General features: G+C 32.4%; 4 protein-coding genes and 1 long non-coding RNA gene across 14 annotated transcripts in view; 1 reads left to right on the plus strand and 4 right to left on the minus strand.

The window, feature by feature from the left end:
• The first annotated feature begins 9778 nt into the window (after nt 1–9778).
• LOC108451320 (CBL-interacting serine/threonine-protein kinase 3) lies at nt 9779–17571 on the plus strand. 5 transcript variants are annotated; one of them, XM_017749026.2, is made up of 15 exons: nt 9779–10248; nt 10944–11145; nt 11313–11375; nt 11829–11900; nt 11990–12097; nt 12217–12297; nt 13301–13354; nt 13448–13573; nt 13657–13746; nt 14912–15034; nt 15133–15243; nt 16096–16209; nt 16295–16351; nt 16427–16501; nt 17148–17571. In XM_017749026.2, exons 2-15 carry the CDS (start codon nt 10975–10977, stop codon nt 17220–17222), a joined length of 1320 nt encoding a protein of 439 aa, XP_017604515.1. In that variant the 5' UTR covers nt 9779–10248; nt 10944–10974; the 3' UTR covers nt 17223–17571. The 5 variants fall into 5 exon arrangements, with proteins under 5 accessions (XP_017604515.1, XP_017604532.1, XP_017604523.1 ...); XM_017749043.2 differs by having other exon boundaries at nt 9779–9994; XM_017749034.2 differs by having other exon boundaries at nt 9785–9953.
• An 881-nt stretch (nt 17572–18452) lies between these two features.
• LOC108451357 (vacuolar protein sorting-associated protein 26B-like) lies at nt 18453–23613 on the minus strand. 6 transcript variants are annotated; one of them, XM_017749064.2, is made up of 12 exons: nt 23272–23613; nt 23148–23198; nt 22982–23048; nt 22417–22491; nt 22211–22283; nt 21850–21894; nt 21517–21628; nt 21087–21153; nt 20596–20640; nt 20098–20153; nt 19812–19987; nt 18453–18841 (listed from the first exon to the last, which is right to left on the minus strand). In XM_017749064.2, the coding sequence occupies exons 3-12, from the start codon at nt 22991–22993 to the stop codon at nt 18753–18755; spliced, it is 750 nt and encodes a 249-aa protein (XP_017604553.1). In that variant the 5' UTR covers nt 22994–23048; nt 23148–23198; nt 23272–23613; the 3' UTR covers nt 18453–18752. The 6 variants fall into 6 exon arrangements, with proteins under 6 accessions (XP_017604553.1, XP_017604567.1, XP_017604549.1 ...); XM_017749078.2 differs by having other exon boundaries at nt 18453–18782; nt 22974–23048; nt 23338–23611; XM_017749060.2 differs by having other exon boundaries at nt 22974–23048; nt 23272–23608.
• A 2471-nt stretch (nt 23614–26084) lies between these two features.
• Nucleotides 26085–27353, minus strand: LOC128295299 (uncharacterized). The gene is made up of 2 exons (XR_008285655.1): nt 27313–27353; nt 26085–26325 (listed from the first exon to the last, which is right to left on the minus strand). It is a non-coding gene; the product is annotated as an uncharacterized LOC128295299 (long non-coding RNA).
• A 7640-nt stretch (nt 27354–34993) lies between these two features.
• LOC108487222 (serine/threonine-protein kinase GRIK1-like) lies at nt 34994–40173 on the minus strand. The gene is made up of 12 exons (XM_017791519.2): nt 39851–40173; nt 39082–39444; nt 38840–38914; nt 38711–38755; nt 38419–38493; nt 37559–37646; nt 37327–37451; nt 36717–36812; nt 35978–36044; nt 35761–35876; nt 35584–35662; nt 34994–35476 (listed from the first exon to the last, which is right to left on the minus strand). The coding sequence occupies exons 2-12, from the start codon at nt 39388–39390 to the stop codon at nt 35319–35321; spliced, it is 1233 nt and encodes a 410-aa protein (XP_017647008.1). The 5' UTR covers nt 39391–39444; nt 39851–40173; the 3' UTR covers nt 34994–35318.
• Nucleotides 40174–52947: 12774 nt separating this feature from the next.
• The window catches only part of LOC108476550 (probable LRR receptor-like serine/threonine-protein kinase At1g56130), a 19708-nt gene continuing 727 nt past the window's right edge, over nt 52948–71928 (minus strand). The window contains exons 3-28 of the mRNA XM_017778783.2: nt 71845–71916; nt 71069–71140; nt 70223–70294; nt 70062–70133; nt 61101–61172; nt 60905–60979; nt 60713–60784; nt 60499–60570; nt 60304–60375; nt 60157–60228; nt 59971–60036; nt 59143–59205; nt 58904–58948; nt 58704–58765; nt 58211–58590; nt 57877–58072; nt 57613–57774; nt 57281–57399; nt 56972–57182; nt 56659–56890; nt 56376–56526; nt 55876–56270; nt 53821–53902; nt 53493–53616; nt 53258–53423; nt 52948–53164 (exon numbers count right to left, since the gene is read on the minus strand). Coding sequence (XP_017634272.2) covers nt 52948–53164; nt 53258–53423; nt 53493–53616; nt 53821–53902; nt 55876–56270; nt 56376–56526; nt 56659–56890; nt 56972–57182; nt 57281–57399; nt 57613–57774; nt 57877–58072; nt 58211–58590; nt 58704–58765; nt 58904–58948; nt 59143–59205; nt 59971–60036; nt 60157–60228; nt 60304–60375; nt 60499–60570; nt 60713–60784; nt 60905–60979; nt 61101–61172; nt 70062–70133; nt 70223–70294; nt 71069–71140; nt 71845–71916 — 3394 coding nt within the window. The remainder of the gene's footprint in view (nt 53165–53257; nt 53424–53492; nt 53617–53820; nt 53903–55875; nt 56271–56375; nt 56527–56658; nt 56891–56971; nt 57183–57280; nt 57400–57612; nt 57775–57876; nt 58073–58210; nt 58591–58703; nt 58766–58903; nt 58949–59142; nt 59206–59970; nt 60037–60156; nt 60229–60303; nt 60376–60498; nt 60571–60712; nt 60785–60904; nt 60980–61100; nt 61173–70061; nt 70134–70222; nt 70295–71068; nt 71141–71844; nt 71917–71928) is intronic.

A 71928-nucleotide genomic window follows, 5' to 3' on the forward strand; every position in this document is an offset into this window, starting at 1 on the left:
TCTTGCATTTGTGCTTGCATCTGTTCTTGCATCTCCTTCTGCATTTGTTCCAACTTTTCTAGTCTTTTATCCATCGTTTTAGCTTTTTTTCGTGCACCGTAAGAATGCGTACTTGGTTGATTTTCATCGATTTTCGGATTACTGAAATGATTTTTTTTAATTAAGGTCTTTTTGTGAAAATTAATGCATATGATGCGATGGAATGCAAATGCATGAATGCAATGAATGCAAAAGGCGTTGATTCTGATTCAATTTCATTAGAGTAACTTTTCCAAAAAACAAATTTCCTTACATAAAATAGATTACATATAAGGCCTTGCCCTGACACCTAAAGCCTTGACCTGCCTAAGAAGTCAAGCTAGCTCTCGGCCTCGGTCTGATTCTGACTCGTATTTTAAACTCAATACATCGGTCTGGACTGCTAAGGTTTGTAAGTGGTCGGCCACTTCTCGCAATTGAGTCAAAGCTTCGCCCATGATGTAATCCATGTTCCTTACCTGATCTTGAGATTGATGAAGCTGCTCATTCCACTGCTCGTTATTTACCTCAAGGAGATCATTCTGAATTTTACGGTTTTGCAGTGTGGTTTTAAGTTCTTCTATCTTCCCTTTTTAACTCTTCAATTTTGTTCTGACTAGCCTTCAACTCGATTATAGAGTTACAACTACGATACTGATACAAGGATCTTTCTAACTCTGACACCCGAATATTTAATCCCTCCTTTTTGTTTTGGCTTTCTATCAAACTCCTTTTTAGAGTATCTTCTCGAGCTTAAGCATATCGAAATTTTTCTTCCCATTGGCTGGCTTTACTTTTTTCCTCTTTAATTTCCTGCTGCCATTGTTCTGACATTTTTCCTAGCCCAGTGGTTCTTATTAACTTTTGCAGCTTTTTGTAGTCTGTTTTCAAACTGTCCAAATCCTTTTCAGCCTTGTTTTTTCCTTTTTTCAGTTTTTCAACTTCTAGTTTCTGGACATCGACATCTAGCCCCAACTGCATTTTTTCTTCCTCCAATTACTCGATCCTTTTTTCTAGCTCCAAACTCTTTCTCTCAAAATCTTGTTTGATGATTTCTAGCTTAGATGGGATCACCTTCTAGTGTTCTTCCATTGATCGGATGTAACACCTTGAAAATTTCTACAGTAAGATATTATCCTTAATACAGTAAAATAAGGAAATAAAGTGATAAGAAGAGGAAAGCTGAGTTGTGTTAATGGAAAGTATATTATGACATATTGATTCAAGAAAAGACTAAATTGTAAAAGTGAGAAAAGTTTTGTGGCCCAAGAGTAAATACTCAAAATTTGAGGGATTAAAGTGTAAATATGAAAAGTTGAAGGACTAATAGTGAAAATATTTTAAGGGTGGAATGATCTAAAAACCAAGGAAAATTGATGAATAAGGACCAAATTGAATAGGTAAAGAATTATGAGGGACTAAATTGTAATTTTACCAAATTAAGTGATGACTCAAGAATGGAATTTTAAAAGATCACAAAGGGAAAAATGGTCAATTGGAAGAGAGAGAAATCTAGAAAGTAATGATGATGTTGGTGATATTTTATAGTTATTTAATTAGATAATTATTATTTATTTAATATTTTAATAAGATATTTTATTATTTTATTATTTTATTTAGTCTATATATATATGTGTGTGTGTGTGGAAAAAAACAACACACACACACACCATCCATTATCTTTCCCATACAAACTAACGTGAGAAGAAGAGAGAAAAAAAAGAAAGTTTTACTTTCTTTACAATTTGGTCCTTTCACCAAAAATCTACCATTTTCACCTAGAAATAAAAAAAATTTCCATAGCCATCAAGAGAGAAAGATCACAAGGAGACTATGGGGTGCTAGAATATTAAGTTAGATTCAAGAAATAGAAGCTGGAGGAGAGATAAAATCAAGTTAAAGATTGAAACCAATGGAACAAGGTAAGAACATCAAGATTTCAATACATTTTTAAGATTAATATTATTGAAAAAGCATGGAATTGATGTTAATGTAGAGTTTTATTATATATGGTCTTATGTTCTTGATATGTTAGTGAAGATAAAATAAGAGAAAGTAATGAGAAATAGTGTAGAGAAAGAAAATAAGGGTGTTATAAACATGGTAAATAAATATCTTGCACTAAAACCGTTTTGGACAGCAACAGTAGGTTAATTTTGAAAAATCACCATAAATTGTGGAAATCTAATTAGAGAATTAAAAAAATATGGAATTAAATATTATTGAGTCTAGTTTCTTATAGAAGAAACGGTGTAAGCAATGGAATCGTGAATTGTGAGATAAAATAAATTTAGTGAGACAAGGTCAGAATGATTTTGGGTTCCCCTATTCTGACTTTGGAAAATCATCAAATATTTGATAAAAATAATTAGGTTATTAAATTTATATGTTTAAAATAATAAATTAGTCTATTTTCAATAGAAACAAACGAGAACATCATCCAAATCCTGTACAATGAGATAATTATTTTTTAGTAAAGAAGGGTCGGAACTGTCAAACAACAAAATAAGGGTGAATTTAAAGAATAAACTGTACTTATTAGCTAAACCAAAAATTATGAAAATTTTATGGTAAGAATATACATAAGTTTAGTTTCATATAAAATTATCAGATCTTAATTTTGATTTCTGCAGCTCAAGATATAAATAATTTAGTGACTATGACGCAAATGGACAGTTTTGAATATACATATAAGTAAATAGTGAAATTATTGATAATGTTACTTATAGCATGTTATATAAATAAAGGATGTGGAATGGAGAGGAGGAGGAAAATATGTATGAATATTCAGTTAGTATGGTTAATTTGCATGTTTTAGGCTCAGGGACTAAATTGAATAAAAGTAAAATTTTATGGGTAATTTTGTAAAAATGTTAGAAATGACCAGTTTGCATGAAATGGATTATTTTATTATTTGAAACTGTAAAATTGAATGAAATTATTAATTTAGTTCAAGATCGGGGAAAAAACATGTTTTAAGGATTAAACTGAAAAGTATTGAAATTATGAAAAGTTCTGATATTTTATAGAATTCAAGGGTTGTCAATTGTATGAGAATAACGGCTGGAAATAAGGATTAAATTGCAAGAATTTTATTTTTTTAAGCCTAAGGATGAAATCGTCATTAATTAAAAGTTTAGGGGTCAAATGGTAATTTTGTTCAGAGCATTAATTGAATGTATTAGAACATGAAATAAATGAAAACAACGATCAAATTTATTTATAAAGATCCGAATGACTCGAATACGAGAATTGAACGTGGAAATGAAAAGATACTGGATTAATGAAATTATAAACATGAACAAACAACGAGGTAAGTTAGTGTAACTTGAATTATATTTTTAAATGCATGAAATATCGATATAATGAATTACCTGAATTATGTTTATGAAGAAATGGCAAGAGAATGATATTTATCATGACATGTAAATATGTGATTATCTTTGATACGTTAATACAAGGAAATTAAGTATATTGAGACGAGTAATAAATTCAAGTAAAACATGCCGAGAAAAAAATAAGTACGGTTAAGGGACAATATGTTTGATTTTAATTGGTTCCAAATATGAACGTTAAATAAAATAAAATATTTGATAAATAAATCGGTAACTCCGGTAATGCTCCTTAACTCTATTCCGGTGACGGAAGCGGGTTAGGGGCGTTACATCGGGTGTTTTCTTGATCTAACGTAGGGATGTTGTCGTTGATCCTCTGACTCCATCACCGGTCATACTCAGGGGTAGTCATTGGATTAGCAGTAAACCTTTTCATTCTACAAGTTTGGTTCCAGGCTCCCTTGTATACGAACTCGCACTGAGTTATTTGTTGGTGGAGTAAACTGTCTTGATATATACTGTCTTAACACAAGCAGAGGAGCATATCCGATGGCTCCCTATATCCCAAGCAGGGGAACCCAATCAAAATCTCTACATCATATAATATCTCATTAGGGACCATTCACGGGGCTTTCCATTTGATGTCTTCCTCTTACAGATTATAAAGAATCGTCATCCACTTTTCCTTTGTAATATCATCCCGTTTCGGCGTAGCCACTAACTCTTTCAGCGGAGAGTAGTTTTCGAAGAAGATGCTATATGTGACTTTTTCCACTTTCCAAAAATGGCTGTGGAACCAAGCTAGTAAGAGCTGTGCGCATCCGATGAATCTCCCTTCACCCGCTCTTCGACAAGCATTTAATGATCTAAAAGTTTCGGTCAAAATCGCGAGTACAGGTGTGACCCTTTTACTAAGCCTATCAAAATAAATCGGAAACTGCCTCGTCTATATACCCCAAAGCCTTGGGGAAGATAACCAGTCCATGAATACTCAAAGTGAAAACATCAACTTTCTTCTTCATATCGGGATGCGCTAGGATTAAATCCCTCAAATTCCTCTAAGGGATGCACCTACAATCTCCTTTTTGCTTGATCCAAGCTATAACCCACTGTTAACTCATTCCTGTGATGTTCATCAGCTTTTTTGAGAATGTTGGGCTGTTGGCAGCTCTGGAATAAGCTTTGTCAACTTGAATCTTCGGGCAATGGAGCAAGGCCGTGTACTCTTCTATAGTAGGTACCAAATCTACTTTCCCGAAAGGGAAGCAACTTTAAGCAGAGTTCCAATACTGGGCGAGGGCTCGAAATAGGTGCTCATCTACCTTGATATCGAGCAGGTAGGCTAAATCACCATAATGACAGTAGAATAGTTGTTTAATCTCGTCATCCCATTGACCCCAAATTTCTTTCATCTCTTGGAGATTATTTTGGGTTACACTGATCTGAGTGAAATCCAACAATTTTGACACATATCCCTTGGTAAGACTATCACCTTTCTCTTTTTGCGTTGTCTCGGCCCATATCCGGACGGCCGCAGTATCTTCCACTTCATCAAGAAACCCCTTTTCCATGATAAGTTATCTATTTAGCAACCGAATGTGAATTAACACCTTTTGTGATAAAAATGCCATGCAAAGTAAAAACAAAGCAAGTCAGTATTTCATACACAGTTTAAACCAAGTAAGGAATAATAAATATAGCACCTGCTCAGGTAACCACTAGGGTTTGGTATAGCTCTACCTAGGGTGGGTTCCTACGGCTCACTATATGCGGTTAAGTTCTAAAGTAAAGGTACCTGAACCAGCAGATTCCTCGATTCTCACCCATTATAGGCTCATATAAACCGAGTTCAGTTCAGGGGAATACATTTTCCTATGGCTGCACGGAGATGAAAATCTCACGAAGACATAGGTATGGATGTATCCCGAAAGTGATCCATTATCTTACACGGAGGTGAAAACCTCACGAAGGAATAGTTTCTCACTCCCACTTAAAAGGGTAAGATCAATCGATCATGCAATACAATGTGCAAAAAAATATCAAAACTTAAACAAACAACAATTATAGACCACAGTGATGAAGATCGTAACAAAGACGGATGAAATGCAACGAAAGGATCGTACATTTAAACTAAGTTTTCAATTTTCGACAAAAAGACAAAAAGTAATCAACTCGTGGCTAGACTCTCCTTTTTAAGTTCCCCAGTGGAGTCGCCAAGCTGTCGAAACTATTTTTTTGAAAAAAAAAAGCGAAGTCGACTTTATTTTGAAAATGAAAAAAAAAAGGGAGTCGCCACCAATCCTTTTTATTTAGGTGTGATCGGATCACCTGGTAATTCAGTCGTTTTAACAAAAATTTAAATTTATTAGAACGATGATTTTTGTTCTACAAAATCCAGAAAACGGGTTCGGGAGTCGATTACGCACGAGGAAGGGTTAGCACCCTCGATGCGCCCAAAATTGATACCAAGTTAATTAATTAATGTCTTGGTGTCGAAAATTTGAGAACTTTGAAGATTTTAAAAGTACGATCCTTTGTTAAAATATTATTTAATTAAATTTTTTTGAGAAAATGGCGTATTACATGTTAATCGAGGAAAAGAATTATGTCCCGTAAGTTAGGACACAATATCTTAAATCCCCAAAAAGAAGATAAACACCGAAAATTATTTATTTTGAAAGATGTTTGATTATCTCGGTTTTAGAAAGAGATCATATCCCATAAGTTAGAACACGATCTTTTCTTAATTCCCGAGATTATTTAAAAAAACTTATGTTTTAAAAAGGGACTCGTATATTTGAATTTATTGAGAAAATCGAAACCCCATAAGTTAGGGAACGACTTTTTCAAATCTCGAAACACGGAGTGTCGCTTATAATAATTTTTTTAAAACACAATTTTATGTATCGAGTGAAGGTTAATGCAATATGATTTTGTAGTAAAATGGAAAATGAATCACGATACCGATATGCATAATCGAATAAAAATGAGGGTGATAATGTAAATAACAATAATAAGGGCAAAAATAAAAAAGGGTAAATAATAATAAAATAATAAAACAAACCAATTGTATATAAAATGAAATAAAAAGAAAAGTAAATGAACAAATAAAAACTAAAATTTAATTTTAAAAAATTAATAGTAATTATTAATGGGTAAAGAAAGAAAGAAATATTAGGTAAGGTAGTTTTAATAATAATAATAATAATAATAATAATAATAATAATAATAATAATACAAATAATAAATAATCTAAAATTTGAAATTATTTAAAAGATATAAATAAAATAAATGATGAAATGATAATAATAAGAGTAATGATATATAAATAAAATAAAATAAGTGTGTTGAAAAAAATTAAGTTAGTTAATATAATAATAATAACGTATAAGTAAATGCAACAAAAAATGTAATAATAAAAATAATAGTAATAATACAATAGTAATAATAATAATAATAACAAAATAGTAATAATAATAGTAATAAAAATAATAATAGTAATAATAATGGTAATAATAATAATAGTAATAATATATTAAATTGTTAATAAAACAACAGAAGTAACGAAAAGGGCTAAATTGAATCTAAAAAGTAAGTTTTGGGGTAAATCCGAAATAAATAAAGTGGAAATGGGTCAATTTGAACGCGCGAATAACAAGGAGGGTCCAAAAGGGCAATAATTCCCACCCTCCAAAACGGCGTCGTTTAAATATGGACCAAAATGAAAATCGAAATAAATTATGGGGTAAAATTAAAATAAAAAAAAACTTGATTGCAAAACAATAAAAAAGCGGAAGGGCTAAAAGTGCAGTTAGCCTTTCCATTAAAAACACGCGAATTCTAGCCCTGGAACGGGTCGGATTCGGGTTGGCTAAGGCAAAACGATGTCGTTTTGGTTCCTAAAAGGCTTGCCCAAAACGACGTCAATTTGGAGGTAAAATTAAAAAAAAAATTTTTAACACTTTTCAAAAAAAAAAAAACCTCTCCCCCTTTTTGTTTTTCTCTGAAGGAGCCCTAAGGTCCAGCAAGAGTTCCGATGATTCACCGCCATCGACCGGCAAAATCGTACCAGGTGCACTGGCAGAACTCAGAAGGTAAGTTTTTTTTTTTGTTATATATATATATATAATATATATATATACTGTTTTAAAAAAAATAAAAAAAAATGTATGTATGTATTTGAAGGAAGAAAATAAAGAGAAAAATAAACTAAAAAAAAAATCAAGACCTTTGCGCGTTGAATCTATTTTTGATCAGCTTGCTGGTTTTTTTTTTGTTTGAATCTGTTCTTGTATTTTTATATATTCATAGAAAAAGAAGAAGTTACAATGGTTTTTTAGATAGCTTTTATAGCCATTTACAACTTGTTTGTTTAATGATTTCTCTGCTCTCTTTTTTTGCAGGTGAATGGACGATGGCGACAGTGATAGTGGCAGTGGAGGCACGGTGGCGGCACAGGCTAGGGGTCAGAAGACCTTAGGTGAGGCGCACCTAGGGTTTGCTTATTTTTTGTTTTTTTCTGATTGAGGTTTTGGGCTAGGGTTTTGGTTTTGGGTTTGGGCTGAGTTGGGTTTAGGTTATTTGGGCTAGGTTTAGTTGGGTTTGTAATGGTGGGCCCGGGCAGAAAATTGGACTTGTAAAGTCATATTCTAGTAAGACTGAAATACATTATTCTAATCAATATAAAATAGATGGAGTTTAATAAGGTTTAAAAAACCTTATTCTAAAATAAAATGAAAGAAGTGTAGTTCTATATGGATTTTACTTTTATTTTATTTTACCACTATATTTTATTTAAATAAGGATTCGAATCATTTAATTCTAAAAATGACAAAATAATAAATCTTAAAGATTTTGTCAAACTCTAGGACTGAATGGTTCAAGAAGCCAAAGATCATTCATCTTAAAAGGGATATAATTACAATAAAATTGTGTGTCATTACTATGGTACCCTAAATCCTATAAGGCTTAGATGTTACAAGCTTCTAAAAGATCTTAGGAGAAAACAACTAATTACAGCTCTAGTTGCAACTCAAGTTCCAATTGATAGAGAAAGAAGTAAAAGTCAGCTTGGAGGAGGAAAAATCAAGTGTGCCTTGTTGTTGCACATCAGACTTTGAAAGCTTCCATTGATCACATTTAGTACTTCAATAATTGGTGTTAAAATATTATAGAATGTTATAAACACTTCAAAAGTTATTAAAAATACAATTTTATGCTTAGAATTTTAATTATTATGTTTTATTAAAAATTTTATAAATTAAAAAAAATAATGATTACAATGACCATAATAACTTTCGTTATACTTACAATTGCGATGAACACGATATAATCGAAACATGACTGCGAACTTAATTTAAATTTTTAAACACAACTTTCTAACTTTTTAGATAAAACATTACACAAACACAAATTATTACTATTTTTGTAATATTTTGTATAATTGTGTGATTACACATAACACAATTTATTACAGCATTCATAATGTTTAATTTAATTATGCAAAACATTATTATAACATTCGAAATGCTGTGTGTAATAACACAAATCATCACTAACTTTAAAATTGGGAGTTCACCAAGTTCCTCTCCCCAAGATGAGGGGGAATGATAAAAGCTGATTTGATAAAAATATGATTTTGAAATTTAGCAGCATATGAACCCCTGAATTACTAAATAAGCTGAAATCCTTTGCCCATTTACAGTTTTTACATAAATACATTAAAACATGGGCCCTTGGGACATAAATGCAATGCAAGTGAAGAATGGGTTGTTGGCCAATGCATGGACGATAATTCTTCTCCTTTCTCTAACATTCATTTATGTTTTTATATTTCTAATTCCACACCCACACCCACACCCACACCCACATTTTCCCTATCTTACTTTTCTGTCTTGAATTTGTCAATTATGCTCGTATTAAAGTTTAAATTAGACTTTAAACTTGATAATTATTTTCAAATTGAAACTTAAACTTTTTTTTTTGTCTAAGTTAAACTTTGGACATAGCAATTATTTTCATATGGGACTTGAATTTTTTCTTAGTTTAAGTTAAGCCCTAAATTTGACAATTATTCCACATTAGGGCTTAAACTTTTTTTTTTGTCTAAGTTAGTCCTTAATATTTCCTTGAAAACTCTAAAGCTCAGACCCCAATATGTAAATAATTATCAAGTTCAAATCCCAATATGAGAATAATCGTCAAATTTAAGAATTAACTTGACAAGAAAATTTCAAATTTTAATGCAAGGATAATTACTTAGTTCAAACTCTAATATAAAAATAATTATCAAATTCACTACTTAGACAAAAAAAAAATCAACCTAAATATAAAAATAATTACCAAATTTATACCTTAAATAATAAATTAACTCATCTCTTCCCCTTATTTTAAATGACTGAGATAGTAAACTTTGTTGAATATTATTATTCACCCAATTTGCCAATTTTAAAAGTGAATGAAAAAACATTTTGTCTCCTTGCAGCAGCAGCTCACGTGATGAAAATGATGATGTGATCATCAAAGTCTTTTAATTCGACTTTTTCTTCATAATTCCTTCAGACGACATTTTCTTTTCTTTCTTATCCAATCATCTAATAAGTATATTCCTTATTCTTTTCTCTCTTTCTCATTTTTTTTTGGTAATCATTATTTTCTCTCTTTCGATAGTTCTTGTTTGAATTATACATTTTCTTATATAATTCTGTTTCCTTATTTAATCAATACGAGTTAATGGTATACAACAAAGTTATAATATTTGTTTGAAGCTTGTACTTTTACTCAAGTTTAAAACATTAAATTTTTTACTGTTGGGGGTGATATTTCTCGACTCTTTAAGCCTCTACTCAGCATTAGTGAAATCAAATCAAGCTCCAAATTTAATTTGTTGTTCTGGGTAATTCTTGAATTCCCTGAATCAGCTAAGTACGGACTTGGATTATTTTCCTTGATTTTGTCTCTACTGTGGTTCATTAGTTTACAACATCAGTTCTTAGTTATGATATTTTGAGGTCCATATTTTTTTTTTATTCTAATCCCAGCAGAAATTTGTGGTCTTAAGCAGCTGGAAAAGATTCTCTTGGGCAATATTTTATGTAGAAAGTCATTTGTTTATTCCAATTAACTAATCATTAGTATTACTATACATACCATTGGTAGAAAAGACTGATTTAGTTTTAGCTGAATTGCCTTGATTCCTGCTGCTATGAAATCCATCATTTGAAGAGAAAAAAAATAAAAGCCTCTGCAATTTTTCAGGTTGATAGCAAATCAATTGAGTTCTCTAAGTTGGTATAGTGTATTTGACTGTTTTACTTACTTGGGATGCACCCTTTTTCTGGTTCTTCATCATATGTTTGATTTGACGTTTGAGAGATGTTAAATCATAGTTCAATGGCGAATATTTTTCATCTTCCCTCCATGTTTTCTTGCTTCTATATTGACTTTCCTGAAAGAGTCTGATTGAACTGATGAACACATACATAATGTAAAGTATGTTCTTCTGCTACAGGTTTTGGTGTTTCTATGTCATTCTTTTGTGATTGATGATTTTGTATGTTAAATGAACAATTTGTTTGATACTTGTCTCAGTAACAGAAGAAGATTATATAGTTAAAGAGGAATGAGTCAACCTAAAATCAAGCGTCGTGTGGGTAAATATGAGGTGGGAAGGACAATTGGGGAGGGGACATTTGCTAAAGTGAAGTTTGCAAGAAATTCTGAGACAGGGGAAGCTGTGGCACTTAAGATCCTTGATAAAGAGAAGGTTCTCAAGCACAAGATGGCTGAACAGGTTTCTCTTCACCCTTTATTTTCCTCTCTATTTAGTAATTCTCAAACCTCATTCATGCTTCTATTTTCATAGTTTATTAAAGCTATTGTAGTGACATTTTATGAAACTTCCTTAAGTTCAGATATTGTATCGGATTCCTTAGATTTTTTTTCTGCTTGTATTTGCAGATCAAGCGGGAAATAGCAACAATGAAGTTGATACAGCATCCAAATGTTGTTCGTTTATACGAGGTTTCTCTTCCTTTCTGTGTGTTCTCATTTGGGTTGGGAGGGCGATATGTGGGGATTTGATGTATGTACCATGTACTCGCATCCATTTCTCCCTGTTTTATTAGAGCATGTGGATAATTTATACTGTAAAAATCTATAGTTGGCATCTGAAAGATATATTTTTGTTCGTAGTTCGTACCTTGCATATGTATGTCTGTGAATTGTGTGCACAAGTATGCACCCTATCTACATATGCTTGATATCTGATAAAGAAGAAAAAGACAAACTATTTCTGGTAACCAATCCTGTGCAGAACTTTTTTCTCTCTGTTTACATGGTTTTATCTTGCCTTCTGATCTTTATACTTTAAAACGGCTTTTGAGTGATGCCTCATGATGTCACTTATTTAAGAAAACCAGACAAGCAACGTGCTTTAAATTATTTTTCAGATTATTTTGAATGTTTCCTGTTCAGGTGATGGGAAGCAAGACAAAGATATTTATTGTTTTGGAGTTTGTTACCGGGGGAGAGCTCTTTGACAAAATTGTGAGTTGGTGATTTCTTGGAACTATAGCTAACTATTAGCTTATGAAAACTTCTTTCCATTCACATGAATTTGCATTTTAATTCTGAAGGTAAACAATGGACGGATGAGAGAAGATGAGGCACGGAGATACTTCCAGCAGCTCATTAATGCTGTTGATTATTGCCATAGCAGGGGTGTATACCATAGAGACCTGAAGGTATACTAATTTGGCGCCCTTTAGGACAAAAATGTTTATAGTTGCTATTTGTGTCCAACATGTATGTTATATTGTAAGGAAATGAAGCTCATTTATACTTCTCTTGATCTTTTTTGCAGCCTGAAAATTTGCTCTTAGATGCTTACGGTAACCTCAAAGTTTCTGACTTTGGATTGAGTGCACTATCTAAGCAAGTCAGGGTAATTATGATATCCTCTTTTTTCCCTTCTACATGGTGGGCAATTACAAAACTCTGACACCTAAAAGCTCAAGCTTTCTTGAGTCTTCAACCTTTTCCTTTGACCTACAAAGTCATCCAAATTTGTTCTATCCCAAGCTTATAGATGGTGAAGGCCTTACAAAGTAAAATTGTTGTAGGGTGGAAAGGCAACTTAATATTGGTGATAATGAATAAGAGTGCAAGCATCATTATGAACATGTCTCTAAACAAAAAGAAAGAACCAATTAAAGATGAAGGAGTATGAAATTATTCGTATCTTGTTTAGTGTCAAGCTTGGAAAGTTCGAGATAAAAGCTACTTTCTCCATCAATTGATTGGAAGTAATAACATAACTTTAGGGCCTTCAGAGTTATTGAAAGGATAAGTTCCATATGAGCATGTTAAATTATCACATAACATAATGATATAAGTTTAAACGTCTTTGGAGAAAGAAAAAGATCACTTTGTTTCTGTATCAATCACCTTCTTTTCTGCTATAGAAAATGGTGATTTTTAGACATCACCAGTTTAAGTTACTTGCCACCTTTCAGTATCTGAATGTTAAAAGAAGCTCTCTAATTTAGAAAGTCTATATCAAGAAAAAAAAAGAGTGAATCAGGTACTATTAGTGAGATAATTTTGTTAAGGTCGAAATATTATTGCATGTGACAGATCATTCTCCCCTCGTAACCGTATTTAATTGTAAACCAGCAATGGTGATTTAAAAGTAATGAACTGAACTAATTTGAGCTTGGTGACCTTAAAGCTTGTGATTAAGAAAATGGATTCTAACATGCTTAGTTTAGAACTATAGATATTCTGTTGTCCATGTTATTTATCTACTTCTTGGTTAAGTCTTGTTTGAACTCCCGAATCTTGATGTAACTGATTCAGTAAATGTGTAAGATTTGTTCCTTCTCGATTTGGCTTTGATGACCTTTAGGACATTGCAAAATATTTCTAATCTGACGTTGAACTTGTAGGATGATGGTCTCCTTCACACTACCTGTGGAACACCAAATTACGTTGCTCCTGAGGTGTGACTAATTATTTAATCACACTAATTTTCTTCCAGTATTCGCAGCCCCTTAGAAACCCAATTATTAACAATCTTTTGTCTTCCTATATAGGTCCTTAATGATAGAGGTTATGACGGGGCAACTGCGGACCTCTGGTCGTGTGGCGTGATACTCTTTGTGTTGCTTGCAGGTTACTTGCCTTTTGATGATTCTAATATTATGAATCTCTATAAAAAGGTTAGCATTTCCTAAGTTGCATGTCACAGTTATCCATTGTTTCCCATTGCCTGTTTTTCACTCTTGTTTTCCAAAATCTGCAGATTTCAGCAGCTGAATTCACTTGCCCCCCTTGGCTATCTTTTAGTGCGATGAAATTGATAACTCGAATCTTGGATCCGAACCCAATTACCGTAAGTTGTTATACAACCCTCTAACATCAATGTGTTTCTGACTTCAATACTAAATTCTATGTGCACTGAGTAGGAAGAGGGTAAAAAGATTCCTATACTTTGTATTATGAAGATCTCATTTTTGCCCTTTTTGTGGCAAGTAAAAGATTGTTTATTACTATGCTAAGTAAAAGCTTCTAAAACTAAAGGAAAATGAAGCTCAATTAATGAAAAAAATCAATAAAAAGTCATTCTCGTTGAACTAACATTTACCTATGTCTATGTGCAATAATTCTGTGAAGTAATACATATTATCCCAAAACATGATTCCATGGTGCTGTAACTGTAACTCTGTGAAGTTTGTAATCTGTGTTTTTACTCTATTGTGTTTTGCCCTTCCATCTGCAATGTAGTTTTAACTCATATTTATAGTTAGCAGACCCAAGAGTGGGAGATGGAATCTGAGAAATCTGCAAAATAGATATTAAGAATGTGTAATTGCATTTGCTCCATCACTTTTTCCTCTTCCCCACTATGAAAGATATATAATTTGGCAGTCTGAAACTCTAAATATAATTCCTTAGAACATATTACTTACACCAGATGTAAGGTTTTCATATTCCACACTATGCCTCAGTTCCTGACAAATTCACCTATGAGTTTGGCTTTCTATTTGTATATGATCATGAATTCCAAATTTGAAGTTGATTGCCTCTAACTATATTATCATGTATAAAAAATTCAACTACAGATATAAAATAATACACTAGTTTTTTTAATTAAATCTGCAAACAAATAACAAAAGGCATTCCTCACCAATGGGTTAAGTTGCAAGGTTCATATTATGCTGTTACTTTTTATGGATACAGAGAAGATTAAAAATGTTAGGACTTTTAGTAGTCTTGATCGAGAAAAAACATTTTCTCGAAAATCAAGCACTTATCTGTAGCTCTGCATTTGGGAACTGTATGTTCATTTTGCCAAGGGCAGACCCATGCTTCAACCACATATAAGTGTTCCACTATTAAATCTTTGGCTAGCATGGACCTGCACGCATGTAGCATGCATATTTATGTTGGCCTTAATTGCTAGGAAGTGATAACCTTACGCAAACTTTTGTCTTTCTTTTCTGTAATTATTGACTTGCATGATATTAATGTGTACATATCTCTTTCTTGCATTACAGCGCATTACCATTCCCGAAATTTTGCAAGATGAATGGTTTAAGAAAGATTACAAACCTCCCATGTTCGAGGAGAAAGACGATACGAGCTTAGATGATGTAGAAGCTGTATTTAGGGATTCTGAAGTAAGTGGATGAAACATAAGCATACAAATGCTGTTATATTTTAATGCTTCTTAACATTTTTTTTTCCTTAATAAGTTTGCATTGTTGGTTTGTAACAGGAGCACCATGTTACGGAAAAGCGAGAAGAACAACCAACACCTATGAATGCATTTGAGTTAATTTCTATGTCAAACGGGTTAAACCTTGGGAACCTGTTTGATGCGGAACAGGTTTGCTTTTGATGTGTTTTTAGAAGTTTAAAAGGTTGGGTTATGGAAGTATCAATTTCTTTTAATATTGAATCTAAAGGTCTTCTGGATTTCGGAGCATGAGCTGAAACTGGAGTAGCTGTCACCTATGTTACTCGGACTTAAATGTGATTGTTAGATATTGTTATGGTTCGATATGGGTTTTCAACTTTTGTCCAAATTTTTTTTTATGTACTTGTAGGGTCCTTAAAAGGGTCATATTCCTATATACCCATGTCTGAATATATGGTAGACACAGGTGTTTCAAGCAAAATTGAAAAGTCAGTGCAACATAGGTTGTAACAAAATCTTTTCATTGATTTAAAAGACATACAGACTTTGCTTGGTAGAGTGGAAAGAAAATTGATAGATGAAAAATTGAAGGGGTAGAAAACTAGAAAGATGGAAAACTTAATTTTTCTTTCCATAAGTGTGTTTGGTAGGAGAGATGGAAAAATGGTAATTTTCTTTCCATCCATAACTTGGTAAAGTTGAAAAATGGAAAGAAAAAATAATACATTTGAAAAATGCATAATTTTGAACTAACATACATAGCTTTCTCATTTTCTCTCATCTCATATTTCCAATTTGGAAGGATTGGTTTTTATGCATTAGGATGAAAAATGTTCATCCCTCTTATTTTCTTTCCTCTCACTTTTCTTCCCAACCAAGCAAACTCAAATATTTTCCTTCCATTTTTCCACTCCCTTCTCCCATCCTTCCACTTTTCTACCCAACCAAGCACACCTGTAGTGCCTCTTTGCTTGAGAAAGATAACTACTAAGATATATATTTCATATTAAAACGAACTATTAGTTGTTCCATTTTCTGCAGGGATTTAAGAGAGAAACAAGGTTTACATCTACACGTCCTGCTAATGAGATTATCCACAAGATTGAGGAAGCCGCAAAGCCTCTCGGGTTTGATGTGCACAAGAAGAACTACAAGGTGAGTGTATCCTGAGCATGATATAAAGGTAATTATTGGAATCTATATATTTATCAAATTTACTTATTTCTTGTTTCTTATGCAGATGAGACTTGAGAATATGAAAGCTGGGAGGAAAGGGAACCTTAACGTGGCCACGGAGGTAATTTGTGGCTACATTTTATTTATTTCTCATCTTACATTTTGTGCTTATCTAATTTTTTTCTATGTGAATTAGATATTTCAAGTGGCACCTTCTTTGCATATGGTCGAGGTGCGAAAAGCTAAGGGCGATACACTGGAATTCCACAAGGTACCACTTAATTCCTTAATTAAAATCTCATTATGTATTCTAAATATATTGTGTTTTTCCAATTTGGACAAACCACCGATGAGAGTTATGTAATAGTGCATCACCCATTATAGAAGTAGATGTCATTCCCCCCCCCCTCCACAAATGATTAATTGCTTGTAGCCTATGAAATTGGAGTGGTCTTCTTTGCCAGCAAACGAAGTTTAGCGCCAAATTACTTGTATTTCTTGCATGATTTTTGGATTTGAAGTTGTTTACTCCATAATCTGATTTCAGTTATAGATGTAAATTATGCATATCGAAATCGATTCTGCAATTCCTCAGTTATCTCCAAGACTTTATATTGGTTAGAGCATGCTTGAGAATCAGTAGCATCTTGCATGTCAATAATATCACCACGAAAGTTGTTTTTCATATCAAAACTCTAAAAAATCTGATACGGGTAAGGATGTCTGTTCTTAGCTAGAATCCATGTACTTTGACTCAGATGTAATGGTCGGGTACGGCATGCTTGGTTTTTGCTATGTTTTGTCATGTATTTGGAGGATCCTGGGAGGACCATATCCTCATACTCTGATACAACAAATATGGCAATTATAAAAGATTATGGTGGCCATTAAAAGTTTGTTTTGTTTTTGGTCTGCAGTTCTATAAAAACCTTTCAAGCTCTCTCGATGATGTAGTTTGGAAAACTGAGGAGGACATGAAAGAGGTGAAGTAAAGGAATGTCGGGTGGCAGCCCATATTTTGGAGGGTTATGCCTCTGATCTTTTGCCCATGGAGTGGCTAAATGTTGTTCCATTTCTCCCTATTGTTCATTCTTTTGGCTTCCCATGTCGTTCTCTTAATTTTCTTATCTTTATAGCCTATAAGACTAAACAGCCATGGTTCTTCCAATTTGTTTTCCAGTGTTATTAGTGTTGGGAAATATGGATGATTTCCATGGAAAGAAGTGGTTTTTAAACTGTAATGATATTTGAAACATGGATGATTTCCATGGACCGGGTGCTTCTTCTATATATACACATTTATATATGAATTAGTAGTTCTTTTTTCTTCTATGGAAAGAATATGAGCAAAATTATTGAACTTATATTTCTGTGAGCATATTCTGCATTATATCCTATCCCATCTTAGGAATTGTTAGTTGTATTATGTCATGGTGATCTATCTGTTCAACCCTTTTGGTACTTTTCTCTAGAGTAAAAAAAAATTTGATATTTATTTTCTTCATCCATTTCTTGATAGAATTAAAAATGAAAAGAAAAGAAGTATAATTTTAAAAAAATACATAAATTTGAACTAACATGTTTGTATTATCATTTCAATTTAGAAGAATTGATTTTTATACACCTAGCACACTCTTTTTTTTTTTTTTTCCTCTTTTCACTCCCTCCTTTTTATCTTTACACTTTTCCATCCGCATCTTTAAAATATTCAGGTTTCAAATTCTAAAGGGATAAAATATTTTATATTTGATGTAACTCTAATTCTAATCATTTCTAGATTTAGATAATAGATTTGCCACTTGTGGTAGCAGACTTATAGATGATTTTGATTTTGGTTCAAATGTTATTGAGCGTTGGAATCCATTATTCGATTTCTTTTACTGTTTCATTTATGTATTTAATTCTTATTTGTCCTCTTAGATAAGGCTTAATGCTCAAATTTGGTTGCCCAATTATATTTATTTTTCCATTTTGGTATTTAATTTTTTTTCTTTAATTTGGTACTTAAATTATCATCAGTTACTCATTGGCCATTAACCTTAAAAAATCATGGCTATCAACTTATTTTTTTTAAAAAAAATATTATTTATATTACATTGATTAAAAACAGTAAAAGATATATAAATAATTCAAAAAGTTCAAAATAAAAATTTAGACTTATAAGAGAGAGAGAGACCTCAATATGCAAAGCCAAATTTCTGAGCAACTGAATAAGGAAGTCATTGGCAACGATGGAACCTGGATTCCTAATCATTTGTCATTCCATAGGTTTTTTGATGAATAAATGAACTCCAAAGTATCAGCTCGATCGCAGAGGACTGAGGCCGACAAATTGGACAACCAGAAAGGAACTCATCCAGCTTGGGAGCAAAACTATGAAGTTTCAAGAAGCCGGTACATAGTGGTTTCTTGCTGTTTGAAGTACCGGCGATCTTCTTCGTCCACTAGAACAAGATTCAAATAGTATTTCACACTGAATTTATTGTTGATGTTCTGATATGTCGGTGTCAGTTCATATGGACTTAAAAAGAGTCTGATAGGAATGGATTCGCTCGTAAGAAGCATTGGTAATAGCTTGAGTTAGACAATTTCCTCAATATGCTCCATAACTCTATTAAGAAAACAAAACTATGTTACTCAGACTCAAATGTGAATGCATGTTCAATTTGTTTAAGTACTTTTATATATTTAGAGAATCGTTGGAAGATCTACACGAATATTTCAAGAAAAATAAGGAGTCAGAGCAACATAGATAATAAGCATCCAATCAAGCCAAGTACAGCATATTATGTTATTTCATAAATATTAAAGAAAAGCAAAATTAATAGTAATATTTCGAACGCCAAGGTGCATAAGTAGAACAATTCCAGATAGAACTCATAATTAGGCAGAACCTTTTCTTTTCTCTCATTTCAAATACACATCAGAATGTTCATTTCAGTCTTTAACATTTTCATGGTAGTTTTGCAGCACCAGACATCAGTATATTTGTTAATGTCAATACCTTGAACGTTAATCTAAAATGATAATATTGCAACAGCAGTAGCAGTCTTGCCTACCAACTTATTAGACGAGTAGTCAATAATTACCACTATCACCATGAGCCGGACCAGGCCCGGCCCCAGAAAATCTTACTTTAGTTTGCTTAAGTCAGGCCGAGCCTGAAAACCTTTTCATTATTTGAAATATTATTTTTATATCAATATTTATGTATTTTTAAAAATTAAATTTAAATAAAAACATTTTTTATTAAAATGAAAAGTAATCCAAGAGAGCCAGGATTACAAGAATCTTTGTTTAGGCCCGACCAAATTCAGGCCAAGCTCACAAGGCTAGACAGGTAATCCGCTGGCTGACAGGTCTTTAAACCACCCTAGCATGGAGATGGTTTTAGAAAGTAAATTGTTACAACCAATCGATCATTGAGGCAAACAAACAGAAGGCACTCTTTAAAAGTATGGTTTTATAAGTGTTCTGTGTGGCACGGAATATCTCAGGTGTTTGCATAGAATTCTAAAATTGTGACATTAAAAGTATAAAAGGTGAAATTATGGTGAGAAATAAGAAGTTTCCAAGGGTACCTCTTACAGAAGCACCATCCATCAACTCAAATTTTGCAAAGGTCTCTGTCTCAACATGTGTATTAGGGCCTGATCCAGTGGACTCTCGACGCCTGATCTCAAGCTCCATATTTTTTAACTTAATTCTAACAAGAAGAAAATAAATTTTGCCGATAATGACATCCTTCAAATGATACCTGGTTTAGAAATCCAATATAAACACATCAGTATCCTTCCAACATGGTGTGAAATAAGTTGAACGGATTTCATGCTGACTCCTGTGAGAAATGCTCTTTAACTGACTTACTTGCTTTTACTGTACTCAAATTCAATATGTAGACAATCCTCAATCCCGACTTCCATCTAGATGAACCATAAAAACAAACAAATCATGTCACTATGAAATTCCAAAACATCAAAATTGGTATGAAGTAGCTACATAAATCATATCAACCATCAATACCAAGTTAAAAGGTGAAAGTTCTAAATTTGTTCCCAAACTTTTACAAAAACCAAAGTTGGGGAATACCAGGAAGACAGAAATGGGAGAAAAGCATAATATAATTTGTAAAGGAACTAACTGGATCATCTCCTTGAGAAGGACTGTATAAGAATGACCCAAGTTCCGCTTAAGACACGTGTTCAAAAAGAGAATACATGTAATTGTATTGGAGCACTAAGAGAAGCAAAAGCCACTTTTGATATCAAGCATGCGAATGTTTCAAAGGAAAGAAATTTTTTAATATACATCTCATCAGTTAGATGAAACAAATAAGCAACAGAACATATAATGAAATTTCCATACCTTGATACTGTTATTGATTGATGGAGGTGGAGTATAGTTGCGAACCTGATGCAGAGAATTTTCACAAATAAATAAATAAATAATGGAAGCACTTGTATGATAGTATGAAGTGTACAAAGTGTAAATCACAATGAAGCACCATCTGTCCAGACATATTACTTCTAACAGAACATAATGGTAATTGCATTTCCATAAACATGGCAAGATAACTTCCCATCAGTCTGTTTACTATTTAAAAACTGTATGTATAGCTCATCTATAACAGCCTATCAAACCAATACAATCAGTTTCCTTGTTCTATCCGTAGATATAGAATGCCAGGCACTGAAAGTTCCTAAACTTCTAGGGCAGTTGAATTAAAAAAAATAAAAAACGTGACATCACTCTCACATAATCTGTGTCAAATCTGATGTTAATACTCAAAATTTAAAAGGAGGAGGACAGACAATGATGTTATGAAAATAATGTAGTGCTTATACAAAACATATTACCACAAATTCTTGGTACTCCACAATGTTGCTGACATAGTCTCTACTGATTGTCACTTTCAGTATATACCTACAAGTTTGCAATTAGATAGATCAGTTTCATTCATATCCTAATTTAATGAATCCTTCATCACCGTCTCATTGTGCATATTCTGTCACTGAATGGAGATAATCTTTCAACCAAATGAGTATCACGATTTATGAGCAATGAATTGAATCAACAAAGAACTAAGCACTATTGGAACCAGAAACAACCATCAACAGAAGCTAAAACAACTGAATGTATAATTAAGTGCTTCACACTCCAGCATTATAGGGGTAATAAAACAAGCACAGTAACATTTAAAAGAAGGTATTGCTCACAAAGAGAATAATTTCTTGATGCATAAAAAATTATAATAAAAATCAACTAAGAAAAGAAATTATAGCCTACCTAAGCCTAACATTGACTCCATTATAAGACTCATATAGCATCTCCACCGTAGAAAATTCAAATGGATATGTTTTTCTTTCGTACAATTCACCAGGAATATCTAGTTCGCGCACTGCAGAGAAAAGAGTGAAAATTAGGGGAAACTTAGAAGCAACTTACCACAATAATCCACTTCCATGCAATGTGACCCCAAACCAGACAAGGAAGAGGGAGAGAGGGAAGAAGGGGAAAGGATCACATGGAAAATGAATATAAAACTTTTAAGGATGCATAAGACTGCTGATTACATTGAAGACTTTTTAAGCCTTTTCTTTAATGGTTAAATACACTCACCAAGGGAGGTAAAATCATAGAAGTTGCCTCTATCAAAATATAATTCTGCAAATAAGAAAAAAAAGAATGTCATGGACCAAGTATGGTGACATCATACTGCATTCATAGATCATCCTTTCCAACATAACTGACAAGCTCTGGCAAATCAAGAACCATCAGAACAATTTAAAGTTAAGAACAGACTCAACTATGACAAAGAGAATAACTTAGCTACAAGGAGGTATAGATTGAATCAGGCTAAATTGCATGCAACTTTTAAAGATTAAAAAAGCCATGTAATAATAGCTAGATACATATACTCAGTGAATAGTCAAATGCAGACCTAAGATGAAAATGAAAGACATGAGGAAATAGAGCAAACCTATCTGACCAAGGAGCACAATTTTTACTCCATTATGTTCGACCTTCTTCCTATGTACTGGTTCTATAACAACCTAAGGTATCAGTATTAAGAAGTCAAATAGCTCATACAGTTTTTGCATGCAAATAATATAAAATGGAAAAAAAAGGTTTGGATAGAATAAGCAGATAATCATAACTAACAAAATGGCAACGTTAAAACACTACCTCTCCTACAATACTTTCTTGGCTCTGGAAGAGAGCAACCATAACTGTTTTCCCATTTTCCTTCTTTAGTGGAACCTAAATAGTAATACTGATGTGAGAAGAGTATACTTGATTATAAAATGCCAAACAAACAGCCATAGATAAAAAGTAAAACATCTCAGACAGAACTCAAGATCCCAATTGTTGACCAAAGTTCACTGCAATCGCATTAGGAAAAAGAAAAACATGATGGAAGAGACCTAAATGAGCCCAAAAGCAACAAAAAACATACTATATATTTAAAATTTTTGCATGCTAAACAAACAATAAAACAAATTTGTAACCAATAATTACTCAAATTTCAGCTTCATAATTTAGCTGCTTTAAATAGTATAAATCGAAACCATAGCTGACTAAAATGACAAGTCGAGCAGAACAAAGCATTGATTCTAATTTAATTGTTGTACACAAAAGTATAATCATACGATTCACTTAGTACCTAAATGCATATTAACCTAAAATGTTCAGAGTTTGCCATTAGATGGCCAAAAAAATAGCAATTAGAAGCAATATATAACCTGCTTACGGATTCTTCCATCTGCAAATGAAATGAAAATATTACACGGCAGCTTGAAAGCTCCAACTAGGTAATTCTGCAAGAAAAATATATATAAACAAGTTCTTCATAAATAGAGATTCTTCAGAGAAAGTAAAGGTGAAGACAAAGAAGCAATTTCCTGGGAAATTAATACCATGATGCTTTGGTGAAATACCAAACCAAGACTTTTTGGAGCATGAAGAACCTAAAAGAAGTGACGAAGCTAATGTTAGAAACTAGTAGGAAAATGGAGAAAAATCAAATTGAAATGTTCTTACTTTTGCTGGGAAAGCATTAGTAAGGGAATCAGATCAAAGAAGCAACGAGGAAAGAGGAAAAGTTGCCTTTGATTAGCGTTCTGAGAGGAAGAGTTGACTGTTGAGTTGAGAGCAGATTAGCGGGTAATAAAATTCAACCAGCCAGTCTCCTTCAGATCTTGGTTTATTTCACCATTAAAAGCTTGAAAGAACTATAAATGGGGGCGATCTAAGTGTCTACCATAAATTTGATACTTTATTGAAATACAGACGTGGGAAAAGTTTCTCTTTTTTTTTTTTTTTTGGAAGACAACCTCAACTCTCGGTGTCGAGTTTGTATTTATTTAGCTGTTGGTTCAGCCCATCCAGTTTAATATACCGGAAGTCGACCTCACTTTGGGTTTATAAATACTCATTTTTTCATCTTTTCTTGCCGCTCAAAATTGTCTTAAATTCTCAATATCTTCCACATAATTTACACTTCCTAAATCTTGATACTCAAACATAATTTATGGTAGAGACTATAGGATAAATTCGTATGGTAGAATACAAACATGTATATCAAAGATGTTATAAAATTTGAGCCGCCAGACAAACCTTCTGTTGTATTGATAGAATTGTTGTTGTCATAACAAGAGAAACTATTAGCCTAAGTTACTTGGGCTCGACTAGAGACAATTTTAATCAACTTATAGCTTGAGATGCTTCCTTTGGAATCGAAAACGCAACAAACCTCGATCATTTACTCATTTCACTAAGGTCTCATATTACCCGTTACATTCATACGCTTTAGCCAAATGATTACTGGAACCGATCGAACTTAACCATTGTAGAAAGTACGATAAACGATATTGCACGACATTATGGTACCATATTGAGAATAACTCCTTAAGCTTTCCATCGGATATGCTATCATCCAAATTCTTAACATACAAATTTGCTCTTGGATTTTCCATCAGATCCCCTCATCACCACAATACTAGTTATCGTATAGAAATCGCCAAGAGTATTCTTCAAATCTTCGTCATTCGTCGATGCTAAGAGGTTCCTTACATAAACATTGTTGAATTTCGTCTTCCTAAGAAAAGAGACTCTTTCCTGTTTGCAAATAAAAGGGTTGATCTAGACTTGCTTATCGTTTAATGGCATACCATCGTCGAATTTTTATCACCTCCATAAATATATTCCAGTCTCTGATTTTCTAAACACTAGGGTCACGATCCGAATACATAATTTGGATAGGCTTTCCATCAAGAAAACTGAAATTCAAATGCTCCAACGCCTTTATAGTTGCAAGTAACCAAAACAAGAGATCATTTAGAACTTGTAAGCTATAATAATTCATGCATTTCACTCTCACAATGCATGGTAAAAGTATCATGGAGTCTCATGTACTAATAGTTGGATTGTATTTTGTCCTCTCTATTAAAAAAATTGGCAACTTATGTAATAACCTGATAGTCACGGATGTTAGAAAGTGCATTTCCGAGACTCCATTACTGTAAATCGGATTCTTCAATATTTATTAAAAATATTTATGAAGCTAGTTGTGTAGTTAATTAGGTTTTGGTTAGGTGAATTTGCTTAAATTAGGAGTAATTAAGTAAAAAGACTAAATTGCATAAAGGGTAAAAATTGAATTATAAATTAAAAAAGAAACAATTAAGCCTTATTCCAACAAGTGGATGGTAATAGTAATTACATGTTTAAAAATAATATACATATGTATATATTAATAAAATATATATTACTTAATATTTAAGTAAATATATACATAAAATAAGTAAGTAAATGAAATAAATAACGAAAAAAAAAAAATAGAAACAGAGAAAGTCAAACGAAACAGGTAGAAAAATTGTAACACTCTTAGCTTGTATCCATTGCCAGATTAGGCTACGAGACATTACCGATCATATCTCAGTTCATACTAATATGCATCGCATTTTTTTTATTTAAAAATACATCAGTGCTCATGACATTATCAATGTTGAATCATAAAGATTTATATCATTCATATAATAATATGTTTAAATCATAATTCAGCATATATTAAAACAAATTATATATTTATAAATAAAACATATAACAATTTAACAGATACGTTAATGGAATATTAACCTAAAACAATCCATTCGAATATATGCATGTACAAGTGAGGGTGACTAAGAAAACTCGAGTAAAGCTTTACAGTAAATCGTACTTACGGTTTAGTAAACAACTAACGTACCAAAAATTTCGACATGATTCATCGTGCTTAAGTACATTACATTATTTTATCATAACCATTTTCGGACACATTAAATAACTTTAGCACATGCATATGATAAAAACCAATTTAAATCTTATTACTAAATTTAACTAACAATCCCATATGCAACTTAATGCCATATAACATGACCAAACATGCTATTAATGCATATATATATATATATATATATATATACACACGTAGCATGCACTTACCTTAAAAAATCAAGGCCACGTTTAACATTGAAATTCATACCAAAACATTTGACTAAAACCATCATGGAACATTTTATTTACTTAATACTTTGCATAGCCGAATCTTATTACTTAAAACTGCATTCACATCCAAAATTTCCATCACAAAATTACCAAGGCTAAACTCATTAAGCATTATAACTAAGAAAATATCAAACAAAGTCTAAGCATAATAAGCAATTTCACATACACCTTATCTTAGTATAAAACACATCCTAAACCAACCAACTTACTAGTGTTCGGTTCATTCATACCAAGTCCTAGTCATTAACCAACTTCAAATATATATTATCTACCATTCCTAAATCATAATTCACCTATCACAAACATCATTTCATCATAGCACTTAACACTATAACCAAAATGAATTCAAACACAATCAAGCATAACCGAATTTAGCATAGAAATAAGCCATTTTCGCATGGCCTTTATACAAAACCAAAGTTTATCGTTTCAAAACAAATTCCAGCCTATACATTCCATAATTCAAGTTTGATTATTTTAATACCCAAGCTGTAGATAGTGTGATAGACTTTGCTGACAATCCCCGAGCTTGTAACTTGAATTCAAAATCTATAAAACAAAAACACACATAAAACACAGAGTAAGCTTTTTGAGGCTTCATAAGTCATAAGCAAATAAACATTCAATAATATTTTCAACATATTATAAATAACCAAATCATATTAACCTTATCGCATTTGACCTCAAACTTACAAATGAGAAAATTAAGACATTTATAAACAATTTATCCACTTGGCCGAATACCCACACATTCATTTTAGCATAATATTAACCAACCTCCAAAGCCAGATAGACATAAATAAACTTAGTCCAAATTCACTTAAGTAGATATGCCCATGTATCAAAATGATTCAACATATATATACTAATTATGTAACCGAAAATTCCTAATCATATATGCGCATATTTATGGATTATTCATGACATACAAGTTTCTCATTCACAAAGTCAAATACACAAATCACACACACACACACACACACATATATATATATATATATATATTCTTCATTTGCACCCTTACAAGATTTACAATAAATAACTAAGGTACTTACTTACCTTACCTCAAATAAGTAACAAGTTATTTCATTCCTGACATATAGCTCGTTTTACACATTCGATCTCAATTTACCTTTGCCCGATGAACCATTCAGAATTGGGTAGGACACTCAGATAATCACACATATATCATACAATGCCAACGTCCCAGACGTGGTCTTACATGTAACTACATATCGATGCCACTTTCCCAGACAGGGTCTTACTCGCACACATATATCGAAGTCACATATCGATGCCATGGTCTTACTCGCACACATATATCGGAATCCTATGTCATGACATATGTATCCTAACTAATCCTAAGGTTCATACGGGGATTTCGGATGTCCTAACTCAGTCGAAACGAATTCGGAAATATAATAGCCAAGCCTTTTCATATTAGGCCATATCATATAAATATTCATACATTTCATAAAAGCATATATATCTAGCATTTAACAACAATTAAACACGTCTATTTGCCTATAAACTTACCTCGGACGATATAAAACGGAACGGAGCGGCTAGTCGACAACTTTCGTTTTTCCTTGATCCAAATCCGATTTCTTTGGTTCTTGATCTAGACATATTCAAATTAAGCTCATTCAAACATATTTTCATTCAATTTAGTCCAAAAATACATAAATAGGAAAATTACCATTTTACCCCTAACATTTAGAATTTTTACAATTTAGTCCACATTGCACAAAACACAAAATACACAAAATTTCTCCATACCCAAGCTAGGCCGAATATTACCCATATCCATACAAGCCCATATAATTCATTTATTTCACATTTTAGTCTCTCAAATTATTATTTTTGCAATTTAGTCCTAATTACTCAAAATCATAAAAAACTCCAATACAAAATATGTTAATCTAAAACATATCTTTCATATTTCATCATCAAACAACAAAAATCGCAAGCTCTCAACAATGGCATAACTCAAAATATTCACCAAAATAAAAAATTCAAGTATGGGTTTTGTAGTACTCGAAGTAACGATCTCAAAAACGTAAAAATTATCAAAAACCGAGCTGAACTCTTACCTTGATTGAGCTTGGAAAGCAACTGAACCCTAGTTTCTTTTTTTCTTTTATTTGGTTTCGGCAAGAACAATGATAATAACACATATATTAACTTTGTTTTATGTTTTATTATATATATTATAACATATTATAACTTAAAGTTTAATTTACCAATTTAACCTTAATGAATTATTATGAAAACTTTATATAATAAGCCTAATACCGTCCACATATATTAATAATGGCATAATTACCACTTTAAGGCTTCAATTTAGAAAGCCACTAACAATTCAGCCCTTTTTAGAAATAAACCCCTAAATTTTCATTTTACGCGATTAAGTCCTTTTATTTAATCGGACACTCAAACAATAAAATTAAATCACAAAAATTTCACAGATATAAATTCACACAAAATAAACACAGAAAATAATTTTAAAATATTTTTCTGACTCGAATTCGTGGTCTCGAAACCACCATTCCCATTAGGGTCTAAATCGGGCTGTTACAAAAAGAAAAAAGAAAGGAGAAAGGAAAAGTTAGGGTTTCAAAGTTCTAGGCTCAATTGGTTAGTCCATTTAGTCCCTTTTCTTGTAATTTTTATGTTTTTGGAATCCCAGTGTTAAATACTACCCGACTGATGCCGAAATTTGAGAAATTATTGAGTTTTTAAGTGTTGTCTATGTTGAATAGTTTTAGTATTAAGGACTAAATTGATAGATTTTTAAGTTAGAAATGAAAAAGGATTGAATTGTAAAACAAATTGTAGATTTTGAGTATTAGAGACTAAATTGTGAAAATTCAAAATTTAGGGATTTAAGTGAAAATAGAGAGTTAAATATAGTTTAAAGTAGAATTTGTATGAAAATATAAGATTAATTGTGAAGAAATAAAGTTAGTCTCGGTATAGAGACTAAATTGAAATTTAGGTTAATATTGAGTAAAAATTGAAATATTAAATATGAGATTGAATTGTGTTGTATTGATGAATTTTAATTGTTTCAATTACGTAGCTAACGTCGTACCGGAATCTGAAACTAAAAAGGGAAAAGATAAAGTCGACGAGGAATAACTCGAAATTTCTGGTTTGTATTTCTATAATCTGAAACTAGTTATTAATTGTTGTAATTTTTGTTTAATGTATATGGTAAGTGTTGATGTAAGTAATTGATATTTTGATAATTGATTGAATGAATTGAATTGATAGATATATATTGAATGGATTGATTTTTGAATTGAAATGATTATACATGTAATTATGTAATTATATGAAAAATCACTATTGGATATTGATTATACCTGAAATGTGAAATTAAACCAACAGTATTGGGCTAAGTCGGATATAGATGGCATGCCATAGGATTGGAAGAGTTTAGGGATTTCTCCGACTTCAAGTCGATGAGACACTGGGTGTCAATTTACTACTTCGGATTAATTCGATGAGACATTGAGTGCCAATTTACTTCGGTTTAGCCGATGAGACACTGAGTGTCAATTTATTACTTCGAATTATTTGATGAGGCACTGGGTGCCAAACTAGCGTGTTTGGTTGGAACTGCGTATCCGTCTGAGTCCGAGTCCGAGTCGTGTTAATAGGGGTAAATAAATAATAAAGTTCTATAATTGATGTTGAAATGGCATGGTATGAGAAATGGAAGTGATATAGTGAACTGAAAATAGAATATGTTGGCAATACATGGAATATATGAGTTATGTACTCGTAAATTGAGTATGGTATGAAATGATGTATTTATGAATTGAGTATTGCATGACTGATGCCATTGTACGAATAGATATGGTTGATATGTGAATAATCATTTATATAGCAATTATGTGAATTAGGATATTGATTAAAAAATGAAAAATGATAGTTATGATACTAGACATTAATATGTCCTTATAATTTAATTGTGCCTATTATATTATATTATTTTCCAATATTTGGATTATAGAAATACCACTTAGTTTTTACTTAGTGTACGATTTTGTTTTCCGTGCAAAGATTAGGTACAGTGATTTTGAAAAGTTGTAATTGAGGTTGTGAGTATCCATCTTATCACATCTCCAAGTGCTAAGAGGGTATGTTTCAAAATTTTGAATAGTATGGCATGTAGTTAGGAAGATCAAGAGTGTTCTAATTAGTAGGGACTAAAATATAAATTATAAAATTTATTTCTTTTAATGTTCAAATTTATTAGTGATTGGCCAAAATCACTTTGGCACCAAATGTAATATTCCTATATCAGGTTCCTTGGGTTGAACTGGGTATAGTGGTGTTACAAATTAGGTCATGTATATTAGATCAAAAAACAAATCGGTCCTTCTATTAAAAATTCTATCCATTTTTACTATTTGGTTGCTCCGTTAGCCACATCAACACTTAACAGTAGAAATGAATGAAATTTTTAACAAAATGACCAATTTATTTTTGATATAATTTAGGGGGACTAAATTGTCTATTTTTTTTTAATAGAGATAGTAAAATGCAGTTCAACTCCTAATATAGGTGTCACGGTTCGCCCATGAGCAAAGCTACCTAAAGCATTAAATCAAGTTTGAAACGATACGGGTACAAGAAAACTAAGTCAAAATGTTACCAAAATGCCCTGGAAGACTATAGAAGTCCAAAGAAGGAACCGAATCCTTGTAGAACTGAGTGGAATATTCCGCAAGCTTTAGAAATCTCTATTCTTGTATAGAATGGAGTAGTTGGGAAAGTCCTAGAGAATAGATCTAAGTCCTCAACTAAGATTATGAATTGTTATTAACTAAACCAATATAATTTTCTTCATTTTATTGTAAATGCCAATATTTAGATATTTAAAAATATCATCTAACTGAAAATTGTTCAAAAGATTCGAAGCTTGGTGTTTTCATTAGAAAACCTGTATAATTTGAGAAACCTATACCAATTTTTTTTTTTTTAAGGATATGCTCTTAGATGAGGATAGGCCATACGGCAACGATTTTAATAATCTATTTACTTAAATGAAAACTTTTGAAAAATTTAACAACCATTTTGTAACTTTTTTGAAATTTAGATGGCAAGAGTTTCTCTTACCTCAATCAGTGGTCGAGAGATTAGATCTTTGTCTTGGTTATGGAATAGCTTTAAAACTCGTGGTCAGTATACCCCCTTAATGAGCCTACAAAACTCAAATGATTAGTGGATTCGCTCCAATAGATACCTTAAGAAACAAAAAAAAAAAAGATATTAAAAATATCTAATTATTGAAAATTGTTTTAAATATTCAAAGTTTGGTGGTTTCATTAGAAAATCCGTATAACTTGAAAATCCCTATACCAATATTTTTAAGGATATGCTCTCAAAAATTGCACTCATTAGAAATTGTGGTATAAATCAAAATATCTAAGGATGAGTTATTAGTAATATTTGTTTTTTTTGTCAGAAAACTTGGTATAAGCTTATAAATCCAAATTTTGGTGTACAAAAATTTCTAATGAATATTAATATTTCCTTAGTAATTGTGGTATATGTCAAATATCTAAGGTTCACTTATCTTTCAACCTGATAGATCTATACCGGGCTAGAATGAATCGGTTCTAAATAGAATACTCTTTCGGTCTTATCTACCTACACTACTTTCTAGACTTGTCAATTCTAAAGTTTAAGCACATTCAACTTAATCCAATTAATTGGTTTCTAACCTTAACTTCAGACTAACCACGTCCACTTTGATCAACCAACCTTCCTAAGGATTTAATTGGCACTTAACCTAACTCAATTATCAAACATCAAAATAATGTGAAATAATAAAGAGAATGGCAAGAAATTCTCAGAAATTCTAGTGCATCCACGACTTATGATTGATTGAACGACCATGTTAATCTACGAAAGATGTTGATTACTGCTTTGGAATAAAGCACAAACAAAAATAAAGTAAAAGAGGAATATTGAAGCAAAACTGAAAATAGATTAAACTGAAAGTCGAAAAATAACAAAACAATGTTAAGGAAAATCTGAAATCTTACTAAACTATAAATCTAAAACCCTAAAAGAGCTCAGTTTAATGTAATATTTATAGTCTAATTTTATATTGATCAATTTAGGTCGATTAACTCTAAAATTACAAGCTAATATCGATTTTACAAACGGAAACACCCTTTTAAAATTTTGACTCGTCAAGCTTCAATGTCATGACTTTGCAAGCAATTTGCTCGATCTTTTGAGACCGTGTTGAATGTCGCGACTTTGCTGCTGTTTGGGATCAACTTCCATCTTCAGGCTACTGGCTTGAATGTTGTGACTTTGCTATTGTTTGGGATCAACTTCCATCTTCAAGCTACTGGCTTGAATGTTGTGACTTTGGTGAGCGGATGTCGCGATTTTGTAGGCCAATGTTGCAACTTTGGGTCCAATAAGCTTGCCTTGTGTGTGTTGGTTGAAAATTTGTCCAAGTGTTGAAGCAGCTTCTAATGTCGCGGCTTTCTTACTGAATGTTGCGACATTCAGTCCAAGCCATTGACTTCTTAGCTTCGGTTGTTTCTTGCACAGATTAACTTGTTAGGTTTACTCTAGGCCCAAATTGGCTTAACAAATCATAAAACATAGCAAGAAGCTCATTTTATTCAATTTCAACTAAAAACTAAGTACTTCGTAAAAGTAACTAAAATAACACAAAAATACTTGAATACAACCTTCTTTAAGTAGTGAAAAAAAGCTTAATTTGCTATAATGAATTATGGAAGATCAGTTGCTTGTATGCTTCAAGGTATGCCTTTTGCTTTAGGTTTTCACTATTTTCGAATTGTTTAGATAAGGGAACTTTTGTGTAAACGGAGGGTGCAAGTCCACATTTACTTATCTATGACACATCTTGGATTGGGTTTAAAATAACCGTTTACAGTGGGATATGGGCATCAATATTACTGTTAGGTTGCCTCTCACCTTTTTTACCCCTAGGAGAGCCCTTTTTCACAGTGCCTTGGCTTTATTTGCCAGGTCTCAGTCTCATTTTGCTCTTAGTTTTGGGCGGGTGTCTTTAAAATAGAGACAATCTTCTGTTATATGCTTGATATCTTCATGAAATTGGCGTTTCGTAGAAGATTGGTTGTTTTAGAGGTTCAGGTGGTGGCCCATGGATTTTCTTGTTTCTTACATTACTTAAAATGTGTGCCTATGATGCATTGAGCAAGGTATGATTTTCAAATTCAGAGTAAGGGGCCCTCTCATGTAATCCAATCCTTAGGAGGCTTTGGCCATGTCATCTAGTTTTGCTTCTTTGTGGTTAAGGCAATTGTTAATGTTGTGGCCGTTCCAATCGAAGTTGCCTTAGTACATGTGGTGTTGTTTTTCCCTTAAAATTCCTAGTTGGCCTTCTAAAGTAGCGTCTTGCTGTTGGGGATATGTCATCTGAGGCCATATCATATGCGAAAAAGGTAAATTAATTTGTTTGCATAGTTGGGTTTGGAAAATCACTTTTTGGGCTTGTAACTCCATGTACTACTTGAGGGTTGGTGGGGGATAAATTTTTTGGTGTGAAGCTTCGGCAACAAGTCTTTGGTGAGTATGATTGTTGGATTTGGTGAATGGATTTGGTCTTTAGGTGAGCCTTCATGTATTTTTGGTGCATGGGGGTAGGGAGGGTATGAATGGCTTACCACTAAGATTGACTAGAGTGATCGTGCTAAGGTCTAACTTGATAAACCTAGTTTGGTAGTTTATGTTGGTCGGTTAGTGTTAGAGAGGGCTAAACACTGTTGTTCTGAGCGACTTTTGAGTTTTTAGGGTTTTTAAAGTAATGAGCTTCATCGGGTAGGCACATAGCTTTTTGTTTCTTCTCACAAACTAGCCAATTGTTGATACAAAGTTTGTGTTTGGTGGATGGAAGTAGTTTGCGCTGCTATGCCAACAGCTGCTAAAAGGAGCTTAAGAGGTTTAGATGAAGTCTCTAAAGAAGCCTTAATAGTTGAATTAGAAGGGAAGAAAACATGCCCACTTATGATGAGGAGGAGGCCTTATATAGACAATGATCTTAGTGGTGAGCCAATTGCGAGCTCCAACAAAAGGCCAGTAGTAAAGTTATAAGATGCTTTGCCAAAATGTGATTAAATGTAATATAATTTATCTAAGATGGGATAATCTATGCTATGTGTAACAGATAGAAAGACCTTTAAAATACGTGTTGAGATATAATAAATGAGATTAAAATTCCCTAGACTAGAAAACATTTGTCTGAATAAACTTTTTGTACAAGTTAGGGTGATTATGTTGACAGGATTTCTAATTATGTATACCAAATAATATGGTTATATTTAATATTAACAATTCACTTTATAAGAAAAAAAACATATATATACAAATATATTAAAGTATTAATATATTCACACAATCAAATAATGAAAAATCACCGATTAATTAATATTGACTTGATCATGGGTTAAGTCAAGTTTAAAATTTTGTTCAAACTTAACTTAGATAAAAAAATACTAATTTTGAGCCCAACTTACCTGTATTAAATTTTTATATAAAAATAAATTTTAAAACATATAATACATCAAATATACTAAAAACATTACAATAAATGTTTCCCAACAAATTGAAAATACATTAAAAAAGAAGTCTTTATACTTAAATGGTACTAAAATAGTTATAACTTAGCAAACAAATGCCTCTAAAATAGTAGCAAAATTAATAATAAAACAAGAGTTATATAATATTCAAATAATAACAATAAATTAATAGTAATATAATAGTAAAATGACAATAAATAACAGCAAAACAATATCAAAATAGCAACAAACAACAACAAAATAGTAGTAGACAATAGTGAAAAAAATTAGGCAAATTTAGACCAAGCCTGAGCAAAAAAAATTTATCCAAGGCCTAGCCCGTTTAGAAAACAAACCTTATTTTTTTGTCCAAACTTATTTTCGAGTCTATACTTTTGTTCAAACCTTTCTACTTTTTAAGCAGACCTTCGGGTTTAGACGAGTGGCCCGACTTATGATCAAGTCTAGTCAAATGTGAAAGAATTTACTAATCGGAAATTGTTAGAATCTATTTTGAATAATTAATTATCCTGTCCATGACTTGAGTTACCTACCAACTCGATAAATCTAATTCAATTTGGGTCAGATATGAATTTTTTTAATACAATTTAATTAAACCCCGACTCAAATTATTTTCAATAATAATTTTTTTTAAAAAAAATAATGATTTTTTAAAATTACAAAATATGAATATTAATATGAAAAAAATTACTATTTCCAAACTCGAGCAGACCTAGGAATAAGCCGAGGTGATTGTATTGTTGTTCCCAGTTAAGAATGTTTGGGCAGGCTTGTCTCAGGTCCAAATGAGGCTTGAAGAGTTAAGACAAGTCACCCTCTTGCACAAAAATGAACCTAGTAAATCTTAATAAACATGGTGCCTCTGGTGCAAAAAGAATAGGGTAAAAAAAAGAAAAAGAAAGCCACCGTACAGCAAACCGAAACCGGTCCTTAATCTAGTTAAGCTTCAGACTGGTGAGTACCATTTCTGCAATTAGATTCTTCCCTGTGGCAGCTATTACCCTTACACCAACACAAGTATTGGGGGATTGGTCCTTCTTCTCCTATAACCCAGGGATTCTCTGCTACTGCATTTAAAGTCATCCTCTGTTTTGGGTCTGAAAAAAAAAAAATTTGTTTTCGTGATCACCGCGGCCAAAACTCCATGTGAGAATTAGTTCTTGGTATAAAAGACAAAGAAATCAGAACAAAAGATTGCACTAACCTTTGCAAAGAAGTCCTTCCAGGAGATTCCTCAACTCTGGGTTCAAGTCATTTGGCAGAACCAGAGGGTTATTAACAATCTGCAACAGAAAAATGAACACCATTGTTGTTGGCTATCGGAGAATGTTTGCCGGAATAGGAGCAAAAGAGAAGGAGAAATCGAGAGCATATTGCTTACCTTTTCATACGTATCCTGTAGTGTTTCACCGAGAAACGGATATTTTCCCAGTACCATAAAGTACAACGTAACTCCTACAGCCCATGTATCTGCAGCTTTTCCTCGATAGGTTAAGCCTGTCGATGGATTTCATGTTCAGTCAAAACACGCATACTATTTCCTCAGACTATCACTCTCACACAAAACCATAGTTCCAGCTAACGGAGGGAATACCCACCTAGGCAGCACTCAGGTGCAGTGAAAACAGGAGTCCCAGGCGAACGACGAAGCTCATCATTATCATCCTGTAAAAATAAAATGATTTTGTTTGAAACAGCATAAACTTACTTCCACTAAGAAGTAAGAAATAAAGTGATTTCAAAGTTAAATGATACTTCTGAAAGCAATTAAAACACAATAAAAATGGGACAAATTAAATAACAAATAATAATGATAAAGTTCTGTTACAAAACTATAAACAAATTATTTTCAAATGTGCATCAGCCACACAAACTTTTGGTGCAGTCACTTATTGAAACAAGTGCATGCAACCCATTTAGGTACATTACGCTTTTGTGCTAACTCACGTCTTAGAAAAACTTCCTATAGACAAAATTGTAGTTGGTATTATACTCGATTCGGAAAAAACAACATACGATAGAAAAGAGGCTCTTTAGATAGTTATAGAGGAATTAATCTATGTTACTTGAACTTGGATGTGAATTTCAGATATGGGTGTCTTCAGAATAGGTATGTTCAATTCTTTCTAAGTTTTTTCATGCATATTTGGTGGATTTCTGGAAAGCCATATTCCCATGCTTACCTCCAAAGAAAAGAAAAATGAAGAGTTGTTGTAATGTAGGGACAGATAAATATGTTTGGTATGCATATTTCTTACACGTTAAAAATTGATTACACTTTAATACTTTCATCTAAGTCATCATATGAGGAATTTAAAGGAGAAGAAGTATCATTACCTCAAACACCTGGCTGACACTGAAGTCTCCTATCTTCACCGAACCCGTTTTAGTAATCAATAAATTATCAGGCTTTATATCTCCATGCACAATATTCTGTATTTAAAGAAAAGACATAAGCAAGAACAATAAAATAACAAGTAATAGATGATTTTGATGGCAATACCACGTAACAAGATACTCCACATAAAAAGTAAAATTCATGGAAGCATGTGCACACGTTCCAACCTTACCATGGAAGGTAAAGAAATAATAGGAAAAGAAATTGTAGAACAAACAGAAAATTAGAAGATTTATGGATTGAAAACCTTCATTATTCAGATATCAAAACACAGGGTATCAAATATGAAAGGACATGCTGCACGTATATATATCATAGAAATCATAACTGGCCAACTCTGTTTGGAGCAAACAGGATAAACAGCCAGACAAATGACAAAAAAATCTTTTCTACACATGTTCAGGGAAAAACCTTATCATATTTATCGAACCATGTAATTGGATTTATAAGAAATAAAACACACCCTCAAAGAGAATTGAAATACTTTTAAAAAAGAAAAATAATAGAGAAGAAACAAAACCAGGCACAAAAGTTGGTATGAAAGCATACATGTGCATGGAGGTACATAAGCCCAGATACTATATCTCGCAAATACTTCCTAGCAGTATCTTCTCCAATGGCTCCAGGAGGACTAGAACCTTCCAAAACCCATTTTCCTTCCACATATTCAAGAACTGAACGAAAGGAAAATTAATGGCAGTCAATATAATAAAACTAACTCAATGACTCTTTTATACACATCACTTAGTAGAGAAATAAATTAAGAAAGAAATATAAATACCCATGTAAAATTGATCCGTGGTTGGGTCATCAATCACCTCAATGAGATTTACTATATTGGGATGCTCCAACATTTTCATAATTAGAACCTGTAAAGGTAAATGGATAAGATAAATATGGCAATCCATCCAAAAATCAAAAGTACTTCACATGTCAAAAGAAGACAATCAAGGCAGTTCTATCTACATGACTATGCCAACATATTATCTCTTTTCAACAAGGAAATTAACCAAATGGTGTTACATATTATCTCTTTTCATCATCTGTTTGTAGATGGCGAAATAACAATGCCCACATAACAAACTAACCGTCTAGTCAGTCTTTTGCTCAAGTAGAGATTGAGTTGCTTCCAATTTATTTAAAAGGAAAAAGGAATGCATAAGGATAACAGTCATTCAATATAAGAGAAAAAAAATCGAATTAAATAAGAAAGAGTAAACCAAGAACACAATCAATGAGCTAACCATCATCAAAGAAAATGTCATTAAAATTCTATGTTGGTAGCATACAAAGAGAAATCTCCTAGAAGAAGACAAGAAAAAGAAAAAAGAGAGAAAAAAAAAAAACAGAATTGCAAAGAGAGGGCAAATTACATTATCTTGACATAGAGAATAAATGGAGAGTTTGATGGGAGTGCTTGAATATGGAGAACCTAAAAGAGTAATTCATATATTGATGGAATATAAACCCAAGCACAGAATTGTTATTTTAAATGAAATTTAAGAATGAAAATTGCTATTTACAATTAACTATATTGGCAATTTGAACTTGACAACAACCACAAGGAACCAAATAAACTGATCTATATTAAACAGAAGATATACGGCAAAATATAAATAAAACAAAACATCAAGTCAATACCTCACAAAGAACATCGGTCATTGCAGTCTCTGATGGAGCAACCCGTAGCTTTAACAAATGAGACCTATGAAAAGCCTGAAATTCAAATATAAAAATAACTCATTATTGCGTGGCAAAACCTTAATTTGGTATAAAGTTGCAACATTTAGGCTATAGGAATATATATAGCGAAAGACAAAATGTTTCTCTAGTTTTAAATGCTTCAACTTTTTGCTACTAAACAAAAATGAGTTGTTATTGCCATTTTTGCGTTCAAAGCACAATCACTTTTGTATCAAAACAAGCCACTAACCTTAATAGCATAGTGTTTCCCATCTACACTGTTTCGATATAGAACCTGCCACAGAAGCAAACAAAATAGGTAACAATTAATTATGTTCTGCAACTTATGTAACACAGTGACTTTCAATGATATCCTTACCACTTTTCCATAGCTGCCAGAACCAATCCTATATTCACGCACATATTCATTAACCATCTTATTCCCATTTTCATCCTGAAAATGAAGTCAAGATTCCAAAACTTTATAAGTATATGAGACAAATACAGAATGAAATGAAGATTACTGGTATGAATACATAAAGGCACTCAAGACAATAATATTATTAACATTTATGATGTAATTCAGTGGCAATGGAGGCATAACAACATTTCTCTGCCTACCTCTGAGCGAATAATCCTGTTGGTTTCCTTAACTATAAATTGCCTGCAAATCATTCCATTGTTGAGTTTGAACCTCAAAATCTCCTCAGAACGCTTGGCACGGCTTATAGGCTCAACCACATCTACTTGAGAAGTGCTCGTAAAATCATCGTTATATAAACAACTATCCTCTTCTTCTATTTCTTCATCTAAAAAAAAGTCCTGGGAGTTTGGCCTGCAACGGGACCTCGACCGTTTGGGCTTTGTTGTGTAGCCAAAGCAACCGCAAAAGCCAAAATCTTTAGCAAATGAAAAGCTCTTACCAAACATTATAACACTTGAGACCTTGAAAGTAGTAAATAATGGCTACAACAAATCTTAAACCTGCAAAGCCAGCATAAGCTTTCATATTAAGATTAAGAGTAACCCATACTATATAAGAACTTGAGCTCCATTATTTGTTAATTTTTAACCTCATTGAATATTGCTAAATAATAGACAATAAATTTGATTAAAAATCAGCAAATGACTGAATTGTAATGCATTCAAAGATTATTGACTGATTTAAAAGCAAAAATCATGCATTTTTCTAATCAACTAGTTTATTTTTAAATTATAAATCTTCAAAAGCATCGCATCACAATTTTTTGCCTTTACAATTACATACATTTTCTTCACAAATATGTTACTTACAAAATCAAGTTTTCCAAAAAAAAAAAAAAATTAAAAAAAAATCTATCAAATGGAAACTAAAATAAAATTAAAAGAGAAAACCAAAATTCAAAATTACCTGATAATGGAAAAAAAAATGCTTGAAACCCTAATCAGCTAGGTGATGGAAAAGGAAGAAATTCAAACTTTTGGACGTCAAACCAACAATGATCCCAAATAATTTGATAGCCTGATTTGAATTTGTTTCCTTTTATTAAAAAAAATAAAAAAGAAACCACTACGAAGACGACGATTACGAAGTCTTGGTAGCGGTTACAAAAGAAAAGAAAAGAAAAGAAAATTTGAAAAGTCGTTCGTAAAATTTGATGAATTTGTAATGTGAAATATTAGCGACTATTTCAAAAAATCAAACAAAAATAGTTATGCCACCTATAAAACAGTGTGTTGCTGTTAAATTACGAGTGTTGGACGTGTGTAGCAGTTTTCATTCGATAAAAATATGAAAAATGGAGGTTTTTTTCTAACTAAGATATTATAGTCTTATATTCTCAAAAACAAATTATAGTTTTAAACACTATTTATTGAAATGGGTACCGAGGAAAATTAATTTCCAATATACGTTTTTAGTAATACATTAAATAATGTTAATATCAATGCTTATTTTTTGATGATTCTTTCAAATCAGGGTAATGATTCCATAGTGATGGTTGTGAACGTAATCTAGAACGAACACTCAACAGACTGCTCACCACCACATTTTGGGATGGAAATAGATGGCAAATATGGTAGCTGCTGCTGCTGTTATTCTAAAATCCAATACTAATCAAACTTTGTGGTTGCAGGCTGTAAGTTTCTCGTCAGACGATCGTTTAACCACCAAACTAATCATTGCAAGAACATTACATCATGCACTATATGGAGCAAAGACAGAACAATTGAAGAAGTGACAACCCACCGGAAACTAAAACCCCTCCTGTTGCATGATATCGATGCCATGAAGACCCAATTTCGGCATATACAGCAGCATGAAGGGAGTAAATTAGCTAAATCTATGGCAAGAAAAGCTGTAACTTATGCTTAGAATAATAATGCTTTGAGATGACTTATTTATTTATGGTTTTGTCCTTGTTGCTTGGTAACGAAGAAAAAAAAACTACCTTTCAAAAAGAAATTTACTTTTAAAATTTTAATTCTAAATTATTATTTAATTAAAATAAAAAATGTATGATTTTGAAATATTTTAAAATGACTTAAAAGAAAATTAATTTAATGATAAAAATAAAATAAAATTTTAAACAATTGATATTTTTAATATTTTATTGAATTATTTAAAGTTTGAAGTTAAATTAATTTATTAACTTCTATTTTATCCTAATAAAATATACTTTAATGTTATAACATGATCTTGGCTCTTATATGGGTTCCACTATTCCATGAAAGAGTTTCTAAAACTATCTTACAATTCGTGGTGGACAAGGTACGTAGTAAATTTCTTAGTTGGGATGCTAGATAACTATCATTTGCTGGGAGAGCTACTCTAGCTCAATCTGTGCTATTATTCATACCTAACTATTTTATGCAGTTAGTGATGATACCGAAAGGGATTTGTGAGGAGATTGAGTGCTTGGCCAAACAGTTCATTTGGGGTTCCTTGAATGGAAAGAAGAAGATGGCACTAGTAAGTTGAGACTCAGTCTGTTAACCACGCTCTTATAGGGGTCTTGGTTTGCGGAGGTCGAGGATCAAAGTGTTTCTTTTTTTGATGAAATTGGGATTCAATTTGGTTTCAAATGTCAATACCTTATGGGTGAGGATTCTTCAATCAAAGTATGGTATGAAAGACAGTTTGCCAGAAAGTATTTTGAGAAGCAACAACTCTTTTCTTTGGAGAGGCCTGTCAAAGGTTTGGTTACTACTTAGAGATAATTTAGTGTAGTCGATGGGGGATGGGAGGTTTGTCTGGTGTTGGCAAGACCCTTAGGTGCCATAGATTGGTCCTCTGATAAAATGGATACCTTCGCATGGGAATCTAGAAGCGGATTGTCTACTCAAAGAAATGGTTATAGAGGAAGGCAATTGAAACCTTGATTTTTTCGTGTATGGGTCTCGGAAACATTATTAGGTGCATAATGAGTATCCCTCCCTCACATTCTAAAGGGGGTCGGATAGGATTTCTTGGTTGCCAAATTCAGAAGGGGCTTTCTTGGTTAAGAGTGCTAATCGTTCGCTTAGGGAAAACCACTAGAACTCTAAGGAAGCGATTTGGAAAACTCTATGGAAATTTAAGGGTCCTCAAATAGTTCTCTTTTTTCTATGGCTCACAATCAAACAACGTCTTCTCACTAACATGGAGTGAGTAAGATATGGCATTGAACAAGATGGGTCTTGTTCGGTTTGTGGAAATGTTATAGAGGATATTCTTCATGTGCTTAGAGATTGTTCTACGACAAAAGAGGTGTGGGGACATGTGGTGTCTTTGAGCCAAGGTAGCAAGTTTTTCACTACCAGCCTCTCTAATTGGTTAGCTTTCAACTTACAGTTGTATGAGTTGATGGGTTTTGTGGAAGTTAGTTGGGCAAGCTTATTTGGTCTCATTGCGTGGTGCATTTGGAAGAATGGAAACTTACTCGTCTTTCAAGGCTTAACATGGAAAGCTTGTGAGATTGTTAAAGCTTCTATTAGTCAGGTGAGACAACTTTGGTCCACACACAAGGAAGGCTTGACTCGAAGGTGCATTCCTATTTAGAGGGTTCCCTTATCAGATAATTGGGTTCACTTGGATACTAATGGTACAGTCAATTTAAGTATAGGGTCTGCATTTGCAGGGGAGTGGTGCGAAATCATCTAGGGGAATGGATTATGGGTTTTAACCAGTTATTTCGGGGAGGGGTACTCAGCCTTTGACGCCGAGCTATAGGGTATTTTGGATGGACTAACCTTATTACAAGAACAGGGTTTGGGTAGGGTTTTGATCCAGACTGATAGCTTGGAGGTAGTCCAAGCAATCCAAGGGAATACTTCGGTAAACCTGAACTTATCTCTGGTTAGGTGAATTCAGCAGATGCTACAAAATAAAGAGCTTTGAGTGGTAAGACATGTTCTGTTGATCAGGTTGCCAAGATGTCTTCTACTGATATGAAGGGGGTACATATGTTGGTAGACGCCCCTATGGAATTACTAGAAGTCCTTGATAGTGATAAAGCTAGTGGTACTTTTGATATTGTTAATTTAGTTTATATCTCTATGGTAAATAAATAAATAAATGCTAAAGGGTTCAAAAAGTCTTTGAATTTTTCCAAAAGGTCAATTAAGCATTTAAACAAAAAAACACACACTCAAATAAGTGAACATTAAAATTTCAATCAAATAAGTTCTTTGACTGTTAAAGTTAATGGTTAATTGTTAAAAAGTAACAACTACTGTTTCATTTAATTTTTCGGGTTACTTTTGCCACGTGGCATCGCACTAAGATTATGCCACGTGGCAAAACTAGTATTTTCTATTTAAAATCATTAAAAATGCCACGTGGAAAAACTAGTATTTTCTATTTAAAATCATTAAAAATCATAAAGATATGAAAAATTATAAAAATATTACGAAAAATTTAAAAAAGTAAAATAAAAATATAAATTATCTATAAATTAATATATAGTCTCATGTGTCACTTGACCTCTCAACCTATTTCCCCACCTTAGTTGGCATATTAAAACTTTCCTTTGTCATTGATGATGAATAAAGGCATGTAGGTTTTGGGGAGATCCGTGATGAATAAGAACAATAAATAGCTTTACAGATCAAATAATTTGTTTTTGGTATCATTTTTATATGTGATGTATTATTAATGATAGTTAGTGTGCAAATGAAAAAAAATGATTTTGTAATTTTTTCATACATGGAAAATGACAAAAATAACCCCCCCCAAAATAGAATAAAGTGGTAGTCGTTACTCTTTAACTATTGATTGTTAACCCTAATGGTCAAACAACATGAAAATATACCGTTTTGAAAAGTTAACTCATAAAGGTATAATATACTTTATTTTAGCTTTAAATTAGTTTGTATTTCATTATTACAGATAAGATTGTGATTTTTAAATATTGCAATTCCATTATTAAAAGTAACGGTCAAGCTATCTTTATATAAACATGCAATAAAAATTAAATTTCTTTTGAAACTTGGTACATAGAAAATGTCTTTTAAAATAATCTTCCTAAAATTATCAAAATAAAGATGTACATCTCCCACTACTTCAGCTGGCACACTTGTCCTGTTCCCGGTTTGTAACGATAAGCTTTTATCTCTAAGATCTTTCGTCTTTTCGAACCCATGTAGAGAAATACAAATATTATTAGTGACTCCCAAATCAATGGCCTAATGGTTTATTGAATCTTCCACTAAACAAACTTTTATCATCAAGAGTTCCATACATTTTCCTTTGGTAGCTAGGTATTCTTTCCACTCTTTACAGTTTGCCTTGAAGTGTTATTTCTTGCTACAAAAAAAAAAACATTTAGACTCAGATAAGTCTTTAGGCTTTCTGGTTCTTTTCTTTTCCACTAGTTGTGGCCTAGAGACTTTAGCCTTTTCTTTCTTAGCGTGTTTTCCCCTTCCCTTTTGAGGAAGAAGCGATGGATATATTTACTTTTTCTCTTCAAAACGACTAACCACCATTCAACATGAACTCATAGGATTGTAACTCCTTATGAGTTGTGTAAACATCAGCTTTTTGTTGCCAATGAGCACCATATCAATGTGAGTATTCTGGTCCAAAGTGACCTCATTGACCACCGTCTCGGCAAAGTAGCCCATAAGAGTGATCATATGGTCTTTGATCGGAGTGCTGGGATTTTGCTTGGCATTCATCAAGCTAGTTATGACATATTGTTGAGCCAAGGCAACTTGGCCTCCGATAATGCCTTCTAACTTATCTAGAATCGCTTTAGCAGGCTTACAACTCTCTAGTTTCTTATACAAATTACTGATCATGCTTGCCAACATATATAAATGAGCTATCTCACCAGACTTGTAACAGCCCGTTTTCAGTGAAACTGGAACAATGGTTTCGGGACCACAAATCCGAGTCAGAAAGAAAATTTATTTAAAATTTTTGCATGGTCTGCATTATGATAGGAAAGACTTATGAAAATTTTGATAAGAAAATTTTACCGATTTCATGTTTAATTATAGAAAGGACCAAATTGCATAAAATGAAAAAGTTGAGTTCTAGTAGCTATAAGTATCAAATAGCTATAGAATTCAAAACTTGAGGTCCTTATATGGTAATTAGACTATTAAGAGAAGTTAGTAGATATTTTTGATGATTCATCCATGGAAAATTAGATAAAAAGAAAAGGACTAAATTGAAATTGAAATAAATAAAAGATGATAAATAAAATAAATATCTAATATCATCATTTTATATCATATTCTTCCCCCAATTCTATGGAAACCCTAGGAAAGAGAAAGGAACTCAAGCAAGCTTAATTAGGTAAGTAATTATATCCGCTTTTTAGTAATTTTCATATTTCCGGGATCATAATAATTTAATCTATCTATTTTGGGGATCAATTTGTAAAGTTATTAAAGTTTTGAAAATTTTCCATTGATGAATATGCTGAAATTTTGAAATTTATGGTAGAAATTGAAAGGTTGTTGATAGATAAATAACTTTTGTAAAGTGAATTTTCATGAATTTTTGATTTAGGGACTCAATTGTAAAGATGTAAAATTCATGGAAAATTTATGATTTTATGAAATATATGTGCTGTAAATTTTATATGTAAAAATCAGTTAGGCTTGGAATAATGATTAAATTTCAAAAATTTCATTTTCCAAGCCTAGGGACGAAATCGTCATTTATGGAAAGTATAGGGGCAAAATGATAATTTTTCTTAGGATGTGAATTGAATTAAATTGAGTATTAAATGGATTAAATTGATGTTAAATTCATTTATATAGATCCGAAAAGACCCATTATTGAGTTGGATCGAGGAAAACAGAAAGTATCGGATTAGTAGATTCTTGAAACGAACAAGTATCGAGGTAAGTTCGTGTAACTAGATTATGTATATTAATATGTTTGGAATTGAATGTTGAATATGTATGAAGTTTATAAATGTTTAATGTATAAAATTAATTATATTATGTCTGATATTGCTCGATAAATAATAAGACCCGATTGAATAGATGGAATTTGATGGACACAGGATTTCCCGATTGGTTGTAGTCTTGCATATGTTGTAGACACACCTTAGCTCGAAAGAGCATCTTGTTATAAGCTCTCTTGAGTTCCCGTTATATGGTTCCTGTGAGCATTCTGATTGGTAGTGATTTTGCATGTGTTGCGAACTACCGCAGCTTTTTGTGAGCGTCCTGTTATATGATCGGTTGTGATCCTGCGTATATTGTGGACACAAACACAGCTCTTTATGAGCGTCCTGATATAGTCTCTTTGTGAGCTTCCTGATATGACTCGTTTGAACTTCCTGTTATGTGGCTATATGGAGCTTCCTGATAATAACTCATTGGAGTTACCTGTTAAGCTCAATGAGCTTCCTGTTTTAAACTCTAATGAGTTTCCTATTACAGCCCGGATAAGCTTCCTGTTACATGGCTCACATGAGCATCTTGTTATATGGCTTGAGAGAGTGCTTCCTAATTATGTGCCCTAAATGGGTACCCCTGGATATGAATTGACGGATTTTCAGTTTTGTACACTTAAAGTGTACTATATGAGTCTATCCATCAATATTTCAAATAAATTTAATGGGTAAAGTTTTGACATGGCTAAATTGAACTTGAAATGATCTATTATGGAAATGTACATGTAATATGAAAGTTAATATATGATGAGCTCATCTTTGATTCTTGAAATTTATGTGGAATAATGACTAACATGTTTGATAAAGTTGTGTATTTTAGGCTATTAGTTAAATTACTTGGATGCATTTTTGTTTGCTTACCTTAAATGTAAATGAATGGTAAGTTAAATTCCCGTTATGCAAACTTACTAAGCATTAAATGCTTACTTTGTATTATTTTCCTCTGTTTTATAGTACCCAAAGGCTCGTGAAGGTTGGAACTTGGTCGGAGACACATCACACTATCCCTTGGATCTCTCGGTATATGAAATAAGCTAACTTTTGATATAATGACATGTATAGGTTAAATAGATTCAATGATAAAATATTTGGGTTGTCACTAGCCATTGGAATGACCAGTGTTAAACATACTTTGATGTAATTATATAAGGTATTATCATGGTTGATGTGTGTCAAAAATGGTTTTATGATGAAAGGTATATAAACTTTATGATGAATATATTTGAATTAGTATAATTGATAAAATTTACATATAAACATAAGTGTAAACTTGACAATGTTTAATTACTCGAACATATGTGCTAATATGTTAAATACAATACTTGTATTTGGTTTGATTCAAATGACTTGAATTGGTTGGTATATGTATGCAAGTATTAATGTGGGTACCAGGAAAAATTTAGGTGAGAACTAAGGTTTAGAAATAGCCTTATTTTGTCCACACGGGTAGATACACGGGCGTGTGTCTCAACCATGTGTGATATACGGCCATGCGCACAGGTGTGCTGTTTGGTCGTGTATCCCATGCATCTTAAAAATTGAGAAAAAGAATGCTCAGAATTGGTCACACGGGTAGAGACACGAGTGTGTGTCTCAGCCATGTGAAACACACGGCCCAACACATGGGCGTGTGTCTTGGCCGTGTGAATCCTGCACTTAATTTTTAAAAATTAAATTGTCTACACGGCCTGGCACATGAACAATTAGTAAGTTCATTTTCCATTCATTATAGCTATTTTTGTTTAGTTTGTTTTTAGTAAGTATGTTCAATAAGGGAATTGGTGACATTTTCAAACTGAAAATAAAACATTCATAAATTAATATCTTTGTATTAAGCAAATGTTTGAAAACATTTTCAACATTATGATATGCATTAAGATAATGCATGTGTCTTACATTAAACCTTAAAAACATTTGTAAGTCGTTGCAACGATAATTCCTACACCTATTGAATGAAGCCACATTGGGGTGATCATGATCAACTAGTAGGAGCATGGATTTCCATCTAATTAGTACATGAACCTAATTCTTTAGGCATTCACATGTACTAATAATTGTGTAACGTTTGTCCATCATTCTAACTTAAGCATAGCTCATTGGGGAGTTACTTAACTGAATGATATTGAGTGTATAACCATCAACTCAACACCTATCACATCATGCACCACAAATGAGTCATCTTGGGACAATCTCACCGAGTAGCATGTTGTGACTAGTTATCCTCTTTGAAGACAAAATTTCTTAATGTGTTGCATGATAATACCTACCATAGGGGCCGGTCCAACTATCATATGATCATAAGAAAATTTTGGTTACTTTTAGGAAGTTTCTTTAATGAAATTCACAAGACAACATTTACTGTAAGGTAAATCCCTTTCATGCCATCACAAGAGACCATTGTCAGAGGCCGCAGGTCTTGTTTAGGGACCTTCTCCCACTCAACATTTTAAAATAATGCAAGTTTTTTAATTTTTGGTTTCAATAATGTATGATTAATATACATATGACAAGTACATGTGACATTCTTTCCTAAACTATATGGCATGCTTATCAAAATGTATGCATGACATGCTATGGAAAGTTTACAATATTCACATTTGATTATTTACAAGAGTCAATCAAACAATTTTGGTTCTCTATAATTTTTATTTTAGGGAAAAAATTGAAGAAGTGAATGTGACCCATGCATAAGGTAGAATCCCAGGAAATGGAGGTGAGTCATATTTGACCATTTAAAAACCGTCTTTCCTAGCCAGATCTAATCCTAGACATGCGCCTTCTCATTACCACACTTCTTATCTTTGATCGAACGATTATGGATAATCTCATACATATATATCACAATTATACCATAAATAATTATTAAACAGATATATAAAGAGATGGTTAATAAAATAAAATTGCCAGCCAAGGTTTCCAAGGTTCTATTTTTTAAAAAATAAGGCATTGCTTGTGTCTTTGACTGCTATCGCTTCATATTTTCCTCGTCATGAACTCCTTTTGGAAAAAATTACATTTATGTCCTATTTTTGTTTCCTATTCATAAGAATTCTATAAATAAAAAATAATCCTATGTGAGATGATAGTCCACGGTTCATTTCCTAAGAACCACAACCTTGGAAAAAAATAATTATATAACAAATATATATATATATATATAATATTGTATTCATTCACATACATTCCCTTAAACATGTGAATAATTACAAGAATGTCACATATTATCAAATATTAATCAAACAAGATAAAGAGAGAGACTTAGTCTCAATTTACATCATAAAAATAACATAAACCTGGATCTTTGTACCAATTGTTTGAAAAATCCTGTTTGAAAACGGTTTTCTTGCCCAACAAAAAATTTAAAAATTTGGAAACTGATTCGGTTTGTGATATTTATAGTAATAAACATTAATCGAATTCTTACCAATGTTTTTAGCTTAGTGAATGTTCATTGTTCTTGACTTTCAGCCAAACGATTTTCTATGCTATTCTCATACCACAAACTGCTTTGAGTGTGGGCTCAAACCAATTGAATCGAAACACACAATTAGAAAAAGTTTTCTCTCATTTTAGGGTGAAAATGAAAATTCTCTCTTCTTTAATAGAAACAGATAAAATTGTTATTCTAGAAAAATATATTTAAAAGTTGAGAATAAACTCTCGTAATTTTTCGACAGAATAACAATTTCTCAAAAGTTCTATTAATAGCTCTACCAGTGCAATCTATATATAAGAAAAGAAGGTAAAACCCTTATAGAGTTATAGAGTTTTATTTTAAATAGAAAAACAACATCCTACTTAAAGTAGGAGAGGGTGAATGACTCATCCTTATATTTTTACTCGGTTTGCGCCCTTCATGTTATATGAAGGCTTTTGGGCCTCCCTCATATCGGGTCCAATTATAAGTATTTCTTAAGCCTTTTTGACTTAGTATTCTGCAATATGATCCAACTCAATTTAGTTTTTCTATTTCCTAAAATAAATTTTAATATTTACATATTAAATAATTTTCGCATCCCAATTTTACTCGGTAAAATTTTGACAATTTTACCCCCTATAAAATTTCGAGAAAATTCGTTCAATATGTCACAACTAAACATGTTTAGTATGACTAAATGATTTATTTTCATTTCTGAGCTTCAAAGTAGTCCAAAAACATAAACTCATTCTTCCATCATTTTTTAAATAATCCTATATAAGATTGCAAATTTTCATTTTCATTTTTGGAAACCTACATTCATTTCCAAATGATTCTATTTCTCCATTTCGGATAAAGCCATAATAATTCATAAATGTTTCCTATTTCTTCTTTTCTATTCATTCCGTTCATTTTTATTCAAACACAAAATTCATTTATGGTTTTAATAAGCTAGCGGAAGGACCAATTGAAAATATGTAGTTGATGCTCAAATGATTTATAATAAAGTTCAGAATTTTTTCCTATTAATTAAAAACTCATTTAATCACGAAATCATTCCACTATAATATCGTGATAGATCTCTCCCTAACGACATACAATTATGAAAGCAACTACTCAGTGCTCGTCCAATAACCTTGTCATAAGTGTGTTACTCTCACAGGATATCATTGATCTCTTTAGGATAATATCCGTTCTCCCAATATGATCATATTTTATCTCATGGTAACCATTACATTTTTCTTCATGAAAAGACAATCACTATCAAATAGTGATCAAGTCATCCATCATAAAGACGGACGACCCGTGACCACGTTTACTTTTCATCAATCATGTAATGCCAAAGAGAAGATATCATTTAGCCATGTTTTGGACTATAGATTCCACTACTTTGAATGATGCTACATACTACAGAAGTCATACACCCAACGCACTAACTTTTGGTTCATTCTCTATTTAAACTCAGGCTTTTACTTATATCAAAGTGTATGAGTCACACATACATAATCCACCATCCACTCAGGATTTAGGTATGCCATACTATGAACGTTACAAGTGAATAAATCCATAAACAGATTTAGGATCTATTTTTTTTTTGGTCCTGTCCGATATACTATCAATCACATCTATGTCTCTATCTTCTAGAAGTCATCCCCTTTGATGCTCAAGATAATGCATCTCCCAAATTGGACTTGATAGACGACATGCTATTCTTTCAATCGGTTTGCTCATTTCTGATTAGACTAAGGACATGTTTAGGTTCTTCTACTAATATAAGTTGTCTTTTCGTACTACGATCCGACCACGTAATATCGCTTAGTATTGTTAAACATTTAGATAATCAATGATTAACATTTTCTTCCATTTTGCTTTGTGTGCAAAAAACCATGTGAGGACAATTATACAAAATATATTAATGTAATCAATGAACTTGTTTTATTAACCAATCTGTTCGAAAAAAATTACAAGTGTATATTGACAAAAATACAACACTTAGGACACTAGATCCAACATGAACTACCTCAGAATAGCATGAAGGGTTGGCCGGATCAATTCTCTCTGTAAGACTTAAAGAATATGCCACTAGGTTTCCTTCACAATATTTCTGTAGTGGTCGAATTTCTCATCTTTTCCTGTCACGAGCCAACTTATAATTAGTTAACTGAGATGGTGAGGGTACCTGAAAGTTGAATAAAATCCAAAATTGATCCGAAACAACTTCAGCTTTGTAAGAACCAAAATTTTGTCGTGTCGCCGCGACGTTGGTCTCGTAGGGACTACGACGTGGCTTTTCATATTGTCACAATGTCACCCCTATTTCTTTGTTCGACTCCACCTTGCTTGAGACACTCTGATTTGTTGTGTTTTTAAATGTTGGTGACCATTTTTTGTTCGAAACATGGCAGATTCATCAAACTTACATCTTTGCTAACAATAGTTTTGTTGGTTTCTAGACACCACAGTTTGAAACCTTTCATACTAGCAGAGTAACCTAGGTAAATGCATTTTACAACCCTTGGATTGAGCTTTCCTTGGATAACTTTAACATAAGTAGGACAATAAAAAATTCTAAGATTATAATAATTTGGAGGATTACCTGACCATATCTCATTTGGAAATTTACCGTTCAATGTTTAATGTGGAGATCAGTTTACTAAATAGCTTGCCAAATTTACAGCTTCAGCCTAAAACTCATTCCTTAGGCTTGTGTTTGAAATCATGCATCGAGCTTTTTCCAACAAGGTCCTGTTCATTCTTTCTACAACTCTATTCTTTGGCGGAGTATCTACAATGGTGCGATGTTTCTTTATCCTTTCCCATTTGCAGTAGTTTTTAAATTCGGATGAAGATAACTCAAGTTCATTGTTTGTTCTCAACTGCCTCACGGACTTCCTGGTTTGTTTTTCTAATAGTGTTTTCCACTATTTGAAGATTTTGAAACCTTCGTTTTTCAGTTTCAGAAAATAAAACTAAACTTTCCTGGAATGTTAATCAATAAAAGTTAGGAAATATTTATTACCTCCTTTTGAGATGTCAGGAGTCGAACCCTATAAATCGAAATGGACATAGTCAAAAGTCCCTTTTGTTCTGTGCATCGCTGAATCAAAATTTACTTGTGTTTGTTTCCCATAAGTACAGTGCTCGCAAAACCTAACTTACCGATTCCAGTATCTTTAAGAAGGCATTGTTTACACAATGTTGTCATACCTTTCTCACTCATGTGACCGATTTGCATGTGCCAAAGTTTGGTTGAATCAAAATCTGTAGAGAGAGTATCACGTCGTGATGTCATATTGGTCATCGTCGCGATGTGGCGATGATTTTGACTCTTATTCTATAATTGCAGCAGCAGCAGTTATTGTTGACCCTTGCAGAACATATAGACTGCCCTTTTTCTGTCCTCTCATTACAACGAGAGCTCTAGATAAACTTTTATGCCGTTTGACTTAATAATAATAATCCTGCAACCATTAGAGTTTGAAATTCCTAATGAGATAAGGTTTTTCTTTAAGTCCAGTACATACCTAACATCTGACAGCCTTCGAATAATTTCGTCGTGCATCCCGATTTGTACTTTTCCTATTTTGATTATCTTATATGAAGAATTATTCCCCATCAGCACAACTCCACCTTCAACTGAATTGCACGCGGAGAACCAATCCCTATTTGGACATATGTGGTAAGAGCACCCTGAATCTAGACCCATTCAGAAGTAAGCTTGGAGCTTTTGCTCATTGACACCAACAAGAAATCCTCTTCTTTATCGTCGGGTACACTAGCATCAGCAACTTCTGTTTTCTGTTTACCATTCTTATCGTTTTCGGGACCCTTTTTATTATTATTCTGAAGTTTATAGCATTTTGCCTTAATGTGACCTATCTTCTTATAATAGCCAAATTGTTTATCTCGATTCCTAGATTTAGATTTTGCCGTAGATCTACTTCAATCTGGCTTTATGGATCGTTGTATACCTCTTGCAACTAGAATTGAAGCTTGCTTATCTAACTTCTTATTTTGGCCAAATTCGTTGTCGAGTTTATCCTTGCTTAGTAGATTTCCTTTCATGTCCTCGAATAAGAGATTATCTCTCCCATAAATTAGGGTTTCCCTAAAAGTTTTGTAAGAAGAGGGTAAAGAACACAACAACATAGCCTGATCCTTGCCGCCAATACCTGTTTCGAGATTTTTTAGATCATTAAGAAATGTAACAAATTCACTAATATGGGATCTAATGGACTCACCTTTGGCCATTCTGAACATGTAGAGACGTTGTTTTAACACTAACCTGTTGGCTAGAGATTTCGTCATATATAAGGCTTCCGATTTCCTCCATAATGCAGACATTGTTTTCTCCACCAGAACCTTCTATAACACATTATTCGTGAGGCATAGTTCAATTGCAGATAGAGCTTTTTCATCAAGCTCTTCCCATTCTGACTAATCCATATCTGCGGGTTTCTTCCCTGTAACGACCTTTTTCAGATTGTTTTGAACCAGTATTGTTGTCATACGAACTTGTCATAGACTGAAATTTGTGATTCTGTCAAACTTCTCAGTATCGAACCTTACTGTTGCCATCTTTGAATGGGTTGAATATGGAGATCGAACTAGCTCTGATGCTAGTTTGTTGGGAATTAACCCGTCTATGCAACTAACAAGTAAACATAGTAGAAAATTGAAAAGATCGAACATACAAATTTAAGTGGAAAAACTTCTTCGAAGAGGATAAAAACTACGGGCCAAGGGAGATTTCACTAAATAAAAAAAGAATACAAGAGATGGAGAGAATTAAAAGAAAAGTTGAAATCCCAAAAGAAAAAAACCCTTCAAAATCAAATAACATAATTCTTTCAATCTTAATATTTTCTATTGTTGTATCTAAAACCTAGAGTAACTAAGTCATATTTATAGGTTGAAATTCGTAGCGTTTATGATTAGAATCACCTTAGGTTAATTAGAGTTTAAGTGGAAAATATAAAACAAAGTTTAACTAAGAGAAGAAAACTGAGAAACTTGAAGAGCAGGTCGCCACATTGTGACGTGGCGTTCGGTCGTCAGAACAAATAAGGATTGTGTTGTCAAGATGAGGACTTTCTTCTCGTCGTGATGTTGGCTGCTTGTCGGGACGAAAAGCTTCTTCTTGTTGTGATGTCATACACTATTTTGGTCGAAATACGAGACATACTTCCACATATGATAAATAACATAATAATAAATATTTTATAAATAGTAGTAATATTAACCATAGCTAATAAAATTGTAGAAAGATGCTATCATAATACATGATTGGTACTATGATAGCATAGGAATAAATTATTAATTATGTACCATCATTTTAATATTTCAAAGTGAAATTATACTTTAATATAATATTTACTACGGTAATTGATTAAGTAATTTTCGACTTATATATAAAATATTAGTAAATAATAATATAAATGTAAATGTACGTAGTAATAAATAATTTATAATACAAGTGAAAAACATTAATCATAAAATAATAATTGATATATAACATACATAAAAATAATTGATAATAAAATATAATTTTAAAACTATATATTTATAAAAATATTATAAGCTTTATGATACTTGATTGAAAATATATATTCCTATTGAAAAATTAATTTTTTAAAAATAACTTATAATTAAATTTACAATTATCTGTTTTAAAATTATTACACTAAATTAATTAACATAATTTCATTAAAATATTATAATATTCATATTTAAAATAATTCACATTTAAATGCATATAGTAGAATTAAAATAGAGAAAAATTATATATTTATTTCTATTAATATTACGATTTAAATTTTGAGTACATTTATTTAAAATTTGAAATTAAATTAAATTTTATATTAATTATATTTTATAAAAATTATTAAATGAAATCAGTATATATAAATTTTATATATTACTTGCATAGCACTTGTCACAAAAACTAGTATGTGCATGTTCGATCTGTTTGATGAAATGTTTCCATGGATGGGATAGAGTAAATGTTACCAACCCAATTTTAACACGTAATTTAGCATGTCAAATTACCAATTACTGAACAAATTACAATTAATGAATAAAATATTTGTTATCTTTGTCAAATTTGAATTGCTACATTCCAAACTAGAGCTAAAAATAGAAAATTTAACTTTTAATATATATTTTCACTTTTCAATTTCTTTCAGGTTTGTTTTACCGCTTATATTTAAAGTTTATGGTTGTTTTTTTAATAATATCAATTTCAACCTTTTAAATTTCGTCATTTCTTTTGTTTTACAGTTTATATTTAAAGTTTATGGTTGTTTTTCTTAATAATATCAATTCTAACCTTTTAAATTTCGTTATTTCTTTAAAAGCGTAATCATATTTTTAGTTTATTATCTCGATGATTATTACATGATATCTTAAATTTAAGTTTAAACTTGAACAAAAGAAAAGACTTCTAAACACCATAAGTCTTTGTTTATCTGAATTTCCTAATATTGTTATATGTTTATTACAATACAACTCACTATATATAGAAATGATAGTTTCTAAAACTACAAAGTAGACATAGTTGAAGAAACAACATAAATTCTATGTTTTTTAACACAGTATAGCAGGCATAGAACAAACATCTCTCACCTTCCTTCTTGAATACTCTCCTTAAATTCAGTAATATTTACTTGAGAGAGTATTGGTCGATCATCTGCCTCTAAAACACTCATGTTCTTACTCTTGATGTCGCTGCTGTTAAGATCAAATCCAATGGATGTTTGTGCTTCTTCATCCATAAAGGTGCTTGTTATATCCTTAAAATCCCAGTCAGTTATATAACTTGGTTTTGTTGTAACATTGCTCACTTCAATATCTCCCGCAAGCATCCCAACAACACGGGACATGGGTGGCCGCATAGATGGTGATGTTTGGGTGCATAAAAGTGCCACCCTTATCACTCGGAGAGCTTCATTTTCATCGAACTCTACTAATGTTGGATCAAGCAGACTCAAGAGTTGGTTATTTTCATGCAGGGTCCACACCTAGACACATTGTAGGAACAAATTAATAATCGTAAGTCATTCAAAATTTAACAAGGTTTTTGAACAAATAGTACTGCAAAAGGGAAAGGTTTACTTCTGGATTACCCATTCAAGAAGATAAGTTCTGTCATTTTCTAAGGCATTATATGAGTTTGGTCTACCACTTATAATTTCCAAAGCAACAACACCGAAGCCAAAAACATCTACTTTCTCTGTAAGATGCCCGCGCATTGCATACTCGGGTGCCAGGTAGCCACTTCAAGATAATTCCATTGCATTGATGAATAATGTTTATTGATTAAAATACTAAATCTAGTAACTTGGGAACAAAAATAACAGCTACTAATTAATGCATGACTCATGAACAAAAAAGGTTGAAAGGTCTTACATTGTTCCAGCAGCACGTGTGGTGATGTGTGTTTTCTTGTCATCATAAAGCTTTGCCAATCCAAAATCAGATATCTTCGGGCAGAGCTCTGCATCAAGCAAAATATTGCTTGCCTTGACATCCCTATGAACAATCTTTGGCCTAGACTCCTCGTGAAGATAAGCTATCCCTCTTGCAGTTGATAAACAGACATTGAAGCGTGTTGGCCAATCAAGATGCAAATCATTTTGTCCTGCATTTGTAGTGTAACAAATCTCCTACAGTTTTTCATTAATCAACAAAGAGTGGAAAGCATAAAATTATTATATCATACCCCAAAGTGCCTGATCAAGGCTCTTGTTCACAAGATACTCATAAACAAGGAGGCGCCTATTTCCTCCAATGCAGCACCCGTATAGTTTGACAAGATTACGATGTTGTACTGCTGATATGGTAGCTATCTCGGCAGCAAATTGATCTTTTCCCTGGTTTGATGCTACTAGAAGTTGTTTCACAGCTACAACTCTCCCATCAGAAAGTGTACCCTAAAAGCATACTAGGATTTAGTAAACGCTCGTCTCTTGTTAATTTTATCATTGTACGATAAGCAAGTTAACACGGTGAAAATGTTAGACATGTTTACCTTGTACACAGCTCCGAACCCCCCTTCTCCTAACTTCTTTGAAGGATTGAAGTCTTCAGTGGCAGCTTTTAACTCAGAATAACTAAATGTGTTTGGTCTAGGGCTGATGCCAAGAAGCACTGTAGAGTTAAGCAACACAATTAGTAACACGCTGAGCATCCCAGTTTTAAAGGCAGAAGACTTCCTTTCTTTTCAATTAATGGGGGTCTTTTCATATAAACTAATCCATTGATATTGAAGATAGATGTCAAGATGCACCTTTTTCTGATATGAAATGAATAATCATATTATCTAATAGAATGAATTATTTTATGACAAACTAATGCTCTTACCCTCCTCCTCCTCATCTTCTCTCGTTCTTTTCACATAAAGGATTACAAATATAAGTATCAAAGCCAATGCTACAAGAGGAACTGAAACAACAACAATCAATGTTGTGTGGTTCTTCTCTTTAGGATTGCCCGGCGGTATCCCACTAACAGTTGGTATGAAATCTGAGGAACAAAACAGATGTATTAGAAATAAAGAACAAAAAAGATAAGCACATAAAGCATGCTTATATTACATGAGGATTCAAAAGTGTTAAGGTGTCTTACTTGGAACAACACTAATAGCTGAAATAGATGGACCGTAATAACCTTCTTCTGGTGTACCGGAAGTCCCCTTACCAGCCCAAAACAGGTGAATTTCAAGATGGTTCTCAGTTACATTAGCAGTGAAATTCCTAGTTATTGCTCTCTGAACACCACCTGCCTCCTTTGATATATCAAAATCCTTTAATCCTTGGGTTCCCTAGTGAAGCATTGATGAGATATTATAGCAGGAAGTATTTCTAAGTGTAAAACTATATGAACATAATTGTGATAATAGAAACACTGCAAATATAGGGGAATAGAATGGTATGAATTTCTACTTCAAATGAAATAATACCTGAATATATATATCGAAAACACGCCTTGCTAGACTAGTCCAAGAACCTGAGCTTCGCTCTGGGAAACCTGTCTCTGCAAAGAACAATCTTACAGTATAGGGTCCATTCTCAAGGCCTAGGCCATAATATCTGAGTGATCCAGGCGATAGCCTTGAAGTTTGATACATCATTGGAGTGTTGGTACTTCTCACTTGTCCTCCATTGTTTTCCACATACTGTTGATTTTGTCTATCTGCAAACATACCTACATTGCTAACTGCCCAATTACGTGTACTGGTTATATTAAAATTTGCTGCACCAAGAGTGCTATTATCAGCCTCAAATAATATCCCATCAGATATCATTTCTGGTCCGCCACACTTGATTGAAAAGTTTGCATCTACCAATGTCGGACAATAAAATATGTTAGAAAATCATTAAGCATTGGCCTGGATTAAATCTTATAAGTAAATTCTCAATAATAGATAATGGTTTCAAAGTTTTATCTTGTACATCGTGGAGCATTTCTAAAGCATGGGAAGCTTCTTTGAAGGCATTCTAATCCTGGTAAAAGCCTGAGAAATTTCAAAACAATTTTGTGATTAGAAACTTTAAACGAATGCATTGCATAGTAGAGATAATAGTAAGCATTTGTTACGATAGAGATAAGTTCAGGAGAAGAGAAAATGGGGTGTTGCGGGATGATAACTCACCTTATGTTTGAGCTGTTAAGTGTGAAGTTGTTGGCCACAAAGTTCCTGCAAAAAATTCCATGAAACAAGCTCTTATTGGTATTGATTTGCATTTGGTACATTTTTTAGAGTGTGATATCAACAATAATAGAGCTCCATTTGAGCACCAAAAAAGAAGAAGAAGCCATATGCTACAAAGCAGTGTTAAAAATGGAAAGCCAAAGGTAAGTAAAGGAAGCATCCTGGTTTAAGATACATACAGTTGTAAGCGTGAATTTACCCAAGAAGGCAAGTTTCCTGATAGAAAATTGTATGATAAATCTCTGCATACATAAGTATCTTGGAAGAAAGTGAGTATGCATCGTGAATATATTGCCAAAATCAGGAGAACTTAACTGCTTTACTCTATTTGATGGTTCACTAAATGGAAGATGCTTACTCTTTTTTCATCAAGATATAATGATAAATATTAATACTATGATTAATGTTAAATGAATGTATTTAATTGATTGAAAAAATATATATATTAGCTAATAAAATAAGTGAAATTTAAACTAAAAATATTATCAAAATTTATCATACATTTTATGAATTCTAAAACAATCAAATCAATAATACTTTTGAAACCAAACATAATTTTCCGATAATTATTTAGAGGGCTAAAAGGCATTTTTACGACAATTTGTAGAGTGGTCCCTGCTAACCCCTTGAATCTCCCCTTGGCTAATTATGCTTAATATCATATGATATAGGTTTGGACAAAAGATATTACGAGCTCCAGCTCTAATATAAGCTTGAGTTAGATTAAAAAAATACTAGTTTATAATATATTATTTTTATATATTATATAATTTTATTATATGAAACTTAAAATTACTATATTATAATGCAAATATTAAAATACATATTAAGTTATTTATGTTTAGAATTTTAATGAAAAATATAAAATAGTAAAAGAAATATATAATTATTAACTATTAAATTAATAAGCTTAGTCAATTATATATGGTATGAATACCATGCATAGGTTTGACTCAAATCGGGCTAAACTCAGCCTATGAATATCTCTAATAGATATGATGACTTACATGGTTCGAAGAGTTTCACTCTTTTGGCTAGGAATGGAACCTGATAGTCTGTTATTTCCAAGAAACCTGACAAATTCAGTAGTATGAAAGAGATTAATAATGTTGAGTAAAAACTGTAAGTCTTAAATTGATATTTTCAACTATGGAGGGGAATAGTTTTAGGGGTATTTTTTTTTTGTTACTTACAAGTATATGAGAGAATTCATATTGAACAAAGCATTTGGAATTTTTCCTGTTAAGTTGTTGAAACTCAAATCCCTATAACAAAAAGAAATTAGAAACATGAAGCAAACGATAAATTATTAAAGAAATTAACGTTTAGATAAAACTTACAACTTTTGTAAAGATTGTAGTTCTGTGATATAAGATGGAAAAATACCATTGAGCAAGACATTTCTTAGAACCCTGTGTGAAAAAAAAAAGGAAAATTAAATATGTTAATTGCATAAATATAGATAAAAATTTTCATTCTTAAAAAATAAGAGAAAAAAATTAATGAAAACAAAAAGTAAAGAATAATTAACTCACAAGTCAGTCAAGTTTTTTAGATTTCTAATAAAATTCAGAGAAGAACTCCCATTGTATATACCTCCAATTCTCCTACATGATATTTGAATGTAAAAAAGCAAGTACATACATATATACATACAAAATTGCATCATGCATGAATATGTGGGCAAAGGGAGAGAGGCCAACGGTGGTGGGGAGTATACTATCAGGAAAGTAAGATATTTGTACTTACAATGATGTCAATGAGGTTAAATTTGCAAAGCTGGATGGTATTGGACCTTCGAAAGAGTTCCCTTCAAATTTCCTGTATAAACATTTGGCAAACTAGTCAAACTATGAAAATCTAGGTAAAGCTATCCTTTTAGATGTTTGACTTAGAGAGAACTTATACGAATATTGTAACCAAGATTTTTTGATGAATTACAATGATGTAAGCTTTGTCCAATTAGTGCCAACGAAGTCTGGTATTTTGCCTGTGAATGCATTGTCAGATGCCCACCTAAAATTCAATAGAGATTATTGTTATTATTGTAAGGTAAGTGCTTAAGACAATTAAGGCAAATTGTAGGAACAAAATAGAAAAATGCAATAATCTTTAAAAAAAAAAAGGTCTTTCTTACACAATTCGTAGTTCTTTAAGGTTAGCAAATGTTGAGGGAATCTCACCACCTAATCCACAACTGTTAATGTATCTGCCAAATTTATAAACCAATTGTTGTTATAATTTCAAGGATGACCAGTAAACACAATTTTTAATTGCAATCTATTGAAATTTATAAACCTAATCGAAATGTTTTTTTTTTATTGTGTGTTAGCTAAACAAGGTTGAAGGGTGTATTAGTTGGATGTGAAGTCAGCATTCTTGAATGAAATATTGGAGGAAGAAATCCATGTTGAGCAACCATAGGGCTTCATTACACCAGGTCAAGAAAAGAAGGTTTAACTCTTAAGGAAGGCTTTCTATGGGATGAAACAAGTTCCTAGAGTATGGTAGAACAAGATGGATAAGCATTTATTGAACTTAGGATTTGTGAGGAGCCTAGGTGAATCTACTCTCTACGTGAAGAAGTTAGGAGTAGATCTAGTCATTATATCTCTCTATGTAGATGACATATTGGTGACAGGAAGTGGTGCAACTTGGATTGAAACATTCAAAAAGGTATAATGGAAGTATTTGAGATGACTGATCTTGGTGAGATGCATTATTTTTGGGAATGGAGATTAAGTAGGGGTAAAATGAGGTGTTTGTAATGCCCCAAAAGTAATATTTTTGTTTCTGTGAATTTAGGACACAACTGAGTATCTGCTTCAGTGGTTAAGTGTTTTTGGTGTGTGTGTGAGGTCCCAAGTTCAAGCAATGTCTTTGGAAAATTTTGGTATTTTTCTGAGTAAAGCCTTAACCTTACACAATAGGCTTATTTTTAATTTTTGATAAGAATATATGAGAATAGGCCTGCTGGTTTGGTGGCTAAGTGGAGTGTTAGTGTGATGGAGGTTTTAGGTTTGGCTCTCTAGGACAGCAAGGGTTGTATTTTTGCTTCTAGCATCAGCTAAAGTTGTGCTGATTAGGGACTCTGAGTAGTGGTGTGTAGTGGAGGAGTGTGGGAGTGGAAGTAGGATGGAATTAAGGGATTTGGGGTGAGTCCAACTTTACCCAACAACTTTTTTGAAAAAAATTCGGTTTCTCTCCTATCCTGAAGGAAAATCTGTTGTTCATTCTTCCCTTTCCCCAGCCGAAATTCTCCATTCTCTCTTCGTTCTTCTTTTTGCTTCCTTTTTGGATGGCAATCGTTCCCCCTCCCCCATCGATGACGTTTATTTGAGTAACTGCAATAAGTAGTCTCTTGTGGCTAAGATCAAGATTCTTCTTGTGCTACTTCGTTAACAAACCGAATTTGAAGCGTTAGGGGTAAGTTTCAATCGATCGTCGATTGAGTAATCCATTTGGATTGGTTTTAATTTGATGATTGAGTGTCTAACTGAGTAGTTTTGGGCAAATATAAGTTCGGGAAGGCTCGAAGTTCGTCTTAGCTTCAATCGAAATCAGGTATGTACCCAGAAATACAAGAAATGAGGTTTTGACGAATGCCAAAAACCTTTCTATCAACACCACACGACCGTGTGGTAGGCCGCGTGAAAGCATACGATTGTGTGATCGATGAGTTAGGCCGTGCGCGCAAGACATAGGCGCATGACATAGCCGTGTAATGGCCGGTGAGGCCATGACTGACATAAGGGCTAGACCTATTGGGCCGTGTGGGCCATACGGGCGTGTGAGCCTACATGGGTGTGTAAAATTCTGGGCTAGGCCATGTGATCCATACAGCCAAGGCCAATTTGGGCTATGTAGGCCCACACGGGCAGGCCACATGGGCCTGTGAGCCTAATTTTCTGAAATACTCTGAAAGGTTACTCGAGTCACCCAAGTCGATTGGAACCTACTGTACGATCGGTAAGAGTTACTTAACCCCTGAATTACGTGACCTGACTATGTGATATATGTGCTCTAGCATGTTATTCTTAGTATGTAGACCGACTCGTATGTATGATCTGTTAATTGCACATTTGCACGTCATGTATTGTATGCTGCATTTCATCGGGGTTGAGTTATTGTATATGGAGGAAGTATTCTGAAAGGCTCTTAGCCTGATATCTAGCAGCACAGCTGCAATTATCTGATTATGTGCCGTATTTGGTACAGCTTGGTATGTAGGGATAGGTGGGTTGATTTTATCCCCACATGGTGTATAGGGTCGGACGGAGTTGGTGTGTAGAGGCTAGTAGGTAGAACTCTATTTAATCTATTCCGTTCTGCATACTATATCTGAGATAGGCCAAGGCCCTAATATATATATCCGATTCTGTATTTGAGTGGGCTAAGGCCTACACTAATTTCTGTATGGGGCTCCGGCCTAGACTGATTATGATTATGATCTGATGTATGTCTGTAAGTATTTTTTTTAGGGGTTTACACATTGAGTTGCAAAAACTCACCTTTTTTCTGTTTAATCTGTGTAGGTAGTCCCAAACTTGACGGATCGGTGAAGCGGAGGACTAGAGGGTGGCCACACGTAAATTTTTAGACTGTTTTTTTATTACATCCAGTTTTTATTACTTATTTGGGGTTTTTAATGTATTTCTAGACTTGAACTGTTTGGTTTTAATTCGAGATTTATTACGGTTTTGTGATTATTTAAACTGCAACTCATCAAAACACGGTTTTCCTAAAAATTAAGGTTTGGGTAAATAAAACGATTTTACCTAAAATTAATTATTTGGGTTTCAAAAACTTTCAAGTAAAAGAGATGTTTGAATCAAATCAATTAGAATTTGGTTTCCCAAACTAAGTAAAAGTTAATAAAAGGAACAATTTGAAGGTCAATACATTTTCTAAAACACTCTCATGTGACTTCGCTAGATCCGGCCATAACGTCCAGGTCGGATTTGGGGTCTTACAGTGTTTCTTTTCCAGAAGAAGTATATGAAGGACATTTTGAATAGGTTTAATATGGAGGAGTTCAAGAGTGTGAGTACTTCAATGAACCAAAAAAAAACTTCAAAAGATGGATGGGGAAGATCCTGCAGATGAGAAGGTGTACAGGAGTCTTGCTAGATGTCTCATGTACCTCATATCCACTAGGCTAGACATCATGTACAGTGTAAGTGTTTTGTCTAGATTTCTCCATTGTGCAAGTGAAATTCATATGATTGCTACAAAGAGGGCATTAAAATACTTAAAGGGGACACTTGTATATGAAATCAATTTTAGCAAAATTGAGAAGTTCAAGCTCTAAGGCTATTCTAATAGTGATTGGGCTGAATCATTAGATGATATGGGAAGCACTTCAAACTATTGCTTCACATTTGGGTCAAGTTATTTTTCTTGGTATTCAAGAAAGAAAGAGATGATGGCTTAATCAACTACTAAAGTCGAATTCATTGTAGCTACAACTGTTGTGAATCAAGCTTTATGGTTGAAGAAGCTAATGGATGATATGGATTTGAAGCAAGAGGGAAGTATATAGGTGTTTGTGGATAATCAAGCTACTTTAGCTATTTCATTTAATCCTGTATTTCATGGAAGAACAAAGAATTTTAAAGTCAAGTATTATGTGCTGAGGGAAGTGTAGAAGACAGTGAAGTGAAGTTGGTTTTGTAACAACCCGATTTTCAGTAATGTTAGAAACGGTGGTTTTAAAACCCCATTTCTGTAGTTTGAGTCCATAAATATTAATAATTAATATTTACAAGGTTAATATAAAAATATATTAAAGTTTGGTTTAGTAATTTTGTTGAATTGATAGTTAATTAAGGTACAGTGGCTAAATTGTAAAAGTTTATTGTTATAGATTTTTAATTGACTAAAGGACCAATTAAGCAATTTGAACATATTTTTAAATGGTAAAATGGTGGTGGTGGATGACATAATCCACTAAAATTTTTTAATCATGCTTAAGCTTAATAAATTAAAGGTTAATTAAGTTAATTTTGATTAATTAAAAAATAAACAAAATATATAAGACAAAATTTAAATAAAAACAAGCATATTTTCATCTATCTTCTTCTCCATTGTTAAAAAAAGAAAAGAAAATAGAGTTTCAAGCATTTCAACTTTCAGGCCCTCAAATTGGTAAGGTTTTAAGTCTTTTTCTTATAATTTTTATGTTTTTGAAGTCATGAAAGCTTGATTTAGCTAACCCATCTACCAATTTGCAAAGCTATTAAAGTTTTTAAAAGTTTCCATTGATGATTTCTCGAAGAAGTTGGTGTTAAATTGTTAGATTTTAAGCTTAGATGTGAAAAAGGACTAATTTGTAATGTTTAATTGTTAGTTTTTTAACATAAGGACTAAACTATAAAAATTGTAAAATTGACATGAAATTTCTATAATAATAGATAATGGAGGGTTATAGAAGGATGTTATTGAGATCAGTTCTGAAATCAAAGCTCAAAATTAAAAGTTATTGTTATTTCGATTTTATGGACTAAATTGAGTAAATGTAAAAATTTAGGGGTATTTGAAAAATGAAATTAAACTGGTCCATGCCTATTATGGGATGATATAAAAGTGTTTGATATTGATAAATCAAATTGAACAATTGTATATATTGGGAATTGGATAAAATTGAAAATAGTTAGGGAAAAGACAAAATTGTTGAATAGTCATTGAAGTTCCAGCTTAATTGCTAATTTACCAAGTAAGTTCATATGATATGATTGTATTTAAATTGTTATGTATTTGAATTATGAATATGTGTATGTTTGGTTGTAATTTGAATTGTCTGTAATTTGGTACAAAATGTGATATATAGACTAAATTGTATAAAAATGGTTATATGTGTTAAAGATGCCCAAGTGAACATAGTAAAGGAAATGATACGATTGGCATGCTAGTAGAGTTATATGCACTCTTGTACAAGATATGTGATTGTACAGGGTAATTTATTTTACGAAGATTGTTACGGATTATATTGCGATCCAACATTTTTTGTGGATCATCAAGTATTGTATGTCTCTACGGAGACCTTGGTGTAGTGGAGGGACGTATTGTTTTATGATTATATGTATGACATCCTATGGTCTTTGTACTTCGATGAGCTGGTAAGGTGTAGTTACTGCTCGTCAGAGCAATTTAGTGTGGTGTAGTTATTACTCTAACAAGCAATCTGGTGTGGTGTAGTTACTACTCTAACGAGCAACCTGGTGTGGTGTAGTTACTCATATATCTAAATCTGTTCACTAGAGTTCATTAGGCTAAATGGTTAATGAAAAGTGACATTTGCTATGAAATGGTATGGGTTTGATATGCAAATGACTAAATGTTGGATTGATTATGAGAATGGTATTGAAATGTTGATTATAAGTGAATTGAAAGGTTATATGTTTGAATTACAATATGATATGGTTATATGATATGGTTATATGTTAAACTCACCTTATTGTTATATGATTTGCCATGATGAAGCAAACTTTGCCAAGCTAAGTAGCTTGTTCTGTTTAGTTGTAAGCTAAAGTAAGTTTTTTTTTAATGCCTATGAACTTACTAAGGATTCAATATGCTTATTCCATTGTTTTTCCCTTTTCCCCATAAATTTCAACTTGCGGAACGTGTCTAGCGGATCGTCCAAAAGCTTACACTACCCCGTTTTCAAATTGGTAGCTTTTCAATTGTTTTAAGTTTGGTTTTGTGGCATGTACATAGGTGTTGTGTATTTGTTAAGCTTTAAATGTTAATAATGGTTTGAAACCTATCTAATGCTAGATATTGGCAATGTTAATCTTAGTTGAAATGGTTGGTTTTGGTAAATGTGTTTGGAGTTTTGAATGGTAACTAAAACATCATGTTTAAAAATGAATTAACATAGATGAGAAGTTGGTATTTGAATGACTAGTTGGTTGGATGAATGGTATGAAATTGAATAAGTTGAAATGATATATTTATGATAAATGGAACTTATATTGAATTGATTATATGAAAATGGTTAAATGGTTTGTTTTAGTATGTCTTTAGTATGGTTTGAATCAAGTAAAAATGGTGATTTGTTGTGAAAATTGAATAGGTTATTTGGAAGCATTGAAATATGTATCAAATAGTTCATTTTTATCAAAAACAGAGTCCTCATCTCGATGAGTTATCTTCCTCATCGCAAAGTCAATCGACAGTGAGTCACATCGTGACACCGAGTGGCTTGAGGTCACAACGTGATATACTATTTGACAACGTCACAACGTCGACCCAGAGATTTTGAAACTTTACAATTTGAGTCTATTTCATAATCGTGTCAACAAAACGACTTTCGTAAGTTCGATTAAATCTCAAATTTGATAGTATATCATAATGTAAATGTGTTTAACATATAATTGTATGTTTGAATGATTATGTTATTGTATAATTGACTGTAGTTACCCCGTTAATGAAAGTGGTAGCTTGTAGCTCTGACCCGACAATAGGGTCGGGCAAGGAGTGTTACAGGTTTATTGTAGATCAAAGGACCAAATGGAAAATATTTTTACTAAGTCTTTCCATGTTAGTTGATTTGAGTTTCTTAGAAACAAACTTAGTGTCTGCAACACTTGAGTCAAGTGGAGAATGTTAGTGTCTCAAGGGCTGCAAAGTCTTTTTTGTCATTAAGGTAGCCTAAGTTAAAGTCTTAGTTTCTAGAGAGACCATTAGCTTGTTAGTAGGAGTAGGAAGCTAAGTTTGTTAGCTTGATAATGAGAGTAAGAAGCTGAGTTTGTTAAAGTTTTTTTTAGTTTGAGTCATGTATATAAGCATTACTTGATTAATGAATTTTCATCGTCCTTTCCCATTTTTTCTTTTTGTGCCTTTAGTTAGCTCTCTGTTGATATAACATCTTTCTGTCTTGTTCCCCCCCCCCCCCATTTTTTTTTACCATATCAATTCACATGTAGAGACAACAAATACTTTTTTTGAACTACATTTTCCTTCACCCATATTCCAGATGCTTATAGAATATAGAAATATTGTTTGTAAAGATGATTATTTTTAGCATTGTCCTTTACTTAAAGAAAGGAAAACATGTAGATGGTTATACTCTACTTGAAAATGAGCTTGATTCTAATAATAAATCTAACACACTTGTTGCTGAGAAGAATGTTGCAACAAAAACTCAACCACGAAACTTGGAGGCTTAATAAGCTAGGATAATAAAATTTTCAAATGCTCAAATAATTTTTTTTAACCCTAAAATTCATCAAACCAAAAGAAAAGAAAATGTATCTTTAATTTCTTATGGATTTGAAAGGTGGTGAGATGTGATTCTCATCTCCTTAATTGGGGGAGATGAGGGAACTTGAGGGGGAGAATGGATGTTTTGTTTTCTTCGACAAATGTTTGATTTTTGGTTTTCAAACACTAGACTTGTTATGATTTGGGAACCGATAGTCCGAATGATCGATAGGATCCGGACTTCCGACCCAGATGAACCCGACCCAGAAAAAGAATATTCGCCTATAGGCACAGACAACTGAGGACCTCGTGGGAATACGAGATGTTCATAAAAAGAGCTCACGCAGAGGAGCCTGCATAAGCCTCGCACAAATGAGATCGCAAGAGGAGAGCTCGCGTAAACCTTGCAGGGACGAGGTCGCGAGCCATGTCTGTGAAGAGGACCCCCGCTCGTTACTGGAAGGTGAGAAGTTTGTTGGGAGAGTCAGTCCCAGGATCAGAAAGGATCGCGTACCCCACAGGCAAGCGTCCAGTAAACCAAAGGAGGCTCAGGGAATATCAACACTAGGGATAGAGAATGTCAGTACCCTTGGCCCTCGGCCAAGACAAAATAGTGAGCCCTATTGTTAGCTGTAATAGTAACAGTAGGAATGTGTATAAATACCCCCTATATTTCCTTTACTACAGGACAATAGAATATCACTCAACAAGACTCTTATGGTTTGCTTGGTACCACTACTTTGGTATGTTAGCATGCTGGACCAGAGGGTTGTTTATGGACTCATATATGAGTACATCTCGTTTCTAGTTTATAACATTATGTATGGGATGTTATTAATTTTGGTTATATATTTTTGTTAAAAATGCCTACAGGGGAATTGTTAATGCAAACTACCAAAAGAATGTTACACAGCATGCAACAACATTACATTGCAACATTTTGTGCAATGTTATCCAAGTCTTTTACATTTGGCAATTTTGGCTTGTATTTTTTTAGTAGCAACAAATTTAGGATATTTATCTATAAAAAGGAAAGTAGATATGGGAGAATCCTTTTCTTAGAGAGGATTGAAAATTTATTACATTTGTAGGAGATGGACTGAGAAGTTCATGAACGAATAAGAATATTTATTCCCACAATCAAGGAAGATAATTTTATCGAGCCTATTTAAAGAATGTTCATCTTTCAACATTTGGTGTGAATTTATAGAGCACAAATCACTTCATCGTGGAACATTTCTTCCTGTGCAAATTGTTATTTATGAGGTTTTACAAAAGGAAAAGTTAGTTGGTAGAGTGATTGAATTGGTGGGCTTAACTAACGGATGACAAGACCTTGCAAACATAGACATAGATGACTCTAAACATCTTAGGTGTTCTTATGTTTTCTTTAAAAGTATACTGTTAAATATGACTCTTAATTTTAGTCAAATTTGAGAAATAATCATTTAGTTAAACTCTGTTTATTTGTTTTAATCAAACACAGATTAGTTTAGATTATTTTATTATTATTTGACCTATGAATTTAGCCTATAAATAGGCTCTTTTAAAACATTAGAAAAAACACCCATTAGATATTAGAACTCATAACACATTTAGAGAATTTTGTGTTTACATTTTGAAGGATCTTTGTTTTTGGGTTTTCGAGTTTAGTTTTATCTCCATCTTTTGTACTCTTCGTTCTTTTGCCATTATAGTAAAATTATCTTTGCTCGTGGTTTTTTATCCTCTTTGGAAGGATTTTTCCACATTAAATTTGTGTGTTCAATTTTTCAATTTATTTCGTTATTTTTTTTACTTGTTACTTAATCGAGTCGATCCTAACATATACTATTCCCTGTCTGCAACAACGTTTCACTCCCTGCAAACACTAAAGAACGTTATAACTTACAGTTCTCCAAGCTCCACTAAATTACCGAGTTCTGGAGGCAATGTTCCAGAAATATTATTATTACCCAACGACCTGCATCAGATTCATCCACATTTAATTTACGAGCAAATGTTTGCTTAAAAACAAAACTAATTTATCTTTTACAATGGTTGAAATCTTACAACAAATATAGCTTCTTAAGATTTCCAAGCTCCTTTGGAATGGGTCCATTGAAATTATTTTGCGCCATTGACCTAAATAGATAATCCAAAGAAAGGTGTATTCTTGAATATAAGAAATTAGTAAACAGTAATAGTGAAGAAAAATGAAAAAAAATATACATAAAATTAAGTAATAAAATGATTTCTTATTAGTTATTCCAATATGTTGTAGAGCTGTATAGGCTGGGCAGGGCCAAGGTTCGGTTCTAGGCCCCTTTTTGGAACAATCTGCCTTCACAAAAAAAACCCATTTTATTATTCAAAACATAATAAAATTTTAAAATATGTATTTAATTGATATTTTATAATTAAATTTAAGTTAAAAATTTTTTTTAGTTGAATTAATTTGAAGTGTAAAAATTTTTGTCTAAACTCGACTTAAATCGAGTTAAACTTAACAGGTCAGACGAATTATCCAACCTTTAAAAAAGTCTAATAATTCAAAAGGGAAATTGTAGTAGAAACTTTATTAAGTCACTTCTTTTCGGAATTGGGTTGAGTTCCACCCGTCACTAGTTTTAAACATGTAAACTTGCTTCAACTCTTAATTTTTCAAATATGGTATGAGCACTTTTAAGTATATAAAAACTAATTTTTTTAAAAAGAATTAATATGTCAAACACTAATCTAACTCTTGAGTACAAGTAATTTCATGATGGGATTGGGAGGTTTATGAAAAACCAATTATACTTGGAAGTGTTGAACCATAACAGCCTATACGTTTATTTTTGTGTGTTTCTATGATATTGTTAAGGCCCGAAAGCCAACAATGAAATAACGAAATAATTTATTAGATTGAGTACTCACAATAACCCTAATTTAGACATATTTCCGAGAAATGTTGGTAAAGGACCAGAAAAGAAGTTTTTATCAATCTTCCTGCATCACCAAACAATATAAATTATTATAATCAGTTACTATAAAATTATGTTTCCATCATTAAAAATCATATTGTAACCATGATAGTCGATACCGTATCCATACCTAATCTTTTAGTCCTAAACCGATATAAATAGTTTATGTTTCGTTTCAATCAAAATTTTAGTGTATTTCAACTATTTCAATATGTTTCGGCCAATTTTGATCGATATTAACTTGGTGTATATGGACCCATATCGGTTTACACAAAATTTTGATATTTTAAACCAAAGTTTTAAATTTTTATCATGATCATTTTAATTTTTCTATAATGTTATTTAAAATTAACAGTTATTAAAATAAATTATTGAACATAATTAATATTTTAAAACTTATATTTAGATATAAATATATTTATATAGGTGTGATTGGAATATATTTACATGTATCTATTATATATAATTTATTTTTATTAAAATAATATATAATTTATTAAAAAATTAAAAATATAAATATATATGTGTGAAAAATATTTAAAAATAGCGATAATATTATATTAAAATATATCAATATTAGTTCATACTAATGTCATGGTTATGACACTGATAAAAAAAAAAATGGTGCATCCACGATAAGTAACCATTTCAAAATCTGTAATCACTTGGAATATATTCAAAATGAAAGTTGGGTTAATAGGATGGAAAAGAATTTAAGAACATTCTTACAAGAACTCCAAAAAAGGCAAGTCTAAAAGCTCCTTTGGTATCACTCCTCGTTTATCTAGAGCATATACCCTCCTGACAAAAACA

This window comes from Gossypium arboreum, chromosome 7 (genome assembly GCF_025698485.1).
Source record: "Gossypium arboreum isolate Shixiya-1 chromosome 7, ASM2569848v2, whole genome shotgun sequence".
NCBI lineage: Eukaryota > Viridiplantae > Streptophyta > Magnoliopsida > Malvales > Malvaceae > Gossypium > Gossypium arboreum.

Coding starts and splice junctions, on each gene's coding strand:
- LOC108451320 (XM_017749026.2), top strand. CDS start 10,975: ATGAGTCAACCTAAAATCAAGCGTCGTGTGGGTAAATATGAGGTGGGA. Junction 11,146..11,312: donor AGCACAAGATGGCTGAACAG/GTTTCTCTTCAC, acceptor TTGTATTTGCAG/ATCAAGCGGGAAATAGCAAC. Junction 11,376..11,828: donor ATGTTGTTCGTTTATACGAG/GTTTCTCTTCCT, acceptor TTTCCTGTTCAG/GTGATGGGAAGCAAGACAAA.
- LOC108451357 (XM_017749078.2), bottom strand. Junction 21,629..21,849: donor CTATGATTTTACCTCCCTTG/GTGAGTGTATTT, acceptor TTTTCTCTGCAG/TGCGCGAACTAGATATTCCT. Junction 20,154..20,595: donor CAATCAATAACAGTATCAAG/GTATGGAAATTT, acceptor TGGTTCATCTAG/ATGGAAGTCGGGATTGAGGA.
- LOC108487222 (XM_017791519.2), bottom strand. CDS start 39,390: ATGTTTGGTAAGAGCTTTTCATTTGCTAAAGATTTTGGCTTTTGCGGT. Junction 37,647..38,418: donor TGACCGATGTTCTTTGTGAG/GTATTGACTTGA, acceptor TTACCTTTACAG/GTTCTAATTATGAAAATGTT. Junction 36,045..36,716: donor GTGTCAGCCAGGTGTTTGAG/GTAATGATACTT, acceptor TTATTTTTACAG/GATGATAATGATGAGCTTCG.